This window comes from Athene noctua, unplaced genomic scaffold (assembly GCF_965140245.1).
Source record: "Athene noctua unplaced genomic scaffold, bAthNoc1.hap1.1 HAP1_HAP1_scaffold_47, whole genome shotgun sequence".
Taxonomy (NCBI): domain Eukaryota; kingdom Metazoa; phylum Chordata; class Aves; order Strigiformes; family Strigidae; genus Athene; species Athene noctua.
In genome coordinates this window covers 1,044,591-1,116,679 of record NW_027437542.1, presented here as the reverse complement: position 1 = coordinate 1,116,679, position 72,089 = coordinate 1,044,591, and the positions used below count along the sequence as shown (strand labels likewise).

The 72,089-nt window shown below is 45.9% G+C and overlaps 1 pseudogene; it reads right to left on the bottom strand.

Annotated features, from left to right (window-relative positions):
• Positions 1 to 21,269: 21,269 nt before the first annotated feature.
• Positions 21,270 to 38,211, bottom strand: LOC141954974 (prokineticin receptor 2 pseudogene; annotated as a pseudogene).
• Positions 38,212 to 72,089: the final 33,878 nt, after the last annotated feature.

Below are 72,089 nucleotides of genomic sequence, written 5' to 3'. Positions count from 1 at the left end.
TTGGTTGTGTGGTATTTTATGGTATGTACTGTACAGCATTGAATGTATTGGAGGATTTGTATCTTCCCTTGCATTGTATGTATTTTATTTTCTAACATACTGTGTATGGCAATTTTTCTTTGGTAATGTAATATTTATTGTATTTTGGGTTGCTTTTTATGTATTTTGTACAGAAACTTATTTTTCTTTGTAATGTATTGTATTTTGTGGTATTTTTGAGCATTATTTTGTGCATTTTTCTGTATGGTATGGCGTGCTCCTTCTTGTAGAGGACATACTGTGTTTTTTGGCACTGTAGATTTTGTGATGTCCTTGGCATTGTAATGTGTTTTGTGTTTTGTAGTACCTGTGTGTGTATTGTAATGGATTTGGGGCTGGATTGTCTGTCTTGTATTTTGTCTTGTGATTCCTTGTCTGTCGGTTGTGTGTAGTGTTATCTGACAGGTGTGGTTTGCACCGTCGGGTAAGGTCTGTAAGTTATGGTGTGGTCTGTAGGGTATTGTCTGTCTTGTATCGTGGGTACGGTATTGTATGGTATGGTTTGTAACGTCTGCCTCCGCGGAGGAGCCCTTCGCCCTGGCTGCGCCGCCACGGAGGAGCCATCGTCGCCCCGCCCCGGAGAGCTCTGCACGGCACATCCCAGCTCTTCTTGGAGGCCTCGATCACGCCGCCGCGGAGCATCCCTGGGCTCACTGCACGTTGCCCGAGGAGCCGCTCGTCATCGGGGCTCGGCCTTGCATGTCTTGTGTTGGTTGTCTTTTTCCCTGTGGAATGGTATTTCTTGTGTTCTGATGTCTTGTATTATTGGTGCTGTGTACCTTTGTGACTTGAATTGTGTTGTAGTGTGTTTTGTATGGTGGGATGGTTCCCGTAATATAGGTGGTTATGGCCTGTTAGTTATTGTACGTACTGTGTGTGTTTGGATTGATTTATGGGATGTATTCTGTTCTGCATTGTCTGGAATTGTCTGCTTTCTGGTATATTGCGTTTTATCTATAGTGTATTTCCTTTTGTGTGCTGGCATCTGTATATTGCATCTTGTAGTGTGGATCGTATTTTGCATTGTGTTGTGTGTAGTGTGTTTCATGGATGGTAGGTGTGTTGTGTACTGTACGGTGTGTTGTGTAATCTAGGGAATGGCCTATGTGGAATCCCGTGTATTGCATCATCTTGTCTATCTTGTGCTGCATTGTGTTTGACACTGCCCTGCCTGTATTGTCTGGTATGGATTGTATTGTTCTTTGTGTTGTGCTGGAGTTAATATGGTATGGTTTGTCATGTATTGTGTGGCATGTATTTTTGTATCTTTGTTTATTGCCATATTTTTGTATCTGTTTTATTGCCATGACTTGTATGTATCGTCGGTGCTGGGTTTACTCTCTCCTATAGTATGTATTGCCTTTTCTGTCTGGTCTGTAATAGTATGGTAAGGTGTCTAATAATAATATATGGGACTGTCAGTATGGATTTGTCTGTATTGTATGGTCTGTTTTGCAATGTGTGGCTCCCCGGAGGAGCAGTTCAGCGTGTGCTGGCAGAGGAAGGCCCTGATCAGGCCCGCCCCAGAGGGGCTGTGCCCCACGCTGGTTGGGTGTTGATGCTGCCCTTCATCCCGTGGTGCTGGAGGAGCCCTTGACCGCGGTCCCACCGCAGTGGATCTCTTTGTTACGCGTTGCGTGTTTCCGTGGAGACCTTTGCCGTGGTGACCCAGAGGAGGCGGTCACAGGTGGCAGCGGAGGAGCAGTGTCCCGGGAGGCCCTCAGGAGCTGTGCTGTGGGTGGCAGCGGAGCAGCCCACCATCATGCCAGCCGCAGAGGAGCCCTTCAGCGTCGGAGGGCTGTGGAGGAGCCCTTGATCATGTGGCACTGGAGGAGCCCTTGGTGACCCTGGCCCCAGAGAGCAGCTGTTCCCCACGCTTGGTGGGTCTCCTTGCATCCCTTCCGGACGCTGTACCCAGAGGAGCTCTTCATCCTGCCACGGCAGAGGATGCCGTTTTCATCGTGACTCCCGAGGAGCACCTGGTTGTGCGGCTCTGCAGGGGGTCCTCATTGCATGGTCGAGCTGCTGTTGGAGCCCTTCCTTCCGTGTGCTGTGCGGCAGGAGCTGTTCCCCAGCCTGCCCCAGAGGTGCCCTTTGCCCTGTGGGCATGCAGGAGCCCTCCTTGCTCGTGCTGGGCCAGGGGGCCCTTGATTGCTGTGTCTTTGGAGGAGCCCAGCATCATCCCCGCCTTGGAGCAGCCCTTCATGGCGCCAAGCTGGAGGAGCCCTTCCCTGTTACACCTGCCCGTCGGAGCGCTTGGTGGTGCTGCCCGTCTGTCCTTGGAGCCCTGCGTGGCGCCCATGCAGGAGAGCTTCACTGTGCTGTCCCGGAGGAGGCCTTGATCATCCCTACCCTGGAGGAGACCTTCACCGTGTTGCAGCGGAGGAGCTTTTTCCTGCGAGGCCCTCAGGGAGCTCTTCTGTGCGTGTCAGCGGAGCAGCCCATCATCATGCAAGCCCTGGAGGAGCCCCTTGAGCGTCAGAGCGCTCTGGAGGAGCCCTTGAGCGTGTGGCATTGGAGGAGCTTTTGATGACGGTGGCCCCAGAGGAGCTGTTCCGCACGCTGGGTGGGTCTCCTTGCAGCCCTTCAGCACGCTGCCCTGGAGGAGCCCTTCACTGCCGTTGTGCCTGGTGAGCTCTTCATCACCCCTGTGGGGGAGGAGCCCTTGAGCGTGGTGCCTCGTGAGAGAGTTTTGGGCTTTGGTGAGTGCCGCCGGAGCGGCAGGCAGGCGCCCCTCTGCAGACCGTGGGGTAAGTATTGTCTGGTAAGTGTGGTCTGGGTTTTTCTGTTGTCTGGTGCTGTCCGTCCTTTCTGCCGTACTGCATTGGCCGTGTGGTACTTTGTCTTGTATTGTTAGTGGGTATGTTTTACTCTGCGTCTTGTATCATACGGTATTTAGAGGTCTGTACTGCAGGGTGCATTGTGTTGTAGCATCTGCTTTGGTATTTACGGTATTGTATGAGTTGTGATGTATTACGGTATGGTATGCATCATCTGCATCGTATGGATCATCGTGTTTCTGTGTGTTAGAATATGTAGTCCTTTGGGTATTATTTTGACTTGTGTATGGTATGGGATGGGATTTCATGTCATCTGTGTATTCTATTTTGTATTTTGGTAAGTGTCGTAGGCTCTTCATGGTATCTGTTGTACTGTATGATTGGGGTTTGGTATCGATGTTCTTGTACGTACGGTATGGTGTGTGTTTATGGTCTGGAATATATCCTAGGTTAAGTATCCTCTGTATCACTGTGGGTATTGTATTGTTTGTACGTATTCTCTGTACAGATTTTTGTGTTATATATTTGATGTGTTGTATGTGTTGCATTTCGTATACTCTCTGTATTGTGTTCTGGTTTATATCCTATTGCACACTGTAGGTATGGAATGGCATTAATTGTATCCCATGTAGTTTGCACTGTATCGTCTGTTTTATTGGTTGTGTGGTATTTTATGGTATGTACTGTACAGCATTGAATGTATTGGAGGATTTGTATCTTCCCTTGCATTGTATGTATTTTATTTTCTAACATACTGTGTATGGCAATTTTTCTTTGGTAATGTAATATTTATTGTATTTTGGGTTGCTTTTTATGTATTTTGTAGAGAAACTTATTTTTCTTTGTAATGTATTGTATTTTGTGGTATTTTTGAGCATTATTTTGTGCATTTTTCTGTATGGTATGGCGTGCTCCTTCTTGTAGAGGACATACTGTGTTTTTTGGCACTGTAGATTTTGTGATGTCCTTGGCATTGTAATGTGTTTTGTGTTTTGTAGTACCTGTGTGTGTATTGTAATGGATTTGGGGCTGGATTGTCTGTCTTGTATTTTGTCTTGTGATTCCTTGTCTGTCGGTTGTGTGTAGTGTTATCTGACAGGTGTGGTTTGCACCGTCGGGTAAGGTCTGTAGGTTATGGTGTGGTCTGTAGGGTATTGTCTGTCTTGTATCGTGGGTACGGTATTGTATGGTATGGTTTGTAACGTCTGCCTCCGCGGAGGAGCCCTTCGCCTTGGCTGCGCCGCCGCGGAGGAGCCATCGTCGCCCCGCTCCGGAGGAGCTCTGCACGGCACATCCCAGCTCTTCTTGGAGGCCTCGATCACGCCGCCGCGGAGCATCCCTGGGCTCACTGCACGTTGCCCGAGGAGCCGCTCGTCATCGGGGCTCGGCCTTGCATGTCTTGTGTTGGTTGTCTTTTTCCCTGCGGAATGGTATTTCTTGTGTTCTGATGTCTTGTATTATTGGTGCTGTGTACCTTTGTGACTTGAATTGTGTTGTAGTGTGTTTTGTATGGTGGGATGGTTCCCGTAATATAGGTGGTTATGGCCTGTTAGTTATTGTACGTACTGTGTGTGTTTGGATTGATTTATGGGATGTATTCTGTTCTGCATTGTCTGGAATTGTCTGCTTTCTGGTATATTGCGTTTTATCTATAGTGTATTTCCTTTTGTGTGTTGGCATCTGTATATTGCATCTTGTAGTGTGGATCGTATTTTGCATTGTGTTGTGTGTAGTGTGTTTCATGGATGGTAGGTGTGTTGTGTACTGTACGGTGTGTTGTGTAATCTAGGGAATGGCCTATGTGGAATCCCGTGTATTGCATCATCTTGTCTATCTTGTGCTGCATTGTGTTTGACACTGCCCTGCCTGTATTGTCTGGTATGGATTGTATTGTTCTTTGTGTTGTGCTGTAGTTAATATGGTATGGTTTGTCATGTATTGTGTGGCATGTATTTTTGTATCTTTGTTTATTGCCATATTTTTGTATCTGTTTTATTGCCATGACTTGTATGTATCGTCGGTGCTGGGTTTACTCTCTCCTATAGTATGTATTGCCTTTTCTGTCTGGTCTGTAATAGTATGGTAAGGTGTCTAATAATAATATATGGGACTGTCAGTATGGATTTGTCTGTATTGTATGGTCTGTTTTGCAATGTGTGGCTCCCCGGAGGAGCAGTTCAGCGTGTGCTGGCAGAGGAAGGCCCTGATCAGGCCCGCCCCAGAGGGGCTGTGCCCCACGCTGGTTGGGTGTTGACGCTGCCCTTCATCCCGTGGTGCTGGAGGAGCCCTTGACCGCGGTCCCACCGCAGTGGATCTCTTTGTTACGCGTTGCGTGTTTCCGTGGAGACCTTTGCCGTGGTGACCCAGAGGAGGCGGTCACAGGTGGCAGCGGAGGAGCAGTGTCCCGGGAGGCCCTCAGGAGCTGTGCTGTGGGTGGCAGCGGAGCAGCCCACCATCATGCCAGCCGCAGAGGAGCCCTTCAGCGTCGGAGGGCTGTGGAGGAGCCCTTGATCATGTGGCACTGGAGGAGCCCTTGGTGACCCTGGCCCCAGAGAGCAGCTGTTCCCCACGCTTGGTGGGTCTCCTTGCATCCCTTCTGGACGCTGTACCCAGAGGAGCTCTTCATCCTGCCACGGCAGAGGATGCCGTTTTCATCGTGACTCCCGAGGAGCACCTGGTTGTGCGGCTCTGCAGGGGGTCCTCATTGCATGGTCGAGCTGCTGTTGGAGCCCTTCCTTCCGTGTGCTGTGCGGCAGGAGCTGTTCTCCAGCCTGCCCCAGAGGTGCCCTTTGCCCTGTGGGCATGCAGGAGCCCTCCTTGCTCGTGCTGGGCCAGGGGGCCCTTGATTGCTGTGTCTTTGGAGGAGCCCAGCATCATCCCCGCCTTGGAGCAGCCCTTCATGGCGCCAAGCTGGAGGAGCCCTTCCCTGTTACACCTGCCCGTCGGAGCGCTTGGTGGTGCTGCCCGTCTGTCCTTGGAGCCCTGCGTGGCGCCCATGCAGGAGAGCTTCACTGTGCTGTCCCGGAGGAGGCCTTGATCATCCCTACCCTGGAGGAGCCCTTCACCGTGTTGCAGCGGAGGAGCTTTTTCCTGCGAGGCCCTCAGGGAGCTCTTCTGTGCGTGTCAGCGGAGCAGCCCATCATCATGCAAGCCCTGGAGGAGCCCCTTGAGCGTCAGAGCGCTCTGGAGGAGCCCTTGAGCGTGTGGCATTGGAGGAGCTTTTGATGACGGTAGCCCCAGAGGAGCTGTTCCGCACGCTGGGTGGGTCTCCTTGCAGCCCTTCAGCACGCTGCCCTGGAGGAGCCCTTCACTGCCGTTGTGCCTGGTGAGCTCTTCATCACCCCTGTGGGGGAGGAGCCCTTGAGCGTGGTGCCTCGTGAGAGAGTTTTGGGCTTTGGTGAGTGCCGCCGGAGCGGCAGGCAGGCGCCCCTCTGCAGACCGTGGGGTAAGTATTGTCTGGTAAGTGTGGTCTGGGTTTTTCTGTTGTCTGGTGCTGTGCGTCCTTTCTGCCGTACTGCATTGGCCGTGTGGTACTTTGTCTTGTATTGTTAGTGGGTATGTTTTACTCTGCGTCTTGTATCATACGGTATTTAGAGGTCTGTACTGCAGGGTGCATTGTGTTGTAGCATCTGCTTTGGTATTTACGGTATTGTATGAGTTGTGATGTATTACGGTATGGTATGCATCATCTGCATCGTATGGATCATCGTGTTTCAGTGTGTTAGAATATGTAGTCCTTTGGGTATTATTTTGACTTGTGTATGGTATGGGATGGGATTTCATGTCATCTGTGTATTCTATTTTGTATTTTGGTAAGTGTCGTAGGCTCTTCATGGTATCTGTTGTACTGTATGATTGGGGTTTGGTATCGATGTTCTTGTACGTACGGTATGGTGTGTGTTTATGGTCTGGAATGTATCCTAGGTTAAGTATCCTCTGTATCACTGTGGGTATTGTATTGTTTGTACGTATTCTCTGTACAGATTTTTGTGTTATATATTTGATGTGTTGTATGTGTTGCATTTCGTATACTCCATGTATTGTGTTCTGGTTTATATCCTATTGCACACTGTAGGTATGGAATGGCATTAATTGTATCCCATGTAGTTTGCACTGTATCGTCTGTTTTATTGGTTGTGTGGTATTTTATGGTATGTACTGTACAGCATTGAATGTATTGGAGGATTTGTATCTTCCCTTGCATTGTATGTATTTTATTTTCTAACATACTGTGTATGGCAATTTTTCTTTGGTAATGTAATATTTATTGTATTTTGGGTTGCTTTTTATGTATTTTGTACAGAAACTTATTTTTCTTTGTAATGTATTTTGTGGTTTTTTTGAGCATTATTTTGTGCATTTTTCTGTATGGTATGGCGTGCTCCTTCTTGTAGAGGACATACTGTGTTTTTTGGCACTGTAGATTTTGTGATGTCCTTGGCATTGTAATGTGTTTTGTGTTTTGTAGTACCTGTGTGTGTATTGTAATGGATTTGGGGCTGGATTGTCTGTCTTGTATTTTGTCTTGTGATTCCTTGTCTGTCGGTTGTGTGTAGTGTTATCTGACAGGTGTGGTTTGCACCGTCGGGTAAGGTCTGTAAGTTATGGTGTGGTCTGTAGGGTATTGTCTGTCTTGTATCGTGGGTACGGTATTGTATGGTATGGTTTGTAACGTCTGCCTCCGCGGAGGAGCCCTTCGCCTTGGCTGCGCCGCCACGGAGGAGCCATCGTCGCCCCGCCCCGGAGAGCCCTGCACGGCACATCCCAGCTCTTCTTGGAGGCCTCGATCACGCCGCCGCGGAGCATCCCTGGGCTCACTGCACGTTGCCCGAGGAGCCGCTCGTCATCGGGGCTCGGCCTTGCATGTCTTGTGTTGGTTGTCTTTTTCCCTGCGGAATGGTATTTCTTGTGTTCTGATGTCTTGTATTATTGGTGCTGTGTACCTTTGTGACTTGAATTGTGTTGTAGTGTGTTTTGTATGGTGGGATGGTTCCCGTAATATAGGTGGTTATGGCCTGTTAGTTATTGTACGTACTGTGTGTGTTTGGATTGATTTATGGGATGTATTCTGTTCTGCATTGTCTGGAATTGTCTGCTTTCTGGTATATTGCGTTTTATCTATAGTGTATTTCCTTTTGTGTGTTGGCATCTGTATATTGCATCTTGTAGTGTGGATCGTATTTTGCATTGTGTTGTGTGTAGTGTGTTTCATGGATGGTAGGTGTGTTGTGTACTGTACGGTGTGTTGTGTAATCTAGGGAATGGCCTATGTGGAATCCCGTGTATTGCATCATCTTGTCTATCTTGTGCTGCATTGTGTTTGACACTGCCCTGCCTGTATTGTCTGGTATGGATTGTATTGTTCTTTGTGTTGTGCTGGAGTTAATATGGTATGGTTTGTCATGTATTGTGTGGCATGTATTTTTGTATCTTTGTTTATTGCCATATTTTTGTATCTGTTTTATTGCCGTGCCTTGTATGTATCGTCGGTGTTGGGTTTACTCTCTCCTATAGTATGTATTGCCTTTTCTGTCTGGTCTGTAATAGTATGGTAAGGTGTCTAATAATAATATATGGGACTGTCAGTATGGATTTGTCTGTATTGTATGGTCTGTTTTGCAATGTGTGGCTCCCCGGAGGAGCAGTTCAGCGTGTGCTGGCAGAGGAAGGCCCTGATCAGGCCCGCCCCAGAGGGGCTGTGCCCCACGCTGGTTGGGTGTTGATGCTGCCCTTCATCCCGTGGTGCTGGAGGAGCCCTTGACCGCGGTCCCACCGCAGTGGATCTCTTTGTTACGCGTTGCGTGTTTCCGTGGAGACCTTTGCCGTGGTGACCCAGAGGAGGCGGTCACAGGTGGCAGCGGAGGAGCAGTGTCCCGGGAGGCCCTCAGGAGCTGTGCTGTGGGTGGCAGCGGAGCAGCCCACCATCATGCCAGCCGCAGAGGAGCCCTTCAGCGTCGGAGGGCTGTGGTGGAGCCCTTGATCATGTGGCACTGGAGGAGCCCTTGGTGACCCTGGCCCCAGAGAGCAGCTGTTCCCCACGCTTGGTGGGTCTCCTTGCAGCCCTTCCGGACGCTGTACCCAGAGGAGCTCTTCATCCTGCCACGGCAGAGGATGCCGTTTTCATCGTGACTCCCGAGGAGCACCTGGTTGTGCGGCTCTGCAGGGGGTCCTCATTGCATGGTCGAGCTGCTGTTGGAGCCCTTCCTTCCGTGTGCTGTGCGGCAGGAGCTGTTCCCCAGCCTGCCCCAGAGGTGCCCTTTGCCCTGTGGGCATGCAGGAGCCCTCCTTGGTCGTGCTGGGCCAGGGGGCCCTTGATTGCTGTGTCTTTGGAGGAGCCCAGCATCATCCCCGCCTTGGAGCAGCCCTTCATGGCGCCAAGCTGGAGGAGCCCTTCCCTGTTACACCTGCCCGTCGGAGCGCTTGGTGGTGCTGCCCGTCTGTCCTTGGAGCCCTGCGTGGCGCCCATGCAGGAGAGCTGCACTGTGCTGTCCCGGAGGAGGCCTTGATCATCCCTACCCTGGAGGAGCCCTTCACCGTGTTGCAGCGGAGGAGCTTTTTCCTGCGAGGCCCTCAGGGAGCTCTTCTGTGCGTGTCAGCGGAGCAGCCCATCATCATGCAAGCCCTGGAGGAGCCCTTGAGCGTGTGGCATTGGAGGAGCTTTTGATGACGGTGGCCCCAGAGGAGCTGTTCCGCACGCTGGGTGGGTCTCCTTGCAGCCCTTCAGCACGCTGCCCTGGAGGAGCCCTTCACTGCCGTTGTGCCTGGTGAGCTCTTCATCACCCCTGTGGGGGAGGAGCCCTTGAGCGTGGTGCCTCGTGAGAGAGTTTTGGGCTTTGGTGAGTGCCGCCGGAGCGGCAGGCAGGCGCCCCTCTGCAGACCGTGGGGTAAGTATTGTCTGGTAAGTGTGGTCTGGGTTTTTCTGTTGTCTGGTGCTGTCCGTCCTTTCTGCCGTACTGCATTGGCCGTGTGGTACTTTGTCTTGTATTGTTAGTGGGTATGTTTTACTCTGCGTCTTGTATCATACGGTATTTAGAGGTCTGTACTGCAGGGTGCATTGTGTTGTAGCATCTGCTTTGGTATTTACGGTATTGTATGAGTTGTGATGTATTACGGTATGGTATGCATCATCTGCATCGTATGGATCATCGTGTTTCTGTGTGTTAGAATATGTAGTCCTTTGGGTATTATTTTGACTTGTGTATGGTATGGGATGGGATTTCATGTCATCTGTGTATTCTATTTTGTATTTTGGTAAGTGTCGTAGGCTCTTCATGGTATCTGTTGTACTGTATGATTGGGGTTTGGTATCGATGTTCTTGTACGTACGGTATGGTGTGTGTTTATGGTCTGGAATGTATCCTAGGTTAAGTATCCTCTGTATCACTGTGGGTATTGTATTGTTTGTACGTATTCTCTGTACAGATTTTTGTGTTATATATTTGATGTGTTGTATGTGTTGCATTTCGTATACTCCATGTATTGTGTTCTGGTTTATATCCTATTGCACACTGTAGGTATGGAATGGCTTTAATTGTATCCCATGTAGTTTGCACTGTATCGTCTGTTTTATTGGTTGTGTGGTATTTTATGGTATGTACTGTACAGCATTGAATGTATTGGAGGATTTGTATCTTCCCTTGCATTGTATGTATTTTATTTTCTAACATACTGTGTATGGCAATTTTTCTTTGTTAATGTAATATTTATTGTATTTTGGGTTGCTTTTTATGTATTTTGTACAGAAACTTATTTTTCTTTGTAATGTATTTTGTAGTATTTTTGAGCATTATTTTGTGCATTTTTCTGTATGGTATGGCGTGCTCCTTCTTGTAGAGGACATACTGTGTTTTTTGGCACTGTAGATTTTGTGATGTACTTGGCATTGTAATGTGTTTTGTGTTTTGTAGTACCTGTGTGTGTATTGTAATGGATTTGGGGCTGGATTGTCTGTCTTGTATTTTGTCTTGTGATTCCTTGTCTGTCGGTTGTGTGTAGTGTTATCTGACAGGTGTGGTTTGCACCGTCGGGTAAGGTCTGTAGGTTATGGTGTGGTCTGTAGGGTATTGTCTGTCTTGTATCGTGGGTACGGTATTGTATGGTATGGTTTGTAACGTCTGCCTCCGCGGAGGAGCCCTTCGCCTTGGCTGCGCCGCCGCGGAGGAGCCATCGTCGCCCCGCCCCGGAGGAGCTCTGCACGGCACATCCCAGCTCTTCTTGGAGGCCTCGATCACGCCATCCTGGATGAGTCTTGCTCCATATGCGGCCTTCACCGTGCAGCCCCAGAGGATCCAATTTTCATCCCTTCTTCGGAGTGTGGTTGTTATATTATTTTTTATTGGATCATCTTTTGTGTTTTATATGCTGTTTTGTATTGCATTGTATTTATGGTGTTTTATTAATGATATTTTATCTTGTATTTTATCTGTCATTTTGTGCATCATGTGTATTGTGTTAGTTGTGAATATGGGATGTAGCTTGTTGTAGTGTGTAATGTATTGTGTATCATTTATTGGATTGTAATTACTTTTATACTGATGTTTATCTGGTTGGTATTTTATGGTTTGTCATATATTGTGTGGTATGTATTTTGCTGTATTTTTCATTGTTTCGTCTTGAACGTTTTGTAATTATTATATATATTGTATTTTACTGTTTGGTTTGATACTTATCATATCGTGTATGTTGCATTTTATGTATGGTATGTATTTTATTTTCTCTCTGTTATGCATTGCATGGTAAGGTATGTAATATATGGGTTTTATTGTATTGCCTGTCGTGTGTATCGTATTTTGTCGTACATATCGTATGTTTGCCCATGTATGCCTGTCTGGATGAGGCATTTACTGGTTTGCTCTGGAGGTGCCCTTCACGACATTGTAGTGAAGGATTCCTCAACCACGCTGCACCAGAGGAACAGTTCACCGTGTCATGCCAGAGGAGCATGTCATCATCCCCACCCAGAGGGGCTGCTCCCCACGCTGGTTGGGTCTTCTTGTAGCCCTTCAGCACACTCTCCCCGAGGAGCCCTTCCCTTTGCTGCTCAGTAGGAGGCCTTCATTGTGCTGCCCGGACGAGTCCTTCCTCACACCGCCCTGGAGGAGCTGTTCACCACACTGCCTCAGAGGAGCCCCTCATCATGGTCCCCTGGAAGTGCGCTTCATCACTCTGCTGCAGAGGAGGCCTTCACTGCACCACTCCAGAGCAGCTCTTCATCATGCTGTGCTGGAGGAACTCACAGTTTCAGTGTCCTGGAGCAGGCTTTCACCGTGCCAATTCTGCAGCGATCCCTATCAGCCCCATATCACACCTCCACAGAAGAGCCCCTCATTGTGCCGTTTCAGCCTTTCATCACAAGAAGCCCAGAGGATCAGCTTGTCGCACCATCCTGGAGGAGCCCTTCACTGTGCTGATCCGTAGGACCCCTTTGATATGAGGAAAGCAAAAAAGAAAGCCAGAAGCTATTTGCTTTTGAATGAGGAAACCCTGATACAGGGAGGAAAAAAAACCCAACCGAAACCAAAACGGTTAACCTGGACAGTGTTACCACAAGGTTTTAAAACCAGCCCCACTATCTCTGGGAATCAATTGGCCTGAGAACTTGAAACCTGGACTCTGCCCTCACTAGGAGGAATTTTACTACAATCTGTAGGTGACCTTTTCATAGCTACAAGGATGAAGGAAGACTGTGTACTATGGACTGTCAGTTTGCTTAACTTCCTGGGACTGAGTGGATATCGGGTATCTCAACAGAAAGCTCAACTGGTCCAGAAGCAAGTGACATACTTAGGATTTGGTATTCCTGAAGAACAACAGAGCTGAGAACGGAAAGAGGCCATCTGTCGCACACGTGAACCCAGAATGGCAAAAGAACTCCAAACTTTCCTTGGAATGACAGGTTGGTGCCAATTATGAACCACGAACATTGTGAATCCAGCCTCTTTTCTCAGTGGGACCATATCAGAGCCTTTAACCTGTGACTGTCTGGAGATCATGGAAGCCATTTTCTCCAGTAGACCTGACTTAAAAGAAGAACCACTTGAGAATGCTGAAGGCACCTGGTTCATGGATGGAAGCAGCTTCATAAAACAGGGAAAACCGTAAGGCAGGATACACTGTGATCACCACTGACGAAGTAATAGAAACTAAATCGTTGCCAGTAGGGACTTCTGCTCAGAAGGCTGAAATAATTGCCTTGACCAAAGTTTTAGAACTGGCAAAAGGGAAAAAGGTTAAGATTAGAAATATGCTTTTGGAGTAGTACATGCTCATGCGCCATATGGAAAGAACGAGGATTATTCACAGCACAAAGAAAACAAAACATGTGGAGGAAATTTTAAGGCTGCTAGAAACCATAAAACTCCCTGAAAAAGTAGCCATCATGCATTGTTGAGGGCATCAAAATGGTAACACTGAACAGGAAATTGGAAATAATTTGGCAGATTGAAAGGCCAGACAGGCGGCAGAAATGGCAACCATAGCATTAGCTTTGGTCCCAGATGGTAAAACTTTCAATCTTAAACTCAGATTTGAAACCTAAATATTCAAAGGAGGATCAAAAATTGATTAATGATCTAAAGGGTAATAAAGAAAAATATGGATGGGTTTATTTTCCAGATGGGCAAATAACAGTGCCTTCCAACATACAATAGAAGTTACATTTAGGTGAACATAAGAAAACATTGGGGAGCAGATGCCCTATACAAGCAGTTAAATTGAAAAACCAGTAAGATGACTATGCTGTTTACTAAAAAAACCCCAAACAAAACAAAAACCACAATCCAAACACATCAAGTAAAATTAAAAATGGAGTTATAGTGAAAGGTAATAGTCCAGGACAACACTGGCAAATAGATTTTTCTGAACTCCCAAGAAAAGGGGGGTGTTGGTACTTATTAGTGTTAACAGATACCTTCTCAGGTTGGCCAGATGCATTCCCATGCAGAAGTAATAAGTGTTACTGAATGAAATAATTTCTCAATCTGAAGTGCTGACAGTGAAACATGATGTTGGCCTCACATGGGGGATTGAGCACAGTTGTGAATTATAGTTGTTGTACACACATAGGTGAAACAGGAAAAATAAATGTAGATTTAGGAATAATATTGCAATAATTAAGTATTTTGCAGGAGATATGAAAAGACAATGCTTCTTTAGACTTTGAAGAAATATGGAACAAGCTTACTTCATGGTTACTAAGGTTCAAATGGTTAAAACAATTACTTGCATTGATCATACAAATAGACTGGCAGTTGCATATTCTATATAGTCCACAAGCAAGTGGTCAAGTAGAGAAGATGAATCACTTAAGTAAATTACAAAACTAGGTCAGGAGGTCGAATTACCTTGGCCTCGATCATTGTCTTTAGCACTTTTTAAAATCGGGACCAAACCCAGAATTGAGGAGGGATTAAGTTCTTTTGAAATAGTATATAGGAAACCATATATGATACAGGCGGGGGGCATCCATTTAGATTGGGAATGAAATAGTAACTAATTATGTTATCAGCCTACAAAAACAGCTGCGGGAATTGGTCCTAGGGACCAGAGCTTGAGGTCTGGATGGGCCTGTACACAACATTAAACCGGCTCATTATATATTTCCAATGAAAGGATGGACACTGATTATCAACATGGTTGGATTATGGGTAGGGACTGTAGGTGCATACTTGGCCAAAACCCTTTAAGGGAACGGCATGATATAGCAAAATAATTTTCACAGGTAAAAGAAAAGGGGGGAATTGATATGAGGAAAGCAAAAAAAAAAGCTAAAGGAGTCCTAGCCCTCAGGCAATGTTAAGTAGATAACATTCTTACAGAAAACAGGATAGATAGTAAACTAATCCCTGTCTTTGAGATAAAGGGGGAGACATACCAGCTAAAGGACTTACTTTCTGGGACATCTTAACAGACACAAAAGTTCCAATTAACAAAACAAACAGGTAAAAGGCCGACTCTATAACCTGGAGAGGAACCGAAGGGCCGGAGAGCATGCACAGGAAGCCAAGTTGAAAAATTAATGAAGAGGAAGGAGACATCTGGACTTTGCTTAACAGCGGGACACTGCAAGAGGACCACATACTTCTCTCCTTGAATAATTCTAAGAATCACACCTATTCCCCGAACTAATTGTAATAACCCAGCCCTTCCAAATGAATATGTATGGTTTTTTGTAATAAATATCTGGCTACTTGCCAGAGACGGTGTGCAAGCTTTGTGAAGAAATCCCCTTGCACCCCGGCTGGAATAAACATGCCTGCTTTATAACTCTTTCTGAGTTGTAGAGTTTGTTTCCGCGCTTCACCTTCATCACGCAGATCCATAGGGAGCCCCTCATCATGCCAACCTGGAGGCGCCCCACATCACAGAGTAACTCCTCATTGTTCAGACTCGAGGAGCCCTTCACTGCGCTGTCTTGAAGAAGCCTTTCATCACACCACGCTGGGTGAGCCCCTCCTTGCACCGCCCCAGAGGACCCCCTCATTATGCCACTTGGAGTAACTTTTCAATGTGCAGTCTTGGAGGAGCCCTTCAGTGTTCTGTCAGCTCTTCTTGGAGCCTTTGTCACACTGCCCCAGAGGAGCCCTACACTGTGCTGCCCCAAGAGGAGCCCCTCATTGTGCTCTGTCAAAGGAGCCCCTCATAGCACCTCCCCGGAGGAGCCCTTCACCATGCTGCCCGTTAGGAGTCCTTCATTGTGCACCGGACTCTTCTTGGAGTACTTCATCATTGTCCCCCAGAGGAGTCCTCCCAGGCCCTTATGGAGGAGTCCTTCGTCAGGCCACACTGGGGGGGTCCTTCATCATGCCAGTCTGGAGGAACTCTTCACTGTCCCTCCTGGCTCTTCTTGGAGTTTGTCACTGTGCCACCCCTGACAAGGCCTGCATGACGCTGCCTGCCTCTTTTTGGGAGTCCTGCACTGTGCCACCCAAGTCTTCTTGGAGTCCTTCCTGTGCTGCCCAGCTGTTCTTGGGAGTCCTTCTCCATGCCACCCTGGAGTAGCCTTTCTCTGTGTGACCTGGCTTTTCTGGAGTCCTTCACTGCGCCACCCAGGTCTTGTTCATCACAGCCTCCTGGAGGGTTCCTTCACCACCCTGCTTTAGGGGGTTGTTCACTGTCTGACTCTCCTGCTCTCTTCATCACCTGTGATTTTTCGGAGTGTTTCTCCAGGGAGCCCTGGAGAGTGTCCTTCAGTACCTGTTCTTTTGGGGAACACTGCCTTGTTGGGCTTTTTTGGAGACACCCACCACATGGCTCTTTTTGGGGTGTTTCACCCTGTGGCTTTTTTCTTGATTTCTGCAATGCCTGGTGTATGTTGGAGTGCTTAATGGCACCATCGTGGAGCAGTGCTTCACTGCCTCGCTGTTTTGGAGCGCTTCCGCACCTGTCTTTTATTGGAGCTCTTCAACACGTGGCCCTGTAGTAGCCCTTCATCACCCTGCTGTGTGGAGCACTTCACTGTGTGTCTTTGGAGCGCTTCAGCGTTTGGCTTTTTCAGGATGCTACACCCCCAGATTTTATTGCTGTGCCTCAACATGTTTTCTGTGATGCATGCTTTCTGTCTGTTACCTTCCATGTTTTTCTTTTGGAACCAGCGGGTGAGCAGGTTGATGAGTTTACATGGGCTTTTTATGTTCCTTGGTGGTCTTTTGAGCTCAGGGGTGTCTTTTTCTGGGGACTGTGACCATCTTTGTGTCTTCTCTTCTGTCAGTTTTACCAAGTCCTGGTTTTGAGGGAGGTGACTTTGTGCTTTGAGCAACTTCGTGCTCAGTGTTGATTCTTATTATTCAGGATTCTTGTGGTGGCTTTATATCAGGTTTTGTTCCTCCTTCTCTTGCTCTGGATGGTATTAGGAAGGTCACTTTGGAAGCTGCAGTGCTGCCCGTCTCATTGGTGGTTTGGGGACTGTTCCTGGCAACGTGTGTTAGGGTGGAGTCTATAGAACAGGATCCTAACAGAGCGTAAGAGAGAAGAGGATCTCTGGTGAGTACAAGGGAGTAGTTTCTTGTCATCTCAATTCTGCTTGCTTCTGCTTAATGGTGTTGTTTTTTCAGCGCAGATGATATCCAGTGTTTTGAAAGGGGGTAGCCCAAGCACCCAGTGAGGGTCACAGCCCTGCCGACACAGGGAGCGAGGGAGAATTCAGACACCAGAAGTGATGGGTAAGTGCCTAGGTGCCTGAGTGACAAAAGCTGGAGCATCTGTTGCTACTTTTTGGAGGCCCAGGAATCCTGGGAATATCTGTATGTCCCTGTCACCAAGGTATCTGGTGTGAGGTGGTGCAGTTTCCAGGGCAGTGCAGTAGGCGTATGATGCTGTGCTGCAGAGGCAGCAGCTGGAGGGTGCTGTTGCCACAGGAAAGGCTGCCAGGCTCAGAAAAGAAGGAGCTCAGTTAAGTCTGAGCTGCTGAGTGAGTGAGTCAGTCTTCAGGGAAATTTCATGGCCTGGCTACTGTGACCCACTCTGGGGTCTTGCAGGCCATCCTCCTTTGGCAGAGGGGCAATGGTTGGAGTTTCTTTTCCTGCTCTTGCTTTATTAAAATACATACTTTATTTTCTCAGTGCCTGTTGCTGAGAATAACTGCTTTTTCTTAATCCTCTCTTAGATGTTCAGGGTCACCATTATAGTTTTTAGTTACACCTGGTTTTTTTTATTTTTCAGAGAGCCAGTGTGAAGGAGCAGGGACTGGATTTTACCTTCAGTTATCCCTGGAGGAGCTGCTGCAGAAGGAAACAAGCCTATGGTTTTGGGAGCTGTGCCACAGGAGGACAGCTGAGCTAGAATCAGGCATGATAGCACTACATTTTTGCTTTTAGCAATAAAAATTGTAGCAAGCCACAGCTGAGACTTGGTTATTCACTGCATGGTTATCTAAACCCTGCTAACAGCTCTCAGGAGGATGATACCTCACCCCCACCTACTGCTTGTCCTTGACACATCCCACAGTTCCTGCGTGGTGAAGTCCTTATTGCTGCTGTGCCAGTGGAGCAAACAGCAGGCAGCTGATGGCTGTGGAGGTCTCGCTGCAGTTTTTAGTGCCTTCCAGCGTGTAAGAGCTTGTGCTGGAAGGGGCTGCTTCTCCTCTGCGACAGATGCTGCCTTCCAGCTTGTGCTTTTCTTTCTCTGTTTAAGCATGGCTCTTGCAAGCAAAGCTTCAGTTAGGTGCGATCCACATTCAATTCCCTCACTGAATGTTGCCAGTCAGTGTAAGTGTGAAGGCATTCTGCAGGGAGCAGCCAGGCAGGAGGCAGCAGGGTAGCCCCCACCTGAGAGGGAGCCAAGGGAGCACCCATCTCTGGAGCACCCACTGGCACCCACACTCCCTAGCCTGAGTTGTGTGGGTGGGTACAAAAAAGCCTTTCTGTTATTTTTAGTTTTTCCTGCACAACTCACTATATGGAGCGTGGGGTCTGGCCCCCTCCCTCAGCTACTCTGGTTGGACTGTCTGTTCCCTGCTGCCTGAGGGAGCCACTCAGGTCAGGACCTGGCCAGCTGCACACTTCTGCACTTAAAGGGAGTTTTTAAGTGACTTTAAGAGTCTTCTAAATTCTCCATTTAACTGTAGTCATGGGTGGCAGGCAGGCCCTGGCCAATGTAGGTACCCCTAGGTAATGTACCCCATTACTCCCTTGATGAAATCAGTTCTGTGGGCACAAAAATCCTCCATGGGGTTTCTGTTCCCATGCAAGGTCCTTGGGCTCGCTGCCTGGGCCCCTGGTTGCTGGAGCTCAGTTTAGGAGCAGACATTGGTCCCTGAAAGTGAAGCCCATGACCATTTTTTGGTGTTTGGAGTTGGTGCAGACACAGGCTAAGGACTTGCTTGGCTACTCTGATCAGGGAACAGGAGACTGCCACCCTTCCTGGGTGGGAATCCCCCTCTTTCTGGGGATGCTGCTCACAAGTGCAGTTGAGGGCAAAGCACAGTTTTTTCTCCTGCCCTATCCAGTCATTCAGGCTGAAACACTGCTTTGCTGCTGAGAAGACCCCAAAATGTCAAAATACAGCAATGTTGCGGACCCCAAAACCTAAATCCACAAAATGGGCTGTGGCAGCTGCTGCTTTACTGCCCTTCTCAGGGACAGGGACGTGGTGATGTCTGAGAACACTGGGCAGGCCAGACCAGAAGAGGTCTCTTGGAGCTCTCAAAGTGATTTCCAGAAATGTAAAGCAATTCTTTCCCCGGTTTTTGCTTGGCACTATATTGCTTGGTGGGGGATGAGCTTTTTATTTTTTTAATAACTCAGCCTGAGGTAGATTTCCAGGTGTGGAAAATTGTGATTTGTTTGGCTTTGTCGCACCAGGAAAAGTCTAGGAAAAATAGGTGAAAGGAATATCAGGACACTCTAATAACAGGTAGTATTGCTAGCTAATCCCCAATAACTACTGCAGGTTTCAGGAGATAAATATGGGTGCAGTTTCAGAAGAAACCATGAGATTTCAAGAGAAACTCCAAGGTTAAGCCTCTTGATGATGGAATACTGCAACTCTCTGGTCCTTTAAATTTCTTTGGCATGCTGGGAAACAAATGGATTTAGTACTTACCCCTATTCTAATCTGTCATTTTGAAGAATGATTTCAGTAATTGTTTTGCCTAACAGAGGAAATTTTGATACCCTTTCCAACGTGTATATTTTAAGAGCAGCTAATGACGAGAGGATTTAAGCACTTTAATGGATTTGAATATCCTTTTGCATTAAACTTAATTGGTCGGCCTGGTAGTTTTTCTTTAGCAGAAATGGGAGAATTGACATTAGTCACTTGAGTAGGAAAACTGTGGCTAAGGGGAAAATCTAAAACATAGTTCACAATGTTGATATTTACTCCATGTTTACTCTTTTATTAGCAGGATTTGTTTCTCACTTTAAGTACACAAATAGACAAATTATTTACAAAAGCCATTTACTCCAAAAGTAGGTGGTACCACATACTTTAAAACAGGAAGCATTTGTCATCACGGTAGAAAAGACTCGATTTCAGTACACAAAAGTCCATGATATCTTATGTGTAGTTTAAATGAGTAGGTATTACTGCTACTGTCACCTGCTTTATCACAGTTATCAGTTAAGATACACCCATCCTGGAGCTGCATAAAATCAGAATAGTAAAAACAGCTCTGGGGGAAGCAATGCACAATTCATCTTGAGTTGTTGCCTCACCTTTGACCAGACAATGAGCTACTCAACCACTGACTGGCTTGTGGAAGCCTAGAGTCTGTCTCCATTGGTTGCAGAAAGACAGATCATCTCAAGATCTCTATGCTATTTTGGCCCTACTTGTACTTTATTTTGAAGTTGTACACAGGCTTGGTAAAATGTCTAGATCTGGTTCAGCAGGGTGTTTTTCTTCCCACTAGCATGCTATAGTTTTATATGGGTCCCTCTGCAAACCAAGCTGAAACACAAGTTGAAACCCATGAAATACCATCTGAACATAAGAAAACCCTTCTTTACTGCAAGGACTGTTGAACACTGGCACAGGTGGTCCAGGGAGGCTGTGGAGTCTCCATCCCTGGAGTCAGTCAAAGCCCAGCTGGACACAGTCCTGGGCAGCCTCTTCTAGCTGACCCTGCTTGAGCCGAGGGGTGGACTAGACAATCTGGAGTTGCTGTTCTCCACCTCTGTGATTTTGTGATTGATTCTTTGAAGAGCTCAGCGAATCAAGGCAGCAGAAGTTGGCCATAGCCTGGAGGTGAGAGAAGGTAACATCCCTTCAAAATGTAGCTGTGCCATTTCCAAATACATAATAAACAGAGTCAGCACTCTACATAAAACTACAGAGTGGAATGTTGATAGAATATTTTTAAGCAAGGTGTCACAGGAAGAGATGAGGTTTTCACTAGACTGTGAAGCAGTATTTACCTTTGTAGAGAATGTGCCTTTCATAAGAGCATGCTGCACATTGGACCATAGAAAGCTGGTGATCTGTAGACTTTGAGGAGCTTAATCATGAGGGGTAAACTGAGAAGATAAAGAGTGACATGAAGCAAAATGGGCTTTTTTTGCCTTCCTTCCTCTTATGAGCAGAAGGAAAAGGACACCAAATATCTTAAAGGTACAAAAGATAAGCTCCAAGGGGTTAAGAGATTTCTCTTAAGAAGAAACAAAGAGGCATCATTGCTAGGATCAGCAATCAACTCTTACATCATTGTAGTATGCTTTAATGCATTCATAGATTTTTTTTTTTTTTTGTTCATCTTAAATTTTAAACAACTGTAAAATGAGTATCTACCTCCCAGATTTACAGATGGGTGAACTGAAGCACAGCATCAGTCAGAGTTACGGGGTTATACAGCAGTCCAGTGAAAAGAGTTCTGGTGGAAATACATAGTAGGCTGCTTTTAGAGGGCTCTCACCAACGGTGGGTATTCCCACAGACAAGAGAGAAGCTTCTGAGAAGGCATTGTTTCCTCTTTAGCCCCTCTCCGAAATATGTGAGATTCAAACTGCAGAAAATTTATTTCAGTTTTAGGCAGTCTACCTCCTCTGTGACTGGCATTGCACTTGTTCTCAGGTCGAAATCAGAGCTAGATTTGCTTCCATTATATGTCGATCTCCATCTCGGTAACATGATCTTCTTGAAATACTTCATGGTGTTATTTTTTACAGTTACAAGACACATGGTGTTTATCATGCTGTTACTCATAGCAATGCATTCAACTATATAAAAAGCAGTAAGATAATGCTTCTCTTTCACGAAGATGGTGGGGAAAAAGTCATGGACAATTGTAAAGCCGTAGAAGGGTGCCCAGCAGAGAACGTAGGCAGTCAGGATGCACATCAGTACCATAACAGTTTTTCTTCTGCATCGAAGCCTCTTTCTGATGTGTTCTGTCTGAAATGCTGGTACGGTTTTAAACCAGAGCTCCCGTGATATCCTGGCGTAACACAAGGTCATCACAATGATAGGTGCAACAAATTCAATGCCAAAGATAAAGAGGGAGTATGATTTGTAGTACATCTGCTGGTCAGCTGGCCAAATCTGACCACAGAATATTTTCTCCTGGTTTTTCACTATAAATAACACCGTTTCAGTAGCAGAATACACAGATGGAATATCTACAAGTATGGAGACAGTCCAGACCAAGGCGATTATGAAGGTTGCTGTTTGATAATTCATGCGTGGTTTCAGTGGGTGAACAATGGCCAGATACCTGGAACAGACAAATACATCCAAAATGAAGTCTGAAGACACTTAGTCAGAACACAATTCCAAATACAAGTGGTCAGAATTAGGCAGAAGGGAATTGCTGTAGTTGATAAAAGAGAGAGCCTAGCCAACTTGTCTATGAGGAGAGTTAAGAAAATTTTCCAAAGTAAGAGCCTAGAGCTGAGTTCCTAAATCTGGGCAGAAACTCTGGAGCAAGGGGCTGAAGGGTTTGTTAGGAGGGTGGGTACTTGGCAATCTGAAAATCTGAGCATGCATTAGGGTGTCTGGGGATCGTTTTAAGACCTCAGTCCAACTCCCTCCTGTTTACAAGATTGAACTGAAAAAGTTGCAATTTTGCGTCGTAAGCTTGTTAACACAGATCACATGTCTGGGAGTTATGGAAAGACTGGAAGAGGAGAAAGAGAGGGAGCTTTCCTATTACTGACAAATGTGTTTGCAGGACCTAGCACAACACACGGTGTCGTATCGAGGACATGCCGTGACACAGCATCTGGAAGTTCTTTGGTGGGCAGCACGTGTTCAAATGAGAGTTTGAAACATGCAGTAATATACACCTGGCCAGGTGCAGGTAAAAAGACAAACACATAGAAACACGAAAAGGTTTTCCCTAGGCAGAGAACTATTTAAATATGCTTTTTTTTTTTTACCAAGAGATCAAATATATGTAGCAGTGTTTTTATTATTTTCTTGGCTATTCCATGGGTGCAAAGAGCCAAAGCTGATGCTAATGGTTACAGGTGAGCATGCTTTCAAGCCACCAACAAAGGACTGTGTATCCATTTTCCGCCCATGCAAATTTTTGTTTTGTCTGCTGGAGGCGACTATTGCTAATTAACCTTAAATATGCTTTGTTAAGGCCAAACCATAAAACTTGAGTTTTATGACTCGTTATGACTGTAAAGCTGTGGGTGCACTGAAGTGTTTCACAAAGGACTGAGGAGAAATAAAAGTATATTACTTTCAAGATCCATCAATTTTCCTCAATTCAGTTCAGAAGGGGTAGGACCAAATGGAATTCACTCTGGTTAATTTTTTGTTTGGTTGGAATTTGAGGAGGTTTATTTTTTAAGATGCTATAGATGTAAGAAGGACTTACATTAGAGTACGCTGTCCCGAAAGATTAGGATACTTGTGCTAAAAGGAGATTTTTATCCGAGGCACTCCAGAGATCCCAATACAATTGTGTTTAACACAAAGAATTGTTTCAGTGAAATTCCATATTCATTCAGAGGCTTTTCTATCTGTATATGTTCTATACATAGATAGCATCCACAGGACCTATTAATTCTAAAATAAGCTGGAAGGCCAGTAGTGCTTTCTATCAGCCAGATCTTGGAAGCAGATGAATTATTCATCGCTCTGGGTGCAGGCTAGATGTTAAGGGACAGCAGAATTAGTCAGCCTCATTGTGGAGCTGATAAATGAATGTTTTTAGATTGGGCCCTGTGGAAACAAGGCTGTGGGACGATGTATGTGTATGCATTCATAAGTATGCGTATCTGCTCAGCAGGACATTTGGCTGGATGGGGTAAATCTCTGCAAGAGAGTTGAGGGAGGTTTTCCTGGCTCTCCTTGCTTACCACACTTGGGATGTTACTGTGGAGGGGTCCTGGAGCACATGAGCTGGGTTTGGATGAAACTGCCCTGGAGGATGTACTCAAAAGTACCAGGTGCCCATGGGCATTCAGTCCAGGTGACCCAGCTAAAGCTAAATCCCCCAGAATACTTACAGCATGAATGTTGTACCCTTAGCACCAACTGTTACTCTTCAGATCCTCTCCTTTCACATTGCATTATTTTCTAGTGTAGATGTGGCCTTAAATATGTGAAACTCCTACATTTCATGTGAATAGACAGCAAGGAAGTTGAAAGAGAGCCCTACCAGAGGCAAATCCTGTGGGACAGGCTTACTCTATCTACACAGGTGAGCCCTTTTAAATGATCTAAACATGAAAAGACTTTTGTTAAGAGCCTATTATTTTTAGAGACCGAAGTCAACAACACACATGACATAGCCAATGTGGAATGGTTGATTATTAAATGAACAGCATTTCTCTCTGTTTACCAAGTCAAAAGCTCACCAAAACAAAAAAAAAAAGAAAAAAAAACAAAAAAAATAAAAAGTTTTATTTTACTTTATTTTTTATTATCTCACAACTAACATGGAAAATTCCTTCTGAAGAGCTTTGATCTGGAAGACAGATTAAATAAGAAGAGACACCTACAAAACACTGCAAGAAGAGCCTCCATAGATGAGTTATTGAATGAAGAATAAGAAAAGGTCAGATTAATGCTGGGCTCTGCAATCAGGGAAACCAGTCCCTTGAAAACTAAATTATTAAGGGACCTTTAGCATACAAGGATATTAAATTATTTTACAAAATCTTGTCCTACATTAGAATGCCTTATATGGCCAGCCTTTTACAAAACTGTTGGAACAGAAAAAGAAATATGACCTTTGTCTGAGATTTTCTGTGTCCAGCAGCTCAGCTGGAACAGAAGCCCTAAGCAGGCTGCCTGATGCCCAGAAATCCTGTAGAAAGCATCACTGTTCATACCCACATCAACTGCCTGCTGGATGCCTGGTGCATCCAGGACACATCTGATTCACTGAGCTCTGTGTGTGCTGATTGCCTTCACGATTTTCCACATGAAATGTGGGAGCATTGCTTTGATCATTTAATATATGACACACAGACAAGCTACCAGGGGTGAGAGTGCACAGGTATTTCTGGAATAGTAGCTGTAGAGCAGAAATATCCTATCTGCATTTGCTTCCAAAACAGGCATCTTCTTCCATTCATCCTGTTGCTTCAATTGTCCCACTTTGACCCCTTCTTTCCTGAGGGGTAAGCAAGTGTACGTGGGCAGGAGGCCTCCATCTCCCCTCGTGTTAGCTGTCGGAATGCTGGGATGTTTAGTTTAGGTGGGGTTTGTGGGCTCCTCCCGTCATCACCAGAGATCAGCATTCCCAGGAGGGTAAGTCATTCCCACCTAACATGTGCCTCACTCCCTCTTTCCATTAACTGTCACTACTCATCTGGACTACACACCCAACATTTAAAGAGGTAAAGTTTGGTAAGACACGTCCTACCCTGGCTCTAGACAAATTAATATTGTCATGCCATGACGCTGCTCGCTGCATGTCGTTTAGAACATATTATATTCCCACTTCCCCGGCGGTGAAACAGAAAATTCTTCTTCCCCCTCTATCTTTTTCACACCCTGTCAGTGTAATCTTGAGATTGCTGGAGTTGAGGTGGTCTGGTAGTTACTCTTGCTGCATAGGAACCACATTTAGGACATGATACTATCATCTGAGTTGAACTTCATAGGAAACACTAATATAGAAAAGGTTTGCTGTAATAACAAAATGATACATGGAAGAATAAAGCATAACATTGTTCTGATGTCTCCTGGCCAGGCAGATTTTACCTACAATGGCTGGGTTTTTGTGCAGTGATTAAATATGGAAGGGGATTGTTGCACTTTTCTCCTTCCCCTCTTAATTCCCTTCTTTACTCAGTATTAGGTCATCGATCCATCTCTCATAAGCAGCTATCTTCTCGTAAGAAAGTTTCCCCTAGAACACCTCTTCTCAAGAACAACTTCTTAAGAACAAGAAGGTGTAACACCCACCCCCAGAGCTCTGCTATGCCTTGTAGCCAGCACTGGCTGTGGACCTCATGCTGACAGTACTGCCATCCTGGGTTGGGGCCAATGTCTTCCATTTTGCTCCCAGAAGAGTGGAATTGGGTAAAAGCAAACTGAATTTGACAAACTGTGTTCTTAATTAATTTACATCCCATTAGGATTAGTTGCTGACTAAAGTATCAAGCCATGTAATTATGCATCAAAATAAATGATCTTATTGCACTAAATGAGGCGGCTGGCTACAAAGTGGTGACACACCACTATTCCACGTAGCCTTGCTCCCTGCAGAGCCTGGGCTGAGGTAAGCCAAAGCAGGGAGATTCCTCCAGTCGCAGACACACTGGTCTTCACTTACCCAGCACACCCCTAATACAGCTCACAGCAGGTATCCAACACCTCTCTGTCCATCCCACCGCCTCTTCCCCAAAGAGGGAACACTCTGAAGGGCAGGATCAAATCCTTCCCCTGGAGCCAGTGAGTCAAACCCCAGCTGGGGATCCCACTGCTCCGAGACGGGGGTGCCCTGATTAACCACAGTGCTCCTCCCAGCACCCACACCCTCCTCTCCTGAGAGACATGAGTTCTGTAGATGCTGGGGTTGACACGTAAGCACACTCAGGTCAAGTGGCACTGCCCTGATCCACCCGCTGACAGCAGAGGGGGACACGGACCCAAGTCTTTGTGACCCCCTATCCGATGCTCTACCCACTGCCCTTTGCTGCCACCACCAGCATTAAGTGAATACCTAATGTCTTGGAGGGGATCAGAGGACATTCCAGTGACCATCAGACCCTGTGACAACCACCTGACCTGAGCCAAACCTGATTCTGGTATTACTGACTTGACTCTTTGCTCTGTTGAGATGCATGGAGGCTTCTTCCCACCGGAGGCAATGGCAGTTTTTATGTATAGAAGTATTCACACTGATAGCCAGAAGAGTTAATCCTTTTTTGATTTTTTTTTTTTTTTGTGGCCACAAACAGGTAACTAAATTTAACATGCTGGGGACAGAAGGCCCGTCTCACACAGACAGCTGAGGTCAATGGGGTACCAGTCTGAGGCAGAGGTCTAAGGATAATGCAATGCGATGTGGGCACATACACAGACAGGACAACAGAAACACAAGTAACAGGAAAAAAGCCTCCATCTTGAAGGAGGAAAGTAGGAAAGAAAGTATCATCTTAGGACGGCTTCCCCGTCTAGCTTTGGCGCTTTCCTCTCCAGTTCACTGGTGGATACACGTTGTTCGACTGAGCAAATTCAGTGTGACACTCGGAGAAGCCATCCATAAAAAACCAGGAGATTTTTGTCAGGTTGCATAAATGAATCAGCCAAAGTGAATCACACTGCATAGGAGACAGAACCATCTGAAGAAGAACAAAATAACCTATTCCTTACAAGGTCTAGATTTCACCTTAAATTCAAATGCCAATTGGAAGTGACATTGAGGGTAGTGGACTTTGTGAGATGTTAAATGAAAAAGCACAGGCAGGATAAAGAGTCTGAAAGTGCCTGTGTTGTCAATAAGGCAACAGGAAAAGCCAAGGGCTGTGAGATGCACCAGGACAGGACTGGGTGCAGAGCGGTTAAAAGGTTCTTTTTAATATCCCAAAAATGCAAGTCTGAATCATACTTCAGGTGTCTGCTAAAAGATGACCCCAGCTGAACTTACTTTACAGTGCTGGAAACTAAAACTGATCAGGTTTGACACAGCCATAGCATTCCTCTGCAGCTCGTGGCTAAACAACCAAGTTGCCTTAACGCTGCTAGGTGGGAGGGTGGTATCTGATCTTGGGTGAAACTGTGAGGTTACGGGCACAGCTCCTGAGAGGAGGTGGCAAAAGAACAAGGTTATGTTTGCCAGGAAATCTGCCTGTTCTTTAGAGTTCAGTTACCTATTACTAATTAAACAACTACTAATAAAACAGTTCATTTGTTGCTTTAAAATAGGTTAAGTACACTGAAACACACAAACAAACAAAAAAAAATCAAGCGAAAACAAAAAAAAAATTAATGGGGAAAAACCTTGGGTTTGACCTTTACAAGTAAACCCAGTGTTATGTACTGACACCGTGTTTCTAGAGCCCTGTCCCCTGTGTGCCCGCCTGCAGCTCCGCACAGCAGCGGGGCTCTTCTCAACCCCGGGCTCTGCCCAGGGACACGAGAAATCACAGCGCTGCCAACTCACAGCAAAGGCTCCAGGCTCTCACCTGTGAAGCAAAACCCTTCACATCTGCACTTACGCATTTCATACAAAGTCCACCAGCAGTCCCAAATGCTGAGTATACCATAAAAACAACCCCTGGCTGCTATTGGTACATGTGCGGCCGGTCATGTGTTACCAAGAGCAGAAACCCAGGGTCTGGAGCATCACTTCACCGTGGGTATATCCCAGACACACACGATCACAGAGATCCCGGCACCACTGCCCGGGGTTCCTCCTGCACCAAAAAGAGTTCTGACACTTCTATACATTCCCTTCCTATTTACCCCCAGCAGCAGCCAGGGCATTAATTCTTGTTTCTCAAGCCATTACACTCTTCCCTTGATTAAAGTGTTTCACAGACATCCCAGGTCAGACTCTAAACCAGATCTCTACGAACCTTGGCAGATGGTGTCTGAAGGGTAATGCCTGGTACCTGCTGGGAGTCTGACAGCAGCATTCCCTAGAGACAACTCACCTCCAGCTTTCCAAAATCCACTAAAATATCCACAGGCCCAGTTATACTGAGAAGGACCGAGAAAACGAATCCATTGTTCAATCTCACTGTTGCCCAAAATGCAAGTTCCACACGGACTTGGCGCCTAGAAACACCTACACCTGCCGCTGCCGGGCGCTCTCCAGGGGGCTGAAGCGGCGCTGCCCGCCCCTGACCGTGCTGTCCGCGCTGCCCTCACCCCCAGCAGCGATGGCCGGGCCGCAGGCGGGGGGCGCTAGGCAGGGGCTTGGTTTCTCACCGGCACTGTTTGAGCTCGGCCTGCCCAGCACAGCCTGGCTGAGGCTCCTCAAACCCCGGGTGTGCTGAGCGGGCGCAGTGTCAGAGGTCCAGCACCGCCCCTCGCTGTCTGCTCGGCCCCTGGTGTGAAGAGGAGGTTCAGATTTCCCCTGCCATGGCTGGGCAGCTCCTGGCAGCAGAGGACTCCCTGACCCACGGCGTGGCTGTGGTGGGCACGGGAGAAGGGGACAGGGCTGGGGGGTGGGTGTCATTCTGGGGTCTCTTTAATTGCCAAGCGCCCCCCAGACGGCTGTCGAACGGGGGAAGCTCCGCTCGATGCGTTCACTGGCACGTGACGGTCTTTCTGGAGCTTCCTTTAAAACACACAAGTTTTTCTGTGTTTGGGCGCTGCGGTCCCCACCCCTGCAGCCACACAAAACCCACCATGAACATCTGGGGTGCGCTGCCAGTCTGCCGAGAGCCCGGGCAGAAAGAGCCGTTCTGCCCCGCGGTGATGTCCCAGGTGACGTCAGCACGAAGCGCAGGGGCCAGGTGGGAAGGGCGGGGGAAGCTCGCGCTGGTGCTGATGGCCCCCGCGGAGCTGGAGGAGGTGCCGCTCTCCAGGGGCTCCAGCGGGGACCACGGGGCCCTGTCAGCGGCCCCCAGCCTTGGCTGCACTTGGGGACCAGCAGCCCCCAGTTCTCAGCCTTTGCAGGGCGGGTGTCTGTGAGCCATGGGCAGGGCTGGGGATCCCACCTGGAGCCAAAGGCTTGCTGCAGCCTCCTCTGCTGGCCTGGGGCACCTCGGGGCAGCCCTTCTCTCCAGGCACCTCCCTGCAGCCCAGAGGTTGTCCCCAACGCTCGCTCGGAGCTCAGGGGGACGAGTGGCACAATGTGCGTGCAGGGGGCAGGGGAGGGAAGAGGCACGAGGACTCCACGCCAGGTCAGACAGCCCGGGCCAGGGGCTTCACCTCCACTGTGGCTCTCCCTTTCCCAGGCAGCCCCTGCCCTTCTGCTCCCACACATGCACACGAAGACACCCCCCTGAGATCCAATACCTGTCCAGGCCTCAGCCCCTGCCCCACGGTTCCCCAGAGCTGCCTGGGGCAGACACCAGCCCACGGGGCTCCCAGAGCTGTCGGGGGGAGCAGAGGTCCCAGGAAGGACCAAAGGGGAGAAAGCCAGCCCAGCCCCCAGCTCTGCTCTGCCTGGGAAAGCCCAGCCCAGCCCAGCCCAGCCCCATGTCTGCGGGGAGAGCAGCTGGGCAAGGGGCAGGGGGAGGGGGCTGCCTCCAAACCCAGCTCAGCTCCCCTCAGGGCTTGAGCCCGCTGCTTCTGCCTGACAGAAGTGACTGAGGAGCTCCTGGTCCAGGTCTGCTATGGGCTTCGGAGGAATGACAAAGACCTGCTCTATTCAGCCTAAGAATAACTGCTGTATTTAGAAAAAGGGTACAACGGGTGCTTGAGGGCCTCCAGAGCAGAAGGGGTGGTTGGGGCACCCAGAGCTCTCGTGCGTGGAGCAATCGCTACTTCTTGCCACGTTTCTTATTGGTTTCGATCAGGAGCAGCCCCTGCTTCTTGATGTCTTCCCGGGTGAGGACACGGTCATGGTCTTCACCATCAGAAGCAGGGGGGTCTGGAGGAGACAGCAGAGAGGAGCGGGCTGGGGAGGGTCTGCGGGGCCACCTCCACTATGCCCGTGTCCCCGGGGAGATGTGGCCCGTTTTGGAGGGCTGGTGGCATCCCAGAGAGCCCCGTGCCAGGCCCTCGGGCACGCCGTACATCCCTGCTGAGCTACAAACAGGACAGGAAATGCAAGCGTGTACACGTGTTTGCCCATCAATAAAACCAAGATCCCTCTGCCAGAGAAAATCCCAGAAGTTTGACTTGCAGAAAAAGACATTGGAAGGAAACTGCCTTCCCAGCACCACGCTCCCAAACCCACTTAGATTAGGTTTCTGTATCTCAAGATCTTCACCCTGTTGTGCTCCAGGTGCTGAACACAGAAACCAAGGAAACAACTCCCCACCTGGGTGAGTCTTCCCAGGAAGACTGTTTTGCCACAGACAGTGTGCAAGCTCATAGCCAGCAGAAGTCAGTGCTAAGGGCAGAGCTGCGTGGGAAAGTGCCTGTTTGCCCCTTCCCCACCTGCCTTGGGCCACAGTGGGAGCTACACACACGTCTTCCAAGCACCCAAATTAACAGTTTTGGTCCGTAGCCCATTCAGTGATAGACATCAACCAGCTTTTCAGAACTATTAGATAAGAGGCCACGAGATTGTCGTAAGAATATGTTATTAAAGTCAAAAGGAAATTGCCTGGTTTCTACCATAATCAATCCTCGCTGACTGTGAGATAATGTAAACCAGTCCCTCAGGGAAACAGACCGAGACAGATATCCAAGAGTCCTGCAGAACATCCCTCAAGACCCAAAGCCCCACTTCCCAAAATTACAGGCCAAAGACGAGTCAGAAATGACTCAGTGCTTCACCTTCTCAAGGGGCACAAAGCACAGTTCCGTACACACAACCACACAAGCTGCTTTTCCAGCAAAGCCTCGCGCTTCACACCTGCGTCTCTTCCGCACGCTTGTTTACAGCAGATGATGTGTAACAACACCCCTCCTAAAAACCACCAGCCCACTGTTGTTCAGGTAGTGCTGACCCTCACAGGGACCCAGCCTCAGTGACCCGGGTCAGGATGAGCCCCCACGTGGGGAGCACCTGCGGGCACAGACACAGACCCAGACGCCCTGCCATGAGCCGCTGGCACTGAGGCTCCGGCCAGGCCGGTGGCAAAAGGAACGTCATTTCCTCTTGCCAAAGCTGAACTGTGCTATTACAAGAAAAACCCGCAGTGTTGTTTGGCACAGGTGTAAGTACTCTGTGAAATACAAAAACAGTTTAATGCCATGTTACAGCGTCCAGCTCCTTCTGCAGAGCTGAGATAAGGCTCCTTCCATCCTCTTACGCCACGCTCTTCTGCTGAGAAAGCTTCTAGGAGAGGCTCCATCTCTGCTTTTCCACAGCACCCGGCGAAACGCCACCCCCACCTCGTGCCAGGCCTTTGCAACCAACAGCAGAAGAGAGATGTCAGAATATCAGCTCTGACACGAACAATGAAAGGTCGATACTTTGCCTGCTTTGGCAGCCCAGGTATCAGGAAAGAAAGCAAAATTGTGGCTCATCTCATAACAGGAAAGAAAAAGCAGCTCCCACGGTGCATAACTAGTGCTGCCCTTCACCCCCCGGGACAGCACACCGACCAAGGCGAGGGTGGATGCTCTGCAGTTGAGAGCCACTGACAAACCACACTGAGCACTGGGCAGCCACAGCAGATCGGGAGGTGTGAGTGGGGGCCATGTGTGGGCAGGCTCACTGCCAGCCGCGTGTGGAACAACCAATCCTCTTTGTCTGGCAGAACAGGGACACCTTTACTGCACCCCAAAACACCTTGTTCAAGCAATATCTTGATTTGGCAACAGATGCTGCACTCCCACGGGACATCCTGGTGTTACTCTCCCCTTGGATACAGAAATGACATCAACAGGCCACCTCCTCCATGCTTCTCCCAGGAATTACCATCAGCAGATCATTACTCTGTGCACTGGTTTGTGGACTTCTGCTCAACTGTGTCATTCGCCTGGCAAGAACCTTCAAAAAATGCACAGGAGAAACACCCCGAGAAATGCAGCACAACACTGGTGAGGAATAGCAGGCAGATGGGCTGGACTGCTGCAGGCTCAGCCCTGATCATCAACAACAACAGATGTGGTCAGGGGAAGGCTGCAAATAAGGAGGAAGCGCAATACTCGGGGGGACCTCAGACTTCCAGAATTTTCTACATCTATCAGCTCTGCTTCACTACCCATTTACTGAGTAATTCATAACAGACTAAAGAACAGCAAGAGACGCGGGATCTACCACCCAAGGCAAAAATAAGTCTTCATTCAGAGATCACAAAGCGCTTTACAAAGGAAGCCGGTATGATACCACATGGCAAAGACAGACTGTCCAGCCAGAGGTTACCTTTGAAGTAATTTTTTCTTTTTTTCCTCTTTTTCGCTGGGCACTCACAAGTCTTACACAGAAAAGGCCTCAAGATCTCTTGTCATGTTGTTTATGAATTGTAATTTTTTTCAATAGCCCAGGTTTAAAGAAGAAAGATTTGAACATGGGAAAGGGTGAAGTGTCCCTGTGACAAATCCAGACTCTAATGCTAGAAGTAGCCCCCAAGCAGTGAGAGGATATTTCTTAAATCTTATCTTAAAATGTAGAATTCTGAACCAGAGTAGCAGAAGTCAAAATCTAGCCCAGACACTGAGCTCTTGCAGAGAAGAGCATGTTTTTCTTTTAGGAATCTTTCACCCATTCAAAGCTAGAGAAAGTTTTTGGAGAGCTCTAAATGTGCACATCATTTTCAGTTGATTCTAGATTTGACAGTGAGGTACCCCAGCCCTATTCAGTTTGGTTAACGTATGGCTAACAGTGCTTGCATACTCTAAAAAGTGCTGCCTGTAACACTTTGTCTGTAAACCTTGTATCTTAGACACCTTATACCTTAACACTCGTTGCCCCATTTCAAATAAAACTCCAGCCAAGTTCATGAAAAGTTTTTTCACCCTCTCTCTTCCCTCGCAGTCACCCGCTCCCAAAGGGCTCTCAGCAAGCATTGCGAGTGGGGCCATTTACAGTCCCCGTGGAGGTCAACGGCTAACGTAGGGTCACTTCTTAGGGAAGAGTGCCAGAGGGGACCCGGAAACCTCTCCTGTGGCAAATGGACACAAGCGTCTTGAACATGCTCTTCTCCGGGACACATTTTGTTCATTTTGTTTCCTGTCAACTCAGACTGTCTTGCTCTCTCTCTCACACACCCCTCCTCCGTATTTACATTGCAAATGGCACTATCAGCATCGTGAAACTTTTTGTTTTAGAAAACAAGAACGTTCATCTCAAAATTGTGTCAACAAAATACGCCTACTTGATTACTTCCCAACCCGTCCAAAAACTTTTAGGATATTATTATTACTGTTACTCACGCCTGCAGTTTATAAATACGAAGGTTAATAAAGCCATTTCATTCCCTGGGAACAAGTCTAGTCTGGTCTGTCCTCCCAGTTTATCACAATCTCCCAGCCGGGGGAGATAATCTACATTACGAAATGGTGTCCCTACGATTAACAGCAGTCTTGCAGGCTACAAACATACCCATTAGATTTCACATTTTATCTGATAAATACATTTCAGGGGAGTAACTCTGGAGGACAGAGAAAGTGTGCCACAACTGTCAGAAGTCCACTTAATTACTAAATCCACTAGGAACCACCATCGCCTTCTGCTGCTGCATAAAAGCAACCTGCAGAACAGGCCCAAGTTCTCAGCCTAAAACCAAGCAGCTGGAAGGGTAAATGCAGGGAAAACCCAGACTCTAACCCACCTGGCTGTGCATCATCCAGCCCTGCCTGGCCCCACAGCCTTGGATCATCTGGCACCTGAGAGAAGCAGCCTCAGACCTCCCCTGCCCGCCTTCACACCCTGCTTGTATCTGTGAGAGACGAGAAACCAGGCCTGTGAGAAACTAAGACAAACAACCTGGGAAAGCAAAAGTTGAGGCTGATTGAAGAAATGCCTCAAACACTCGCAAGACAAAACTCTGAGTCACAGGGTGCATTCTGTGGAGGCCCAAGCTGATAACGCTGCCCGATGTAGCTGGGGGAGAGAGCCCTGTGGAGACAGGACGGCTCTGCCCTGGGGCACCTGGGCAAATTTCAAGGGCCATGTGTCCGGTGAATGAACTTTGCTTCATTATCCACAAAATGCATATTAAAGTTGACACCCCTCAATATGCTAACGAGGGCTGTCATGATCATGCTAATGACATCATCCCATGAAACACCTTACCCCTCCCTGTACATGGGATACGTAGCTATGTGGGTCGACCTAGGGGACGGACCCAAGGAAAATGGGTATAAATCAAAGGGGGGAAGAAAGGGCTCTCTCTCTCTCTGCCCCTCTCCCTGCCCCCCCGACCGTCTGGAGAAAGCAGTGAAGCGAAGAAGACGAATGCCAGCGGAGAAGACGGCCGCCTCCTGGAACCCTCGCCGGCGGGATCAGCGCAGGAACCCAGACCGGTGATCTGTATTCCCCCATTCCCTCTATCTCCCTCTTTTCCTTTTTCTATTAAGAAATGCAAAGCATATTATATTGCTCACCACAACTTGCTCTGTACTTGGCCAATTATCATGTGTTCAATTAGTACATTGTAGGTAGTTAATAAATGCTTGAACTTGGAGACTTGTTGTCCGCTCCAATTGGGGATTTGCGAATCTGAGTCACTTGCCCCCCTCATCGGAGCGGGACGTGACATTAAATTGGCGTAGTCGGCAGGATCCCCTTTGGTGTCGGAAAGTCTTGTGAAATAGTGCTTCTCTATCCGACAAACTCGGACAGGGAGAACTGGGAATTGGCCCCTCAGCTCTAAGCTGGGAGAGGGTCGGAGGGATACCGATTCTCTATCCGATAAGGACAGGGGGAATCGGGAAGTGACCTCTCAGCTTTAAGCCGGGAGAGGTTCGAGCAGTTGCAAGCCATGACTGGCCAGGAAATGTCGGTGCTTGACTGCTCCCCTATTTTTGAGAAGCTGAAGGAGTATAAGGCTTGTCCTCCTCCTTTAGTAGAGGTTTGGGCCCACGATAATTGGCAAAATCCAGAAGCAGTGGCGAGCTATATCAGTGTGCTTGCAGGGGTGAAAGGGTCGCGACCAGGCAAAGGAAAAGCTGTTGTGTGTGCTGTATTAGGGGCAGCACTGACTGCAGCCCAAAAAGATAAACATGTTAAGAAACAATTAGAAAGGGAAATGATCGAATCCCTACAAGATCTGGTAAAAGCTCTTCAGGATCAATTGGTTGAGGAATGTAAAGTTACTGAACAAAAAGCTAAACTCTGGCAAGAGCAAAATGAAGCTTTGAAAAGTCAATTAGCTGATGAGCGTAACATCACTCAGCGACTTCACATGGCTCTAATAGATGCCCTGGACCGAGAAAAAATCTCACGGTCTGAAAAGGAGGGGAATGAACAAGAAACTTGTAACCAGACAGATCTTAGCTCTGTTCCGGATAGTGAACAGGGATTTACAAGTCTGGCAAAATCAGCAGCCAGACCCTTGTACCCAATGAAGGATTTAGAGATAAGCCGAGAGATTTATTACCCCGAAAACGAGGGGGCAAATTTAAGACCATTAATTAAAACGGAGACCACCGAGGGTCAAGGTGGAAGAGCTCCGCAGGTCACCACTCAAACTACACCGTACCCAGCAACTGAGCTTGCAAAAATTCAGGAGAAATATACCAGACGAGCTCAGGAAACTGAAACTGAATATGTGTGGAGGGTGTCTTTGACTGGTGGCGACCGAATTTTGTTATCAGAAGATGAGGCCCAGGGGTACTGGGGGCCAGGGGTTTTCTTAGTTACTGACGACCAGAGAGAACCGTGGTCGTTAACTCAACGAGCTGCTTATTGGGCTGGGAGTCTGGACCCATTGGAAAGGGGGGATCCAGTATGTATTGAGACCCCAACCATAAATCATTTGACTGAAAGTCTGCAGAAGGCTGCTTGTCTCCAATTAATGCATGACAGGCGTTTGGTTCCGCAGCAGCCTTCCCCGATGTTATTAATTGCTAACCCCGATCAAATGACTCCCCTGATCAGGGGCTTGCCGGACTCTTTGAAATCATATGCAGTACAATTACAAGATCGTTTGCGGATTGCATTAACCCCACGGAGGGGGAGACAGGGAGTGGGAGAGCCCATGACTTGGGGAGAGATAGCTCAGGACTTAATAAATTATGGTCGGAGAATGGGCCTTACCAGGGGAATGGGTAAATCCAAGCCCTTGGTACGCAGAGTGGAACAGCAGGAAAATCCGTCTCCTTCCCCTCCACAAGTTTTAAGAGCAAAGAGAAACCTCTTGTGGACTGAGGGAACGAGACAGGGGATTCCCCGAGAGTTAATGGATGGTCTGACTACTGCAGTTTTAGAAAAGCTCATTCGAGCCTGGAAAGGCAGAAGGAAGCTGCCCCACACACACACAACCGAGCAGACCTTTCGGACGAAGGGAGGGACAGATCTGAAAACTAACGAGATGGTGGTAATTGCTTCTCAAACACCAACTGCCCCTGAAGAGGACTTGAATGATTTAGGGTTGGGAAACTGGATGTGCCATCCCCAGTAAGTGAGCCAGGGGATGGCAGGTGAGTCCACTTAAGGAGGCTCACAGAAAATACTAAGGGAGACTTGTTGATTACTTTTCCACTCAGCTCCCTTAAAACTCCAGTTACATTTCTAGTAGATATGGGTGCTCAGGTCTCAGCACTCCAAACTGATGTTGCCAAGCGGAACGGCATAATTGCTAGCAAAAAGCAGATTTGGGCTACAGATGTTTTCGGAGACTCTAAGCCACAGCCGACTACTCGGGTGAAATGCTGGTTACCTGGGAATGAAACTGCAACAGAAGCTATTATGATTCTAGGAAATTTTCCCACAAATATCCTGGAACTTGACCTATTGATGGGACAAGTCTGGGTAGATTCAAAAGGAAGAAAATGGAAATTTGGGTCCCCAACTGCCTCTATAAGACTTTTACAGCAAGCGCCTGTGCTTCCTCCTTCTAAAATTGTTAATGTGAAAAAGAGACTAAAGACTTTGCAAACCCGCTCCATTATCCTGGACAACCTGTTCTAGTAGACTTACCCACTGTGGGGCAAGTACCCCTAACCCAAAAAACTCCCATCAATATCTGTTCATGGGTGGCTACTGATGCCCATGGGAAAGAATACTGTATCAATACCAGGTGGATTGTCCCTTCTTTCTAACCATCATTGTTTTGTTATGCATGTATTTGTTTTACAGGATATTGATCCTGGATGACCAAAAACCTATGTTACTTTTAGTGCTTTCAATAGTTATAGGCATTATCAGTTAATTATTATTTGTAATCTGCTTACATTATTATAGAATTTGTGGAATCATACCTGCTAAGTGTGGAAAATCTACTTATTGGAAGACTAATCTGGAGTTGTGCCTTAAGTTACCTTATTGGGAATCATCTCCAAAATTAAGGAAGTCTGTGAGTCACCTGTGACTACACACTGGTGCTTGCGAATATCATATAACCAACAGCAAGATGAAGTAATCAAAGACTAGATAGAGGGGTCTGGTCCCACAGATTAAGCATTAACAAATTGTACATCCTTATTGACCTTCTAATGTGATTGTGTAACCTCAAATAGTTTTAGAAAATTTAACTTAGCATATGTATGTACTAACAAGGTATGCCTTTAAGGAATTAAAGGTGCAGATCTATCAAGCATCTAGGATGGTGTTGCAGAATCCAGCTAGCATTGCTGAAGGAACATGGACTGTGCGGTATGCTGAGTCTTTCTGAGGGAGAATGCTACATCCCCATCCACAATTCACCTCTACACCACCTCTACAGAGGACACCCGTGCCACAATGAAGAAGATTGCCAACAGGAACAGAGAACTTTCTTGACCAATGAACTGGTTTGATGTATGGAACCTTGGGTCATGGGTAACATCACCGGGATCCTCAGGACTCACGGGGTGGGGAAGACAGCTTGTACATATTAGTATTGTAATATTGTGCAAAGTTTTGTTTTCCATAGTATGCCTTGAAGCAGTTGGATATATACTCTCTTACCTTCTGTCTTCTTTTTCCCTATACCTTTTGAGATCACAATAGTCAAAGAACTTGGAGTGTTTGAGTCACGGGGTGGGATGTGAGAGACGAGAAACCAGGCCTGTGAGAAACTAAGACAAACAACCTGGGAAAGCAAAAGTTGAGGCTGATTGAAGAAATGCCTCAAACACTCGCAAGACAAAACTCTGAGTCACAGGGTGCATTCTGTGGAGGCCCAAGCTGATAACGCTGCCCGATGTAGCTGGGGGAGAGAGCCCTGTGGAGGCAGGACGGCTCTGCCCTGGGGCACCTGGGCAAATTTCAAGGGCCATGTGTCCGGTGAATGAACTTTGCTTCATTATCCACAAAATGCATATTAAAGTTGACACCCCTCAATATGCTAACGAGGGCTGTCATGATCATGCTAATGACATCATCCCATGAAACACCTTACCCCTCCCTGTACATGGGATACGTAGCTATGTGGGTCGACCTAGGGGACGGACCCAAGGAAAATGGGTATAAATCAAAGGGGGGAAGAAAGGGCTCTCTCTCTCTCTGCCCCTCTCCCTGCCCCCCCGACCGTCTGGAGAAAGCAGTGAAGCGAAGAAGACGAATGCCAGCGGAGAAGACGGCCGCCTCCTGGAACCCTCGCTGGCGGGATCAGCGCAGGAACCCAGACCGGTGATCTGTATTCCCCCATTCCCTCTATCTCCCTCTTTTCCTTTTTCTATTAAGAAATGCAAAGCATATTATATTGCTCACCACAACTTGCTCTGTACTTGGCCAATTATCATGTGTTCAATTAGTGCATTGTAGGTAGTTAATAAATGCTTGAACTTGGAGACTTGTTGTCCGCTCCAATTGGGGATTTGCGAATCTGAGTCACTTGCCCCCCTCATCGGAGCGGGACGTGACAGTATCACACACTGGTGGGTTTCATGCCCAGCAGTTCCCTCCACTAAAGCACAGGCATTACCTGCACCCACAGAAAGGTTTGACTCCACTTCAGGACCCTCATAAGCATCACCTGCAACTATAGCAGCTGCAGCAAGTTCCAAAAGTCCAATTACTCAGAAAAAAAAGGGCTGGATTTTAGCAGCTGTGAAGTAGTCCTCACCACACAGTGTGACATTTGGTAACAAACAGTGGAATTTACCTTTGCATCACCTATCCTTTCATCTATTTGAATGATTTCCTGTTGCCACCCAACCTGGTGCTAATTCCTGTGCTCAGATCCAGTGCTCCGAGGGCACCACCATCACCCCGAACCGTGTACCTTGACCCTCAGCAGCTCTTTACAAATCCATCCCTTTTTCCAAGGGAGAGTGTGTAATAGCTCTACCAGGAAGAGGTTCTGGCATTCACCTTGAACTCCTGAATGCATCTGCCTGATCCTAATGACAGCAAGAACCCAGCACCTGTCTCACGCCCTTTGACAAGACTTTGTAAAGTGCAAGGAAGCAGAAGCATATGGGAAAAAAGCTGTAGAACAAAACTCAGCCTTGATTTCCATCAAGTCAGGCAACAGGAGATGGATGGAAAATGAAATTAAGATCACCTGCAGAGATGGGAGCAAACATTTATTAGGCACACTCACCTCCACAGCCTCACTCTGCCATCCCATAAAGGCAGGACAACAAAGAATTATGACTCCCTGTGACTGCACATCTGTCTCATCTGCTGGTGATTCCCACAAGAGGCAACATGTGCCTGAAAAAGAGATCACAGCTGGACCCTAAATCATTTCAAACCGACTCTATTGCACAAGGCAGCACCTGCTATTCCATCTCCCATATGCAAGGAGTTACACTGACACCTGCCAAATCCGTGCTGAAAACTGTCAGGCACATTTCAAATGCAGGTAACTCGTGTAGGAAGAAATGTCTGTGCCATAACCATGAAATGCACAAGGTTTCCTCAAACTTGCCAGCTCGTATGTGGATAGTTCAGATACTGAAACCCAAAGCACTTGCCTGTGCTGGTAGGAATTACTGCAAGACAACAGATCTCATCAGTATAAAACAAAAGTGTCAGACTAATTCTACGCAGTTCAACATTCTCCAAGAAAAAAAAATGGCTAAAGGAAAAACAAAACTCACCTGAAAAAGAAAAATTCTCATGGCACAAACTCATAGCCACTAAAGTGAGGGTTTGCCTTGAAACAAGATGCACTGGGTTTAATCAACTGAATCTTCTCACCTGGGAGAAAGAGTCTGACCACGATAAATTACTTTCATGAATGCAGATCACCCTGGTCCTTCACAGCAAATCTTCAGCATTTATCTTCATTCTAGTAAAGAACTGCACCTACGGGTCATTTTACAATTCAAGTGTTTGCATAAACCTGTTGCACGTCAGCGCGCACATTCCCCAGAAGATTCACCAAGACAAAGTCATTCTTTCTGCCAGCTAGTGACAGGGACAGCCATCAGGTCAGGCTCCCTCAGGAAATATTTACACAGCTGTATCCTGCCACCCCTCTGGAAACGACACCCCCCTTGGAGGGAGCTGAGAGGTCACACCCCAGTCATGGCTGAGGGCCCTTTCTCCATGCCCTGTCTGCTGGCAGGAGCATGGAACCAGAAGCGCAGACTGCAGCCAGGCAGATCAGCCCGGTGGAACAGGAATAGAGGGGCCAGGAATGAGAACGACATCAGTTCAGGTTTCAGAATCAAGCCAGAAACCTGGGACGTGGCCCCTGAACTGCGGTTCTGTACTATCAGTGACCGTGCAAAGCTGACCCACAGCTGTGGGCCCTCCTGTCTCATCAGCTGGCAGCAGCTCATCTCCAGACGGGCCGGGACACTTCCACACATGCCAAGAGTGGGTGCCAGTCCCACACCGACACCTGCACTCTCGGGATCTAACCCTCTGCAGAGGCAAGAGGGCAGCATTCAGCTGTCACGGCAGAACAACTATTTGGCATCTCCTCCTAGGAAAAGGCAGCAGATCAAACACTGCAGCTCCCAACTCCAGACGAGCATCTGTGCTCAGACAGAAGCTGTCCTTGGATCAGAGGGGCGACTTCAGCCAGAGCCACGCGAGCCTGATCCACCCAGAGATATTGTACTGCTGCAGGACCTCGTGCGTGCAGCACACAGGCCTCTCGCTGCCCGAGCAGAGCAGGGAGAGAGGAGAGAGTCGTCCGAATGATGCCTCAGCCAAAGTCTCAGACAGCAATGGATTGTCACTGCCTGTGTACAAACCCACACCACACTGACTTCAGCCGTGCTCACCACCAGAACAACCAGCATAAAGTGTTTTATTGCTGCACCCACTCCTTATTCATCAGCTGGACTGCGATATGTGGTTTCCCTGGTTTGCAATACTCTATGATCATAGTGTTGCCATATTTTGTCAGTGCTCTGTGCATCTTGTTTAAACCACAGGCTGTGGATCTTATCTTATTTAAGCGAGGTTTCTTATTCTGTGCTTCTTGCTCCCAGGGAGGCTGCACAGGAGTAATGGTGGGGGCTGGAGGAACAGATGGGGCCTGCTGTGATTCCTTGTAAATATGAACTGAACTTGTCCTAATGTACTTGAATGAAGCCAGACTGACTGCCTGATGTCTGACAAAAATAGCACAAGTCAAGGCACTTGTAGCTGGCTTTTTCAGGCAGTCTTCATAGGGAGCTTTTGATATTGATTGATTTCTGGAAGGCAAGACAGCACTGGGGAAAGGAAACTGCAGCCTGGCTAAATGATTTCTTCACTGTAGGCAGTGTCCAGGGCACCTGCTAACCGGGTCCTTACTGCCGTTTATGAACACAGAAAATGAGTTATCTGTAAGGAAAGTTTCAGTAGAAGTAAGGCTGAATTTGCACCTCTGATTCTGATGCAAACAAGAGATTACTGGGCAGTGCCTACATCTCAAATGCACGCCTGTGTTTTAATGCAGGCTGTCAAGGTCTTTTCAGGGGTACTTCTGAACCGCAGGTTGTGTGCCTGACTGGTGCTGAGTCCTGGGATGAGTCAGCTCCTGGTGATAGTTTTAGCTCAGAGGATGTGATAGGCTGGAAACCATTTTGTTGTGGAGCCCAGATGTCGGAGGTGTGGATATGTTGCTGATGGCCCCCTGGCCCGGAGATGTGGGAAGTTTTGCCAACAGTCTGCTAAGGATTTTGTTTTCTGCTGGAACAGGTTTCCAGATGGCTTTAACAAACGATTGCCTTTCTGCTTGCTGTGGCTATCTGCAGAAGGGCCCTCCTGTTTGTTTGGATTTAACCAGTGTAAGGGCTTTGCGGGAGGACTGGCTGAAACAGCCTTCTCTCTATGGAGATCACTAGCATTTGTGTAGAAAAGCAGAGGTTCGGTCAGTAAAGCTCACAGTGTAGTATTGTGCTCAGACCATGATCTGTCTCCTGGAGATGCTGTTCAGCTGGATTCATATTCCAACTAAATCTTTCCAAGTCCTACAGAACAGAGTCCCATGGGCTCATGATGTAGTCAGAGTGCTCAAGTGGCAATGTGTGATTTGCCATTGCTTTGCCAAGGCAAAGCCCATTTCAAGATAACAGCCCCACAAAAAGCCCAGGACTGTGTTGTGGTAAGGTATTGGCTGTCTTTTTCTACCTGCCAATCCACAGACATGTGGCGCTCAGATCACAGCTAACCCTTGCAGGAGGTTAAAACCTTTGTGGGAACAAAAGCACAAACACCAATATGGTCGTTGCTATTTGCTCGATTTATTAAGTGCAATTGCTTTATATACGCCTTTCTGCACATCGCGAGGTCTTTAGTTCTCTGTTCTCTCTGTGCATTGTGAGATCTTTCATGCGCCTCTATTCTTCCTGTACATCGAGAGATCTTCCGAGCGCCTCTCCCTACACTTCCCCCTCCCCAGGCTTTACCAACCATGTGTCAGAGTTGTATAAGGCCGATGCCTCCCAGATCTCCCCTTTCTTTGTTTTGCAGCGGCACCTGCAAGACTTGTTTGAGAGCTGTATCAATTAAAGGTTAGACAAACTTCAAAAACACAGCATACTTAGAATAGTTCCACAGAAGGCTAAAAGAAGACAGCAGTTATAATTACTAGTTAAAAGGTAACCTGATTTCACTACTTATAATTAAGGGATATGACTAAATACTACAAAAATAAACAGTAAGGAAAATACAGAGTAGCACACTTAATTAATAGGAGTACTAACATTCAGATCAGCAATTGCTAGGGAACCCTGGATGCAGCGAGAATTCAGAGTGCCCTTCCTCACAAACTGGAAACCCTACGCGATGTGTCCGTCCGTAGGTGAGGCATCCAACGTCGCTGCAAGCAGGTCCGGCCTCTAAATCAACAGGCCAAAATAACTGGCAACTTTCTTTGAGCGAAAACATCTGATTCCATTCTCCTGTTGGGTTCCACCCAGAGCCTGGCCAGTACTCCAGGGGGAAAACCAAGGGAGTTTCTAATAAGGTTAAACATTTGAGTTCTTAATTCTTAATATTGCTAAACAAAGAAAGTTGAATACACACATTCTTACAGCATTTCATCCTTATTAATAACTACATTCCATCTAAACTACATCTTTCACTAGTGACTAGTAAGCCTAAATATTTCATTAAGGCAACTGTAGTGTAGTTTGTTCTGTTGCAGTAGAAAACATTACCCAGACATTCTGCTTAAATGATCAGTTGAAGAGATTGCAAACAGCTGGTACAGGGGGACCCACAGCTGGATCCTGAGTGCTGGCTGCCTCTCACCCTCAGGTGTGGTGGCACACACCTTGCCAGTAATCACCAGGGACTGTGACCTGTGAACATACAAGCATAACCTCTTCCCCAGGTTATTAAAAGAAAATGGTTCTATTTGTACCACATCCCTCCACCATCCACTAATTTGACCTTGCCAAATGGTTGTGGGGTTGCCGCCAGAATTAATATTTTGGGTAGTGGTGTTGACCTGTGAAAAGGTCATCTTTGCCCAACTATCTTTTGATACCAGTTCAATAAACTCTTATGGATTAAAGTATGGAACTCTTAATAGACATGTTTGGAACGGATCAGATGGCGTTGCCATAGATAGACAAAAGGGTTCTTTTCCCGTCTCATTTGCTATAGTTACCCATACGTTAGGTCTGGGTGAGATGGTTCGTTTAGTGAAAGATCCAAGTAGCCAAAGGCCACAGAAAATCTACAAAAACTTTTAAGAAGAAGTGGTTGTTTCAGGTTTTACACATCGTGCAGGTATCCATTTAATTAAACCATCCTTTTCCACTGCTGCGTACCCACGCCCAAACACTCTCAGCGACCAGCCCAATTCCCATGCCATCGCTCCCGGTTCCTTGACCTGAACTAAAGAATAGTTTTTTGTCGCCTGGGTTAGCATAAAGTGTTTCCACAGGGGAGGTGTGGACTCATCGCCTCTAACAAAATGATTTAAAGCATAAAGGGCGTGGGACAAAAGAGTCTGCTGTCGGTCTGTGGCTATTGTCCCCTTATGACCTTCCCCCTCCCCAAGCTGTTGTAGTTTGGCTTTTAGGGTGCGATGCGCACGTTCCACTATTGCTTGTCCTTGACTGTTGTAGGGCAGGCCGTGTACTAATTTGATGTCCCATAATGCACATCATTCTTTAGTACGTTTAGCGATGAAACAAGGGCCGTTATCTGTCTTGATTTCTTGTGGCTTCCCTAATAAGGCGATGACACCCTCCCAATGAACAATAATGTGTCTGGCTGTTTGTTTGCGAGCCATTGTGGCTAATAAGATGTCAATGGTTACTATGAGGTATTTCTTTAGTTTTAGTAGGTCACATTCTGTTATGTCAGTTTGCCATATCTGATCGGAAGAGAAACCCCTTGAATTGACACCTGCTTCCCACAGTGGGCCCTTGTGACAGTAGGGACAAAGTGCCACTATATATTTCTCTGTCACAAGCAAAAAACAACATGTTTTCGCTAAGGCTTTTGCTCCGAGGTGTAGAAAGGCATGTAAATGCTTTGCAGCATCTAGTGACCATATACCCCATGCCGCCTGGTCAGCGTGATGATTGCCTTCTATGATTGGACCAGGTAGGGACTGGTGACTGTTCACATGTGTAAGAAAGGCCTGTCCTACACGTTGTTGTAGAGCATCATAAAGTAAAGTTGACGCTTCTGTCTGTACAAATCCTACTGTTGTCATTTTGTGTACAAGTTTATAAACATATAGAGAGTCTGTAACAATATTAATTGGATTCTCTGTTTCCTGCTGGAGTGCTGTCTGGACTGCTTTGGCTTCCAACCATTGTACTGATTTGTCAGTCTGAGTCCACAATTTCTTTTTCCAGCATCCTTCAGCTTTCCATTCGACTGCAGCTGTTTGGGATTGTGATGAGGCATCTGTAAAGGTAGTTGTGCCAGTAAGAGGGTGCATGACTAGAGGTAGTGTGAGTTGTAGCTTAAAGTGTTTTCAAGTGTGAAACCCATTGTAGACCCTTTCCGGTTACTATGGAGCCTGGAAAGTCAAAGATGGTACATAAGTCTTCCAAACGCGTAACCATGTCATCCCACACTTGCTGCTTCCAGGGGATGAGTACTGTGTCAGGTTCCTTTCCAAAGTGTTGAAGGGTCATATTACATAGGCACCCTATAAGCGACTATGGTAACAAAGGCGGCCTTGTTGGTATTTTGGTAAGCCCAGGCTAAAGGTGCAGGCTTGCTGTCTGTGCCTTGAAATAGGATGCCTATTGTGCCATGGTCAGAAATAAAGCACCCTCCTGTGATTGACTGTTTTGGATCCCATTGCTGCAAAGGTCTCTGTTGCTGTAAAATAGCTTGTATTAGTGTTGAATTGTCCTGACACTCCTTTGTGAGTTTCTTTGGTTCCCACAAGTGTTCTTCTTGCAGCAATTCATAAAAGGGTTGCGTAAGTCACAAAGGAATACAGATAAAGCTGCAGAGCCACTGCAAGGCTCCTACTAATTTCTGAACATCATGAAGAGTGGCAATGTGTGGAGAAAGAGCTATTGGTTGTGGACTTATATGGTTCCCAGCTAAAGTCATGCCCAGATATTGTAATCACGTACCTCGCTGGATTTTTGCCTCGGCAAGGCTCTGGCATGCTGGAACAGGTGTTCCACTTGCTGTTCTGTAGGTGCTGCTAATAATATGTCATCCTTATAGTGTACCACGTGATGGTCAGTCTTACCTTCTCTCAAGAGCACGATGGCTTTGGCCACATACAGCTGACAAATGACAGGTGAGTTTTTCATACCTTGAGGTAATACAGTCCATTGCCAATGCTGAGCTGGTTGAGCGAGGTTCACAGAAGGCACGGTAAAGGCAAATCTTTGTCGGCAGGATGTAAAGTGATGCTGAAAAAACAATCTTTGATATCAATAATCACAATGGACCTATCTTTCGGTACGGTGGAACCCCAGGGCAATCCAGGTTGCAGGACAACCACTGCCTGCATCTGTTGATTTACAGCCCTGAGGTCATGAAGTAAGCGCCACTTAGACTTATCTTACTTTTAGATAACTATCACAGGAGTATTCCAAGGGCTTGTAGAGGGTTCCAAATGACCTGCCTGTACTTCTCTTTCCACTAATAGTTGAAGTGCACTTAGTTTTACTGAGTTCAGTGACCACTGCTCGACCCACAGCAGTGAAGAAGTTAACCATGTAAGTTTTAAGGGTGGTATGTGCTCGGCAGTGGCCTCTAATCTAAATTTGTAATGCCAATTTTCTTTTGTTGCATGCAGTCGCAGCCCAACAAAACTCTCTGGAGATTTGCTAATACTATAGGCTTGAGTATTGCAATCAAGACCCCCTTTTCCTGGTCTTGGATTTTAAATGTTGTGTTGGTAATTGCTTTGTACACTGTTTCTTCTCCTCTGACACCTGCCACAAATCCCCCAAATGTAGTTTGCCACTGCCCTGGCCACAATTTTTCGCGCACTACTGTTATATCAGCTCCTGAATCAATCATGGCCTGCAGCACTATTTCTTCTGTTCTTCCTGGGCGAGGCTGGCTCATCCAAACGGTGACCATGGACTTGTCACTACAATCTAAAACAAGAGCCACGGTTCTTGGCTCGGAGGGACCTCCTGTGGACAATTGCGGGCATATCTGATTGTGACTTGGGGAGTATAGGAAAAGCTGTCTCTGATTTGTGGGGGTTGCCTGTGGGGTATTGGAGGAGCCTGGCCCCCATTCCTGGGATCAACCTAACTGGGTAAGCAAGTATGGTTGTAGGTTCAAGCTTCACGCCTGACATTACACACTCTTTAGCTATGAGCTGCCAATCAGTAGGATGTTTTTGTAAACAAGAAGTAGCCCTGCCCACAATCAGGCATGTGTTCTGTTGGGTGGAGGCTGCCAGTGTTTGCACCGCTGCTGCCAGTTCCACTAGCAATTCCATCATCTCCTCCTCTGGTTTCTTCTCCTCCCTTTGTGGCATCGCTCCTCCCTTTTCCATTTGATTGGATTTCGGACCGCTGCCGTCTGATTCATCATCTGACTCCGCCTGAGTTTTTTGATCTCGCCAATGAGCAAACTGGTTGCTCGATTCTTTTGTACAGCAAGGGTCAAAAATTCCTGCCAAGACACAGGGTGCCATCTCCTCCAAAGGAAGGGGTGCACCTGGAAGCCAGTTGAGCAGGGGATCCGGCTGGGGCTGCCCCTTTTCACTCTCCTGCTGTTTTTGAACTGCCTGCATTTCTTCTTTCCATTGTTGCATTTGATTTCGCCATTCATCCTCAAAGTCAGCCGGTTGTGTTGTGGCTTCTGCTTTTTGTAATGTTCCCCGAGTGTATACGGGGTGTGTGTGTGTGTGTGAGGGTGGACCAGAAGGGCTAGTGCTATTTCCGCTCCCTGCTTTGTTCTTGTCAGGGGGTTTGCCTTCTATGGGCCACGCCGCCCCTAGCTTGATAGCTTCCTCCTGTGTGCAGGTTTAGCTCCTGCCGGGACCAGAGAGCACGTTGCTGTTGCCCCTCCCCCACCCGTGGCCAGTCGGGCTGGAAGTTAGGCACAGACCCGGGCTAAAGTAACAAGGAATTTAATACAACAGAGTGATAGAACAATCTGAACAACAACAGTAGCAGTGATAATAACAATGAACAGCAATAACACTGAACAAGATAAAAGATATACAGAGAAATACCGGTAGATGATCAAGGAGCAAGCCCGCCGCGTGTGTCGCAACCTCCAAAACCAGAAGTGAAAGTAAAAAGGCTCCGCCCCGGGACCTGACGTCAGCATGGTATGAATAACCCGGCTGGAGATCCCTTCCCCCTCTCTCTATGCTAAAAAAAACCAAAACCAAACAAACCAAAAAAACCCTTGACTCTATCTTAGCTAAACCCGGACATCCTTAGAGGAAATATCTGCAAGGTCCTCTGTGCAATTTTCTCTGAGAAGCGTTGCAGTCCCCTGTGTGCATCCTTAGATGCATGTTGTTCGGCTTGGGTGGCTTTCATCAATGCATTTGCCTTATCCCAAGTCACCAAGTGCTCTGGATTTCCCAATTTTGCCTGCTCTATTAAATCAGCTTTTATTAGAGGCCAGAGCTCTGACTTCATGCAATCCATCGGCTTGGCTAAAATGCCGAGCTTTAATAATCTTTGTAGCATAACTCTTAAAGCGCTCGACTTCATAGAAGTCTTATGCTGTCTTCCCCATATTTTAAATACCTTGATTGCGGCCTCCATGGCGCGCCGTGGAGTCTCCCGTCCTGCGTGGAGCTCCGTCACCTCCTGCCGTCTACCACCGACCACCACCATCCGTACACCAGAGTCACCATTTGTTGTGGTAAGGTATTGGCTGTCTTTTTCTACCTGCCAATCCACAGAAATGTGGCGCTCAGACCACAGCTAACCCTTGCAGGAGGTTAAAAAACAAAAGCACAAACACCAATATGGTGGTTGCTATTTACTCAGTTAACTGCGCAATTGCTTTATATACGCCTTTCTGCACATCACGAGATCTTTAGTTCCCTGTTCTTCCCATACATCGCGAGATCCTCCAAGCGCCTCTCCCTACATTCCATGTTTCTGCGTCGCAGAATTAGGGAGTATCTCTCCCAAACACAAAGAGTTTTCCAGTAACAGCTATTCCAAGTTATGCACCTTTGAAGCCCACATTAAAGCACTGTCATACCCTACACTCTGTACATCAGGATACGGGTATTCAGACCAAGATAGATCCAAAATAATGTTTTCGGTTCAGCAGCTCCTGGACATACAGATACTAATGTGTGGGAATACAGATACCAGGGGGTGGGAAGATGTGCCAGCAGCGGAACTCACTGCCACTGCTCTCTTCCCCTGCTGCTCTCAGCACAGGACTGGGCCTGGCTTTTCATATTTAGACACTCTTCTCCCAAATATAAGCAAGGGCAGGAAGACAGAACAAACAGCCTCCAAGGCTCATGCTGCCCACCAGCACTGTGGTTTTTTTCTCCTGCTAGACAAAGTTTAATAAAAAAGTGTGTTCTAAAAACACTAGTTCAGGATTTGCACCTGAAGCAGCAATATATTTGTAGCACTTTATTTACCTGCAGTAGGCTATGCGGAGCTCTGCATGGGTATCTCAATCTATAAAAGTTGTTTTATTATTCTACTGGTGAGTGAAAAAGCAGCTACCTCACAGTATAACATCTTCTCAATGCTGCAACCCCAAACCTGGGTTTCTCATCTCAGTTCTGCAGCTGATCTGTCAGGTGAGAGCAGAGCCCAGCCACAGAAGATTTCTCTCCTGGTGACACAGAGTTTCAGGAACTTGATCAAGGGTGGTATTAAAGCATTAAGTAAAATCTTAAATCACTGCCTGTTGCAGCTCTTGCACAGACACTCACACACCTGAAATTTGTTAGTATGGGCAACCAGATTGATAAAAACAGTGTAAGAGCACGCAACAGCAGGTAAAACCACATAAAACTGCAAGTTATAACGGGTCCTGCACTTCTCAGTGAATACACAGAATTAACAGCAGATTAATCTCCATCCTCGATGGAGAAATTCAAGGGGGTTTTCCTTTTTTTTTTTTTTTTTTTTAACATTCTCTTCACTTTCTTTTTATAAATACATGAAAAGCAAGAAAAGTAACCACTGTGGATCTATACACTGCAGTGAGAAATTCCCATGCTCAGTTCTGCCTCTCTGCCTTTTAGATCGATTTGGATACCATTATTTCATGACCATAGGTCAAATTATCTAAAGATAAACAAATGAAATCGAGTATTGCAAAGGGAAAAAAGCCAATCTCACCACATGCACTGGCCACTGAAGTACTGCTTGCAACAGCACCACTACTGATCTCAATTCACATGCAAAAAAAGTTTGATCCAGTAATCTGGAGAAAATCACTCTGCCACTATGATCAGACAGAATCAATTAAACCTAAACCCAGCATTTTTCACACAGGCTACTGAACAGTCCAAAAGTGGGAGTGGGGGGGGTGTTTGTTTTTTTAGTTATATTAATAAAACCATAGGATTTTGGTCCCCTGCCATGCACAGCTGCTTCCCTACTCGTGTGTGATATGGAGCTGAAATAACACTCCAAGGTTTCCAGAAAAGCAAAACTGATTCGAAAAAAGAAAAATTTCATATGATAACACTTTAAACAACTTCGATTGAATGTCCCCAATGTCTGCACTGAGCATTCTGGTCCCTGATGTCCCAGCAAGCCTCGCTGTCAAACCCCACCCGAGGGATAAAAAGAAAGAGGTTTCAGATGCCTCCCTCACACAGCTTCTCTGGAGACACTGTCCAGCAAAGGCCTTGGTTTTCTCACCAAAACAGAACATTCAGGCTCATGCTGAGATTTTTTACATGCAAATTGTTGTATACTCTAAGGTGACTGTCATGTGCTTCAACAGAGCACCTGCAGGATTAATGGTGAATTTTAATACTGTATTTATACAGAGAACAAGAAACACAAAACCTGATCGCAGATAATTCTAAAACAAAAAAACTAGTGCACTCACAAACTGTACCTCTGACACCAGCATGAATGCCTTCAATTGCCAGAGAAATGAGATTATTAGTTAATGTTCCCGGTACCTTGCTAAATTTCTCACAGCTCTGCTTTATCAAACTTATTCTGCATCCATGGGATTGTCTGTTCCAGATAGGCAGCGCAGCGTTCACTGTGACAGCCCAGCCAGGCCTGCAGGGTAACTGGAGTCGGAGTTTTCGTTTTCAACCTAAGATTGGAAGTGCTTGGCCAGTCAATACACCACAAACCTCTAGTAAAATCAACACACTAAAGCCAGTCAGGTTAATGAAGGTTTGCAGTGCAGTAAAAACTAGAACAGGACTGGCTGGGTAGAGAGCTGTTTGTATTTTAAACGCAACAGCAAAGATATACAAAGACATTTATCTTCCCACATTAAGGAAGTTAAGATTTTTCTTAAATCACGTAAGTATCTCCTTCACCCATGAGAATATTAATAAAATATTGAAATAAAGTTTTACCAAAATAAAAAAAAAGAGATTTCTCTTTGTTGCTTGTAATGCTAACGGAAAAAAAAAAAACAAAACAACTTTCCTCTTGACAAATACCACTGGGCTGAAATGTCAATAGCCTCATAAAACAAACAGATACCTATAAATTAGCTATGACATTTTTAATGAATGGAAAATGAATTCTGAACAATGTAATAGTAACTTTACTTGTTGAATTAACATTTAAAAATATATTTCCAGATATATTTCAAAACCACCCAAAATCTGTAGGACTGGATCAATAATAAACTGAAGAATATAATATGAATTAGCTGCCTCAGAATTACAAGCATAAATCTTTGTTTCTCTTTCCTTTGTCCTGCATGTACACTCAGCTGGTTCTGTTCACTACAGCAGCAAATACAGCAAAGCTTGTACAGGCTTTAGCTCCTGCAGACATTGAGTCACTAAACTGAAAAGGACAGATTAAGAGAGAGTAAAAACCATCCAGTAGAATATCTTGTTATCACCTTATGATCCTAGGGAGATAATCCCTCGTTACATCAGCATCTTCACAGCCAGCAAGATGACTGTGGGGTTTTTTTCAAGATAGGGAAAAAAAGGCAGCATTTAAACCACTTAGCTCTACTCATGCAGCAAGCCTATGGAGAGGTTAAGGGAGAGCTTGAGCTAACAGCTCCTCATCTGGTCACCAACTGCAGCTCCAGGCACAGCAAATCAAAGTCCTCCAAGAAATGTGAACTCAAAACATCCGTCCAGGTTTGATTACTATGCCTTCACCATAGTAACTCGGAAATAACATTCATGCTCTGTGACACCACATGTACAGAGAGAGTAACTAACGTCATTATGAACGATTTTCTTTCTATTACGGTAGACAAACCTGTACTACCCAGAGATCTAGACAAAATTAGCACAAGTATTTCAAAAATCCGTGCAGCATTCCAAGCATGCCACAAGCTCTATACAGATACAAAGGCAATGCTGAGACTATAAGGACTCTGCAAGCTAAACAGATAAATGCAGCTCTCCATCAGTCCTGGACACAGAAATCAGAAATGGAAAATAAATGTCAGCATGACTGACAGCGTTCCATTAATGACCACGATGGAGAGTTTCAAGTGAGAAAAATGCAAATTTTAAGATTTTTTTTTTTAAAAAAAAGAACTTAAGAGCACAGTGATTTCAGAATTTTCCAAAAAGGAATGGAATAATGTAATAACAAGGCTATAACTTTCTTGTTAGCTTCCTATTTATAATGTATGTGTTAAGGAGCTAAAAGTCTGCATTATGTGCTCGGTGAACTGTAACTGTATGCAATGGTATCAGTATTACTGGAGCAGCCAACTATGCAGTGTGCTCTTTTTTTTTTTCCTTTTTTTAACACCTTTATTTGTAATTACAATGCACCTTCTTCCCTTCTTACACAATGCCTATATGTTTGCAAGGAAGGAGAGAAGGAAGGAGCCTCTCATTCCTAAAGGTCCTGTTTATGAGTTGTTGACTTGACAGGACATAAAATCGTTTGTCTCCCTTGAGAATGCAATGGGTGAAATGTCATGTACCAAGCCTAAAGACATTTCACCCTGGAAGCAGTGAACAGGACATACATGATAGAGTGCTGTATCACACACATGTATTTAGAAATAAATCTCAAAGGCAGCACAAACCAAATTACCCAATTCATCAAATCAACAAAGGGGAGCAGGTAATAGAAGAGTAATACCTGCTTGCTAAATATGAAGCTGTTATCTCTTTATCTGTTATTGCCATACTCTCTTTTTACCTCCACCTGTACTTCCAGCTTACTGGCTAAATTGAGATAAAATTAATCCTCTCTTAAAAAAATATTTTAATACCTGCTTCAGTTGCAGGAATCACATTCCTATTGCACCCTTTTCCAACCTTCTGTGAGGGGCCAATGGCACAACAAGCATTTTTCACATCAGACTTTTTTTCCAGCAGTAGGAGCATTTACCGTAACAAGCTCTTGTCAGTCTTTTTGCAAAAATGAGAGAAGAGAATTCTTGTACTACTGCAGGCATTTTTGAGAGCAATGCTAATTTTTGCTTTTTCCTGACTCCTTTCTCCTAGAGTATGCTGAGATAAAAGTGGCTTGAAGTACTGGTTTGAATGCATTTTTTTACTTTTTCAGGCAAAATGAATCTCCTTGCTTAGTGACTGACATTTCTAAGTTGATGACAGTGAAGGTCTATTTACAGACCACAAAAATCAAGTGTGCTCTTTCACTCATTTCTCAGGGCTTCAATTCCAGGATCATACAATAAGAGGGCACCATTATCACTTCAATTCATGTAAGAACTTGGAAAAAAAGATAAACTCTTTACAACGAAGCCTTTGACTAAATTTAGACTATTTCTTTTCTGGTCTTAAAATAAAAAGCCATACTGAGAAAGAGGGTTAAGTGGAGCATAAAATGAGCACTCTAAACTGTAGGTGTTTTCCAGTATTTGACAATGCAACTTATATTTGAATATCCTTAAGAGTAATGGTATGGTCCTTGCCTATATCTAGTCCTTTACACCCTGTCTTTCCTCATGCAAAACTTCAGTTAATTTTATTAGAAGTTCCTCAATACATTATTTCTGTTCTAATAAAAAATACAGTCTTAAGACAAAAACTTATATGCTCTGTATACTATGATGCCCTAAGGAAAAGAAAAAAAGGAGGGTGTATTTTTTCCAAGGTTACAGAACCTTATTTCAGATAACATGAACAACTGAAGCTCCTCGACATGCAGTCTGAAGTATTATTAAAAATGCTAATCTATGAATTTCAGAGTAACAGTTGTAGAAGTCAGTCATAGTTTCTTCTTGCAAGTCTGCAATGAAATATTGCTGTGTCTGATAAATAACAGACTGCAGCTGCTTGTGCTGGGCTGAGAGGGGTGAGGCTGGGATGAGCAGGATGTCAGTGTGCAACAACATCACATGTTTTAGATTGCTGAATTCAAATGCACTTTTGGGTCCTGGCCTCCTGACTTCAAGGATCACAGACTAAAGGGAGGAACATTGTCCAGAAAAAACTGCTGGAAGCTGGTGTTTTGTTCCACAGTTTACAGTATTTGTGCTGGTAGTTAACCGGTACACTGCTTCTACTATGTCTGCTAATGATGAATAACACCCTAGTGCTGGTGTTGACAGCTGCTCTTTCATACAGTTGTCTTCCATCTCCTCACCCAAATCCATCCTTCTACCACAAGACCTCTAAGGACAGCAAATCAAGTGAAAACCTGAAATGAATTATTTTCACCAGCTTGCTGCAACTGTTTGTGATGCCCTCTGATATACTTTTAGCCAGGAGTTTTGTTAACTTTTTGAAAACATTTAGCAACAAAACTAAGACAACTGTAGGATGCAAAATCTCCTAGCAAATAAAAAAAACATTTCCAGAGAAAACACAGATCCCAAGCAGGGCAGCATAAAAATAATACTGGCTCACCTCTATTATCCCTGGCAGCACCAGTCAGTATGTAGAGGAAAAAGACCTCTGTAAAATGGGGCAGAGCATTAACAGCTACATGAAACAAATTCCCATTTAATAAAAGAGGAACTATTGTGTACAGAATCTCAAGGTGAACCTCAAGCTGTATCAACTGGGTCAGATCAGATGAAGTTAAAAACCTGTCTCATTTATCTAACAGGTACCAACACACCCTGCAGATACTTGAGAATCCAGCCGATCCAACAGGACAGAGTCAAGGGAACAAACGTTATCCGCTGAAAGAGGAAACCATGTGGTACACTCAAAAATTGGGCCGGATCCACATCACACATGATTTGCCATCCCAGAGAACAGATCAACAAAACTGGGTCGAATGCTTTAATAGTGAGCCAGACTCTCAAAGACAAACCACACCACATGCATTGGCACTTGCCTTCTGCTTGGACACAGCATCACCTCTTACCTTAGGAAACACAAATACAGCAAAGAACAAAATAGTCTGGGTTTGGTCTAGAAATACTGTTAGTAAAAATAGTTTCCAACAGTCTGTCTAAGAAAAAAAATGTTAAAATAGAAGGGATCTCAGGCAGTAACAGTTTGGGGTGTTTTTCTTCTATTCATAGATGTATGTTCTTCTAATTTCTACTCAGGAATATCGTTACATACACAGTCCTATTCAAGCTCATCTTTACTGTGAAGCCGCCCATAAGAGTCAAAACTATTATGATGTCAGTCTTCCCTGCATTACCTATTGTTTGAACTCTGAAGTATAACCATTCCCTACATGTGCCTATTAGCACGTGGCTTTTGCAACACCAGCGTGCAAACCCAGCAGGTAGCAACAGCACATCAAATGGAACTCAGGTCTGAAATGAAATTCTAATTCACATTGGGATCCGCTAATCCCTTCTGCTCACCCTGAAGGTGAAAACAACTTGCAATACATCTGTAACAAAAACATTGCCTGAAGGTGCATCTTTCGACCTCTGAAAGATGTAGAATGAATAAACCCAGAAATTTCCTTTGTTATTTGCCAAACAACTCTAAGCTTGAACAAAGCCCTTGACAGAACCTGCAATGTTGGTTCTGGTTTTGGTAAAGAAATACTGTTTGCCATGAAAACACAGAGACAGAATAACAAGTCCTGAGTTTGTTCACCATCTCTTAAAACATGCAATAATGATTGAAGCAGCTGATCATGACAAAGTTTTACTCCCCCATAGGAACATTGGCTTTTCTTTCCTCACACCACCACCACCCAGGCTGAGGAACAATTTAGTTTTTGGCAGCTTCGTGTGTCAGGTCCAGAGAGCAGAGATTCGTTAAACAAACTGAAGTGTGCATCACAGGGACAACAGAAGATCCTAAAACATTTATCAGACACCCTGCTGCATGGAAATATTTTTTTAAATAAATATTGAACAACAGTATCTTTGAACTTCTCCAGTTAATAGACCTTACAGTCCCCCTACAGTGCATCAATAAATGCGCCTCAGAAAATCAGTGTATCACTTCAGAGCATTTAATAATGTCCCAAATGCCTTTGTTATGCAGACTGTATGTAAGGTGAATGCTCTCCAGGAGAAAAACTATGCATTAATGGTGCCTTCCTTTCTTCTGTTAGTAAGCACAGCATCCCTGCTTCAGTTCTGTTCTCTTCCACCTCTAGGTCCTTCCTGCAGACAGGTGACTCCATTGAAGCACTGAGTTCAGAATAGTTTGGCATCCAGTTCCACAACTCAAGTTATTAAAACAAATCCTGCTGCCACTCATGAACCATGGCTGAATGGCTGACTATTCCTTTCCCTTAAGCCCAAGATTTTTATTCATGTATCTGTACCTCTTTGAAATAAAAACATCACAAAGACACCAACATGCTGAGAATTCCATGTCTTGTCTTACCAGTGCCTAATTCAGGCAATGAAGAACCTGACATCCACCAACACCCACCCTAAGTCTGTCTGCTGTGAGGATTTCGTTTGCACAAATAAGCTTTGTAGGTTCCTACTCACTTCTCAATGGGTTGTTTCACTCCTGATTTTGCATCTGGACACAGAAAAGTAGGGAGGACATTTTATTTTTTCATTATTTTCTTGCTTTAGAAATACCAAAATAAAGTATATGCATGTTTATGAGTATATACATTCACAAGACCTCAGGAACACTCCATTTCACGTAAATATATCAGCTCTGATCATATCCTGTTACTAAACCGTACTGTCCTGAGGCATTAACTTTACTTCTGCTTCCCTTCTGCTCTTAGAAACTTGACAGGCAGTAGGAGCAGCCTGGCAGCTTGTCTCTGAAATCGAGGCACTTCTCACTTATCAATGATGATTCTTGTTTAAGACATAAACATTTTCCCACTTGATCAAATCATAGAATATAATCCTCCTTTTTTTAACCTCTTCTTCCAATAGAAAGGATTCAAATTTAGAAGGGATTCAGTGTAAAAACAAGTGACTTTGTAGCTGAGAACTAATTTCCATTCAGTAGACACTGTGTTACACACAACACGTATCCTTAACGTGTGCCTGGGAGCTAGCAGCAGCTGAAGCCCAGCCATGACTCTCTCTTCATTTCTTTAATTGATGTTTTGTTCTGCACAACCTTTACTGATTGCAGGCACCTTCCTCTGGCACAGGAATGGGCAATACAAAGAACAACATGCCAAGGTATGGGGAAAGCAAAAATCTCCCAAAAGTTACCTTCTGTCTGACATAGGGGGGGGAAAAAGTCCTGAAAATGTATCTCTGGTGATCAGTTTATCAGTGTAGGTGTGAACAAGGCATATTAAATAGCACCTCAGAAATCTTTACACCACTGTGAGGCCCAACCTGACATCCCATCCCAGCAGCAGCCAGTCTCTGAGCCCCAGCACAAGGCTGTAGCTTGACATGCACTTTAAGGTATCAGCCACTTCAAAAAAGACATTTTCTCTGCTTGCCACCCTCAACCAACAACTCCCCCGCGCCCGCATCACACTGCAGCGTGGTGTCATGACTACAGGGACCCAAGCCAGGGTTAACTGACCCACCTGTGCCTTGGTTATTTTTGACCACAGAATTTGCTGACCAGCAGAACCCCTGAAGCACAGGGCTAAACAGTGAAAGTACAGTATGAATAAATGGGTGACACCACATCTTTTAATAATTCCCTCAGAAATACCAACACAGTAGACACACAGAATTCACTTCAGAAGCTTACCTTTCTATCTGCAGGTATATGCTCTCCCGAATACAATTCTGTCCATAGAAGAGTCTGTGGTTTCTACTGACTGCTTCCCCTCCCCCCCCCCCCCCCCCTTCATCTAAATCTACTTAATACAGCCGTAGTCTTGTTCTGAAACTGTTCATAAATTCCTTTTAATGTGAAAAATGCCAAATCATTTAAGAAAACAATTTATCACACAAGCCTTAAACACAAAGTAAAAAATATTTCCCATATTATATACTTGCAAAATAAGGAACACAAAAGCGATGTCTGAACAACAGCTGTGAAAATAGTTGCCCCTGGTAAATACCAGGTGAAAGGAGAAAAAGATACAGAAAAAGAAGTATTGTCGTCTACTGCAAGAAGAGCACATAATTGTCACATCAGAAGGGAGCAAATGGATTTTGTATAAAGACTTGAATTATCAAATTCGGGAAGATGTCAGTGCTAAGGATACTTTGTCATTTACATTTGATCAGAGCTCACATGAATAGAAGTTATAGGCATCAATCTCTATGAATCTAGATGCAGAAATACTCCTTTCCTTTTTTTTTTCTTTCCCCTTTTACAGGCTCAGAGAAGGTAAAGTGTTTCAAAAGAACAGGTATAGCTTTGATAAAAAGATCAAATTGCTTTCCATGGCATTTCTGTTCTTAAAGAGTAAAGACAAAAATGACAACTTCTTATTTTCATCCAAAGGAAAAACTCTGTTAAACTGACTAATGAAAATGCAAACAGACTCAACACTACCATCCACACTGTGGCATTTACAGTAGAAAAACTGCATTAGGTCCCTCTTTCAGCTGAAATGCCTGACAGGTTGTTGCCAGCAATGCAGATTTTACACGCTGCCTTATTGTCCTCTGCACACTGTCCCTTAGAGCCAATATCCATAGAAAATAAGACTAAGCCCTGGATCTCAATATCTGAGGTAACAGAAAGGTTACAAATTTTTCTTGGCAATCAGTTCTGTCAGCTCTTGACCTGTTTAGCTCCCAGCTTCTCCCTTAACTCCTGCCTGATTTACAAAGAAAAATCTCTCTCCCATCTTTCCAGCTCCTTCCACTGACCTACTTTCCACCCTCTTCACTTTCAGAGCTCCACTAGCCCCAAATTTCCTTTAAACTTCTTTCCTTCCCAACGCTTTATGGCTTCCTTTTTCACATGACCTGCAGTGAACTCCACCCCAACCCATACTCAGTCCGTCTTCTTACCTTCAACCCTTCCTCCCTCAGCAGCACTTCATCATCCTCCCCATTTCTAACAGAACAAAGCCCACCCTCTAGTCAGCCCTACCCTTTTAACCTCCTCACTCCTCTCTGGATCAGGTCCTTACCTTCCCCACTCCCACTTCCTCCATCCAGCAAGGAGCCAGATTCCAAAAGTTGGCATATTCATAAAAACAAGAGTCTGCCAGTGTCACAATCTGCCACATCTACATATTTAAAAAGCCAATTTAATTTCACTAAGAATTCCCTCCCACTATTGTTTTGTCAATTATCAGGCCTAGCACAAAGGACACAGCCAGCATAAAGATGAACCAATCATCAAATTGTATTTGACACAAAAGGGTCAGTACATGGGTGAGCGCTGGGGGTACAAACAAGTCAGATTATACACAATCGACATCAATCTCACTGACCCCAACAATGACACCACACAACCAACAATGGGTGGAATAAATGGTGAAATGCAGTCTCCCATAGAAGGGACGGGAGACAACCGAGTCAACAAACCAAACATGTAAGACCAAGGAAGCCACAAACTGAACCTCTATACAGCCCATGTTTACAAAAACCAGACCTAATTGGAGTCCAGTTCCAGAGAGTCAGAAAGTGCCTCCCCAACAGGAAACTCTGCATAGTGCATACACCTCACAGACAGACACCCCCCATTCCAGTAACTGGTCCCAGCTGTTATCCCTCAGTGGGACACCTGACCTTTGGTCACTTAATGCAGACACCCGGGGCTCCTTTACCCAACGGCTCTGTCTGCCAGGCCGGCTCCACCCTGGGGGGAAGCCTAAAGGGAAACTCACCCCCCGTTTGGGAAGGGCTGTGGGAGTCACCCATGTGTCAACCTTGATTTGGGGCTTGGGGTTGAAACCCCAGCATTTCAGAAACCAACCTACACCACACAAAAGGCTAAATAAGGCATTATAAATGTACAATATCAAACTACAATGCACAGAAGGCTAAATTAGGCATTTTATAAGCAAGATATCAACCTACACCACACGAAAGCCTAAAAAAGGCATTTTATACGTACGATACCAACCTACGTTGCAAGAAAGGGTAAATAAGGCATTTTATACACGATACCAACCTACACTGCATGAAAGGTTAAATAAGGCATTTTTATGTAGGATACCAACCTACACTGCACGAAAGGCTAAGTAAGGCATTTTATACATACAGTACCAACCTACAACGCACAAAATGCTAAATATTCATTTTATACACAAGATACCAACCTACACAACAGGAAAGGCTTAATAAGGCATTTTATACATATGATACCAACCTACAACACACGAAAGTCTAAGGCATTAAATACGCAAGAAACAAACCTACACCAACAAAAGCCTGAATAAGGGATTTTATACCCAAGATACCATCCTTAACACAGCACAACAAGGCTAAACAAGGCATTTTATACGTACGATACCAACCTCCACTGCACGAAAGGATAAATAGATAATTTTATATGCAAGATACCAACCTACACAGCACAAAAGGCTAAATAAGGCATTTTATATGCAAGATAACAATCTACACTGGGTGAAAGGCTAAATAAGACATTTTATACATACGATACCAACCTACACCTCACAAAATGCTAAATAAGGCATTTTAAAGGCAAGATATCAAACTAAACTGCACGAAAAGCTAGATAAGGCATTTCATACGCATGTTAGCAACCTACTCTGCAGGAAAGCCTAAATAAGGCATTTCATACCCAATATAGCAACCTACACCACACAAAAGGCTAAATAAGGCATTTTATATGCACAATACCAATCTACACCACATGAAAGGCTAAATAAGGCATTTTATACGTACAATATAAACTTACACGGCACGAAAGGCTAAATAATGCATTTAATATGCAGAATACCAACCTACACCTCATGAAACATTAAATAAGGCATTTTATAGGTACGATATCAACCTACGCTGCACAAAAGACTAAATAAGTAATTTTATATGCAAGATACCAGTACCTACACAGCACAAAAGGCTAAATAAGGCATTATAAACATACGATAACAACCTACGCCACACAAAAAGATAAATAAGGCATTTTATACGCAAGATACCAGCCTACACCACACGTAAGGCTAAATAAGGCATTTTAGATGTACGATACTGTGGTGGTTTAAGCCCTGCCGGGACCGGAGAGCACGTTGCTGTTGCCCCTACCCCACCCGCAGCCGGTCGGGCTGGAAGTGAGGCACAAACCCCGGGCTAAAATAAGAAGAAATTTAATACAACAGTGTGATAAACAATCTGAACAACAACAGTAGCAATTATAACAACAATAAACAGCATTAACAGTAAACAAGACAAAAGATATACAGAGAAGTACCGCAAAATGGTGACGGAACAGCTCCCCTCCACCAAAAAGCCAAAGAGAAAGTAAAAAAGGTTTCTGCCCCCTGGACCTGACGTCAGCATGGTATGAATAACCCGGCTGGAGATCCCTTCCCCCTCTCTGCTGGGGAAACTTAACCCCATCCTAGCTGAACCAGGACAGATACCAAACTACAACTTACGAAAGGCTAAATAAGGCATTTTATACGTACGATATCAACCGTCACTGCACGAAAGACCACATAAGTAATGTTATACGCAAGACACCAAACTACACAGCATGAGAGGCTAAATAAGGCATTATAAATGTACGACAACAACCTACGCAACACAAAAGGCTAAATAACGCATTTTATACCCACAATACCAACTTACACAGCACGAAAGGCTAAATAGTCACTTTTATACGCAAGATACCAACCTACACAGCATGAAAGGCTAAATAAGGCATTTTATATGCAAGATATCAACCTACACCGCACGAAAGGCTAAATAAGGCTTATATACACACGATAACAACCTACACTGCACGAAAGATTAAATAAGGCATTTTATATGCAAGATATCAGCCTACACCGCACGTAAGGCTAAAAAAGGCATTACATACGTAAATTATAAACCTACAACGCACGAAAGGCTAAATAAGGCATTTTATACAAACGATACCAACCTACACAGCACGAAAGACTAAGGCATTTTATACGTACGATACAACCTATGCCACACGAAAGACTAAATAAGGCATTTTATACGCACGATACCAACCTAAACCACACAAAACACTATATAAGGCATTATATATGCAAGATATCAACCTACAGCGCACGAAAGGCTAAAAAAGGCATTTCATATGTACGATACCCAAATACACCGCACAAAAATCTAAATAAGGCACTATAAATTTACAATACTAATCTACACCCCACGAAAGGCTAAATAAGGTTTTATAAACGTACAATACCAATCTACAAAGTTCAAACGTTTAAATAAGGCATTATATAAGCAAGATACCAACCTACAATGCAGGAAAGTCTAAATAAGGCATTTTATACGCACGATACCTACCTACACCACACAAAAAGTTAAATAAGGCATAATATAAGAAAACAACCTACACAGCATGAAAGGCTAAATAAGGCATTTTATAGGTACGATACCAACCTACACTGCATGAAAGTATAAATACGGCATTTTATACGTATGATAGCAACCTACAATGCAGAAAAGGCTAAATAAGGCATTTTTTACACAAGATACCAACCTACACAGCACGAAAGGCTAAATAATGCATTATAAACGTACGATAACAACCTACATTGCATGGAAGGGTAAATAAGGCATTTTATATGTACGATACCAACCTACAGCACACGAAAGTCTAAAAAAGGCATTTCATACGCAAGAAACCACCTACACCGCACAAAAGCCTAAAGAAGGCATTTTATATGCAAGATATGAACCTACACATCACGAAAGGCTAAATAAGGCATTTTATATGCACGATAAAAACCTACACCACAGAAAATGCTAAACAAGGCATTTTATATGTACGATATCAACCTACAATGCACGAAAGACCAAATAAGCAATTTTATACGCAAGATACCAACCTTCACCGCACAAAAGGCTAAATAAAGCATTATAAACATACGATAACAACCTACGCCACACAAAAAGATAAATAAGGCATTTTATACACACAATACCAATCTACACCGCATGAAAGGCTAAATAATGCATTTTATACGTACGATACCAACATATACTGCACGAAAGAATAAATAATGCATATTATAAACACGATACGAACCTACACAGCACAAAAGACTAAAGAAAGCATTTTATACTCACGATGAAAAGCTACACTGCACGGAAGGCTAAATAAGGCATTTTATACATACGATACCATCCTACATTGTTCAAAAGGCTAAATAAGACATTTTATATGTACAATACCAACCTACACTGCACAGAAGTCCAAGTAAGGCATTATAAATGTATGATACCAACCTACACTGCACGAAAAGCTAAATAAGGCACTATAAACGTATGATACAAATCTATTCCATGCAAAATATTAAATAAGGAATTTATACTTGCGATACAAACCTACATTGCACGGAAGGCTAAATGAGGTATTATAAAAGTACAATACCAACCCACAGAGCACAAAAGGCTAAATAAGGTGTTATCTATGTAAGATACCAACCTACACTGCAGGAAAGGCTAAATAAGGTATTTTATATGTACGATACCAACCTACACTGCAAGAAATGCTAAATAAGGTTCGGCTCAGCTGGCTCGACTCGGGGCTGGGTGCGACGGGCGGAGGAAGCAAGCAGCCGATTCAATGTGAATGATAGAGCAAGCTTCAACTTTATTTAAAGAAATCACCCCTTATATAAGCACTCTACAATAGTCATGCATACTACTCACAAATCTATTGGATACATGTAACAGGCTACATTATAATATCCCAGCCCCCTGTGGCATCTCAGACATGTCACAACATCTTCCCTCTTCTGGCCTGCCTCCTTTCCCAAGGTTGTTTTTACCATCAAGGCCATTGTGTACCTCAGTTTCTCTCTTTGTTAACATAACAGTCTGTTGTTTGGCATAACTGTACCCTGGGTTTTTTCCTTTGTTTACCTCAGATGGCTGCAATCAGCTTCTGCAGAGACCCATGGCCTTGCTCTCTGCAAGCCGTTCTCCAACAATTCCCCCTTTTTCTTTTTATGCAGGCTGCACAAGCATAAATTTACTAATATTTGTCATTATACAAATATATGCTATTTTAATAATTACTACAATCAATAGTACTATTCCTAATCACCGCAATCCTTCTTGTAACAGACCTTGTAGCCATAGGGACAGACCAAACACAGATTGTAACCATTTGTCTCAAGGATTGACAACCACTTGTGTTTTTTGTAAACGTTGCTTCATCCATTGTAATTGGTTTTGAATTAATTGACTGTGGTCGGATAGATTAAAACAACACATCCCATCAAAATCTTTACATCCATGCCCCTGGGCAAGCAAAAGAAAGTGTATGGCAGCTCGACTCTGTAATACAGCGCGCCTTAAACTGTCGAAGGTACCTTATCAAGTACAAAGCATCCCACATACTATCGAAGAGCAATCACATGAAAGCAAACAAACTATGATTGGTTCTATACTACTGTCCACAAGCCTTCACGCCCTCTATGGTTGGTCCCGTTACGGTGTTCACACGTAGTTCTTCTGTTAGGCAAACATCTTATTTCCCACAGTCCAGCATCCTTATTTCTTTGCTACTCACACAGTTTCTCATCCTCTCGGCCTTGCCGGTGTTCTTCCCAACAGCTACAGCCTGATTACAGTGATGCCACTCAGTCTGGATCACTCATAACATGTCCGTTGTTTCCCAGGCATTCCACAAGTCCCCCTTTTTGTTTTTGAGTGATCCAGACCCCTTTTATTGTTCAGTCCATCATTCTCATAAAACACTTCCACACACAGGTTAACACCATTAAAAGGATTACAATGACAATTTAAACTGTTATTCCATGTAAAAACAAAAATTTTTTAACCATCTAATAATTGGTAACCTTTTAGTCAAATCATTATTAAACCCTCTTCCTTCTTCAAGATGCAAATTTATTGTATAAACATCACTACAAAACCTAGTGCTATTCACCGGTACTGCTGAAGGAGTCACATCTTGCCATCTCAGCCAGATTGTCTGATTATACCAACCATAATGACCAGTACAAATGGCATACCAAACAGGTCTGGGATGGGTCGGCAGCAGTTGCTAAGCCCAGGCAAAATGCCTGCTGTCCTGATTGATCTTTCCCTGCCACCTTGGCACAACTCTGCAGTTTCTTATCTATCTTACGAGGCCTGTTCTTCATTAAAGCTTAGCTGTTTGTCAGAAGCTGTGTGAGGCCGATGCCTTCCAGCCCTCCTTTTTCTTTGTTTTGCTGCGGCACCTGCAAGACTTGTTTGAGAGCTGTATCAATTAAGGGTTAGACAAACTTCAAAACACAGCATACTTAGAATAGTTCTAATTAAAAATAGTAGACTAATTTCACTATCCATATTTAAGGGATTTGACTAAATAGTACAAAAATAAACAGTAAGGAAAATATGGTACTAACATTCAGATCCGCAACTGCTAGGGAACCCTGGATACAGCGAGAATTCAGAGTGCCCTTCCTCACAAACTGGAAACCCTACGTGATGCGTCCATCCGTAGGTGAGGCATCCAAAGTTGCTGCAAGCAGGTCCAGCCTTTAAAGCAACAGGCCAAAATAACTGGCAACTTTCTTTGAGCGGAAACATCTGATTTCATCCTCCTGTTGGGTTCCACCCAGAGCCTGGCCAGTACTCCAGGGGGAAAACCAAGGGAGTTTCTAAATAAGATTAAACACTTGAGCTCTTAATTCTTAATATTACTAAACAAAGGAAGTGGAATACATACATTCTTACAGCATCTTATCCTTATTAATAACTATATTTTATCTAAACTACATTTTGCACAAGTGACTAGTAAGCCTATATATTTCATAAAGGAGTTACAATTACTGTTAGCATTTTCTCTTAACAGAATTGGCAACTGTAGTGTAGTTTGTCCTGTTGCAGTAGCAAACATTACTCAGACATTCTGCTTAAAAGATCAAAGAGATCGCAAACTGTTGTCACAGGGGCACCCACAGCACCCACAGCTGGATCCTGAGTGCTGGCTGCCTCTCACCCTCAGGTGTGGTTGCACACACCTTGTCGGTGACCATTGGAGATGAGACCTGTGGAGACACAAGCATAACCTCTTCCCCAGGTTATTAAAGGAAATGGTCCTTCCCAGTTACCCCTTTCTAGGTTTTTGTTAACACTTGAGCTTTGCTCTGGACTTCTTGTTGATTTGGTATCTGTGATGAAAAATGACACAATATTGGTGACACCTGTAACACAGGGGAGATGTTTAAAAGGTTTGAAGAGATGGAGTCTTTCTCGTATTCAGGGCAAGTTGCAGTGATGTTTTTAGCTGGATGCCTTGATAAAGAAAACTGTTTTTGTGTTGCTCTGGCATTCTGGTGGGAGAAATGCATGCGTTTTACAGCAGAGCAAATGGTTGACCTGGAGCCAAGCTCTCTCCCCCCTTTTGTTTTTGCAAAAGCACTTTCAAGGTCTGGTGCGCTCTTTCTACGATGGTTTGTCCTGTGGGGGAATGCAGTGTACTTGCGATGCTTATTAGCTATATGGTGAAGATCTTGTTTTGCTTTTTCTGTAAGTACTTTGGGTGATGTCAGTGAAGGATCTTTTCACAAAATATCAAAAAGGCTATGCAGATGATCATGAGTTAGGCCCACAACGGCTGTAAGCAATTTATGGTTCCTAACAGTGTCTGTAAATCTTTTAAAGTCTTAATAACAGTTTTAAGTTGTTGCAGGACAATACACACAGGTGATTCGGTTCACAAGGTGAGTGTCAGGGTGGGTTTCAGGGTGGGTTGTGCTACAGTGGTGATTAAGACAAATTTGATCCAATTTGAGTTCCTCATTGAGTTATACAGTTATGACCCCAAAATGCAATAGGGGTTTCCAATATAAATGGATGAATATTTGCTACCCAGCTTTCTGGGCCCCTTACATGAATGAGATCATTGCTTTAAATTGTTAAAGCATGACACCAACCCTGAAAAGCATTTGAGGTACCAGAGCTAACAGCCAGTCTGCTCACAGATATTATGGTCACATCTGCACCAGTATCTAAAATGCCTGTTAGCTCGACAGATTTTTTAGCTTTAACGAGAGTACATTTTACCAGAAGTTAACCTTGTGTTACTGTTTTAGTCCAAAAATATTTAAGGGGTACCTGCTGATCCAAATCCTGAGTAATTGCAGCTTCTTTAACAAGCTGAACATTTTTTTACTTTTTTTTGTTACTGAACATAGGGGTACAGACCATAATTTTGATTTTTCTCTTCATAATCAGCATCTACGACCCCTGGTAAAACAAACAACCCCTGTAAGGTTGCAGATGATTTTTTAACAGTATTTTCATTAGGCAGATGGTTCAGAGGTGCACTCTCCCCTCAGAGTATGCACCTAAATTCAAAACAACAATCAACACAGAATGACTGCCCCCTGCTAGAGGAGGTATTTCACCTGTAACACTGAGAACACTGAGCCTAAACAAACTGCAGCACCGATGCCCCAGCGGGCGGGCACTAGGACCCTGCAGTTCCTGGCCGGCCGCTTACCTGGGCGGAGAACTCCGCGGCTGCAGTGGGCCGCGTCTCACACACACACACACACAGACACACACACACACACAATCACACACACACACAAAGGAGCTCCTGACACTTATCACTCACAACATAAAATGACAAATATTACAAATACGAAGATTCCATTAAGAACATCTAAAGCCTGTGCCGCATCCCCCTGCCGCTTTTGGCGGGGGGGGGGGGCGAGCGCGCAGTGCCGGGCTCAGCCGCAGGCAGCTGCTCCGCGGCGGGGGGGTCAGGGAGGCCCCGGGCCGCCGCCGCCAGCTCCGAACGCTGAGCACGGAGATCCACACGCTCGGTTTTTCAGATAGAGTACTGTGCCAGCGTGAATGCCGTTTTTTCTTAAAAGTGTTAGCCAATTTTTATGGGGCCAATCGATATCCCTGAGCCATCGCCTCCAGTACAGCTGTTGTAGTCTGAGTTTTTGCAGCCCGTTCTTATTAATGCTTAAATCTTTAATAACAGAAAAATGCCGTTCTTCCCAACGTGGCTGATGACTCGGCTCATAGCTTACAGGAGTAAGAATTTTTCTTGCCGTGTCCATATTCCCTTGCACCAAAGTTTTTTCGCCTCACTTTTACGGTTTTTTCGCCTCACTTTTATCTACAGATCATCCCCAATTAAGGGAGGATACAGACCAGACAGTTCAGATTCTTTTTCAGGATTTACAGCATCAGAGTCTAAAAGATTATCACACCATACTGCTTCTTCAAACAATAAATTTGTCTCTTTAAAGTGTCCCTTAGCCTTGCCCAGAGCAATCAGTGCGGCTAAGTTTTTTATCGGACTTACTCCCCGCTTTTCTAAAAAGCAAAAATCTTGAGGGCTACCTCTTGTTCCATTGTCCTGCCCGGGCAGACTTGTTTTGATTCCTTTTCCTGTATTGTAGCTTGACGACCTTCAGCAGTATCCCTTCAGTAGCTAACAACCAGTGCTGGCTTTTCCTAGGTTTCCCCAAATTCAGCCTTCATTATGGCCTTTCCTGGATATACCACTTCGGCCTATTCCTCATTAGCCCTCTCGGTCCGCAGTATCTCCTGAAGCAATATTGTGGATCCGCTGCTCCAATGTCAGCCTTACAAATCCCGGCGCTTCAGGAGACGGCACACATCTCCTGCACCAGGCAGTGACCTTCTCGCCTTCCTGCTCCGAAAATCCGTTCCGTCGCTTCCCGGATTCCGTCTGGTGGAAAAGCAGGGTTCGGGTAACCCTGTTCAGTGCGCCACTTGCGACGGGCGGAGGAAGCAAGCAGCCAATTCAATGTGAATGATAGAGCAAGCTTCAACTTTATTGAAAGAAATCACACCTTATATAAGCACTCTACAATAATCATGCATACTACTCACAAATCTATTGGATACATGTAAAAGGCTACATTATAATATCCCAGCCCCTTGTGGCATTTCAGATACGTCACAACATCTTCCCTCTTCTGGCCTGCCTCCTTTCCCAAGGTTGTTTTTACCATCAAGGCCATTGTGTACCTCAGTTTCTCTCTTTGTTAACATAACAGTCTGTTATTTGGCATAACTGTACCCTGGGTTTTTTCCTTTGTTTACCTCAGATGGCTGCAATCAGCTTCTGCAGAGACCCATGGCCTTGCTCTCTGCAAGCCGTTCTCCAACAGCTGGGCTCAGGCTCATCTAGAAGCTGCGCTCCAGGCTCTGCTCAGTGCTCGAGGCTCGGCTCTGGGCTGGGCTCTGGGCTGGGCTTGGCTCGGCTTGTCTCTCCTCAGGATTCAGCTAGGTTCGGCTCTGGGTCGGGTCAAGTTTCAGCTGCACTCGGCTCGGGGCTCAGCTCGGCTCATTGCTTGGCTCGAGTCTGGGCTTGGGTTTCGTTTCAGGGCTCGGCTCTGCTCGGCTCATCTCGGCTCAGGGTTCAGCTCGGCTTGGCTCAGAGCTGGGCTCGGGGCTGGGCTGGGCTCGTGTCATAGCTTGACTCGAGGCTCGGCTCAGGTTTTGGCTTGGCTCTGGGCTCAGCTCGGGGATCGGCTTGCCTCGGGGCCAGGCTTGTGGCTTGGCTCGAGTGTGGGATTGGGTTTCATCTCGTCTCGTCTCGGGATTTGGGTGGGCTCGACTCGGGCCTCGGCTCATGTTTTGGCTCCGCTCTGGGCTGGGCTTGGGGCTTGGCTAGTTGCTCTGCTTGGCTCGGCTCGTGGCTGGGCTCATGGCTCGGCTAGAAGCTGCACTCTGGGCTCTGCTCAGTGGTCGAGGCTTGGCTCTGAGCTGGGCTCGGGGCTCAGCTTGGGGCAGGGTTCGGTTCAGCTCAGCTCGGGGTCAGCGCGGGTTTCGGCTCGGTTCTGTTGGAGGCTGGGCTCGGGTTTCGGCTCGTTTAAGGGTTTGGGTCTGGGCTATGTTCGGCTCGGTGCTCGGCTCCGTGTTTGGCTCAGCTCAGGTCGGGGCTCGGCTCGGCTTGAGTCTGGGCTCGAGTTTCAGCTCGGGTCTCGGCTCGTGTCACGGCTTGAGTTTGGGCTTGGGTTTTAGCTCAGGGCTCAGCTCGTCTTGGCTTGGGGTTCAGCTCATATCGGCTCTGGGCTTGGCTTGATTAAGTGTTCGGCTCAGGTTTCGGCTTGGGTTTCAACTCCAGTCCGCTCGGAGCTCGGCTCGGTTCGGGGCTCTTTTCTGCTCAGCTCAGGTTTCGGGTCTGGAATTGGCTCAGTTCGGCCCTGGGATTGCCTCTGAGTTCGGATCGGCTCGGTTCAGGGCTGGGCTCGGGGCTCAGATTAGGGCTGGGCTCGACTAGAAGCTGTGCTCTGGGCTCTGCTGGGTGCTTGAGGCTCGGCTCTGGGCTCGGCTCGGGGCTTGGCTCAGGGCTTGGCTTTGGGCTGAGCTCGGGGATCGGCTCGAGGCTCGGCTTGGGGTTCGGCTATGGGCTCAACTTGGCTTGGCTCAGTGCTGGGCTCAGGGATCAGCTCAGGGCTAGGCTCGGCTCGGCTTGGCTCGGGGCTCGGCTCGGTGCTCAGCTCTGCTCGGCTCTAGTCTCAGCTCCAGGCTCGGCTCGGGGCTCGGCTCTGGGCTTGGCTTGGCTCGAGGCTTGGCTCGGCTCGAGGCTCGGCTCGGGTATCGGCTCGAGGCTAGGCTCGGGGCTTGGTTCTGGACTCGGCTCGTCTCGGGGCTGGGCTCTTGGCTCGGCTTGGGGCTAGACTTGGCTCGACTCGAGGCTCGGCTCCGTGATCGGCTCAGGGCTAGGCTCAGCTAGGTTCGGGTCTCGGCTAGGGCTCCTCTTGGCTAGGCTCAAGGTTGGGCTCAGGGCTGGGCTTGACTGGGCTAAGCTAGGCTCAGGTTTCGGCTCTGGGCTCTGCTCGGCTTGGCTTGGCTCGGGGCTGGGCTCCAAGATCAGCTCGGGGCTGGGCTCGGGGATAGTCTCTCGTCTCAACTCTGGGCTTCGCTCGTCTCGGCTCCGGGCTGGGCTAGGGGCTTGGCTCTGGGATCGGCTTGGCTCAGCTAGGGGCTCGGCTGGAGGCTCGGCTTGGCGGTCCGCTTGAGGTTGGACTCGGGGTTAGGCTCAGCTCGGCTAGGGGCTGGGCTCTGGACTCGGCTCAGCTCAACTCGGGGCTTGGCTCGGTTCTCAGCTCAGCTCGGGGCAGGGCTCTGGTCTAGGTTCGGGGTCAGCTGGCCTCATCTCGGGGCTCGGCTCAGAGCTCAGCTTGGGACTTGTGTTGCGGCTCAGCTCGGGGCTTGTGTCGGGGATCAGCTCGGGGCTGAGCTCGGGGCTCGGCTTGGCTCGGCCCTGGGCCCGGCTCGACTTGGCTCAGGGCTCATCTCGTCTCGGGCCTAGGCTCTGGTCTGTGCTCGTGTTCGGCTGGCCTCCGCTTGGGGCTCGGCTCGGGGATCGTCTTGGGGCTGGTCTCACAGCTTGGCTCAGGTCAACTTGGAGCTTGATTCGGGGCTGG